The 72,089-nt window shown below is 32.6% G+C and overlaps 5 protein-coding genes across 16 annotated transcripts in view; 3 read left to right on the top strand and 2 right to left on the bottom strand.

The window, feature by feature from the left end:
* Positions 1-27,109: 27,109 nt before the first annotated feature.
* LOC107948370 (regulation of nuclear pre-mRNA domain-containing protein 1B) lies at positions 27,110-31,331 on the bottom strand. Of its 2 annotated transcripts, none has more exons than XM_016882885.2 (8): positions 31,046-31,331; positions 30,303-30,455; positions 29,800-30,047; positions 28,954-29,073; positions 28,703-28,862; positions 28,347-28,486; positions 28,230-28,265; positions 27,110-28,129 (listed from the first exon to the last, which is right to left on the bottom strand). In XM_016882885.2, exons 2-8 carry the CDS (start codon positions 30,376-30,378, stop codon positions 27,335-27,337), a joined length of 1,575 nt encoding a protein of 524 aa, XP_016738374.1. In that variant the 5' UTR covers positions 30,379-30,455; positions 31,046-31,331; the 3' UTR covers positions 27,110-27,334. The 2 variants fall into 2 exon arrangements, with proteins under 2 accessions (XP_016738374.1, XP_016738384.1); XM_016882895.2 differs by having other exon boundaries at positions 28,703-28,859.
* Positions 31,332-39,859: 8,528 nt separating this feature from the next.
* On the bottom strand, positions 39,860-42,365 carry LOC107948386 (exocyst complex component EXO70B1). Its single transcript, XM_016882919.2, has one exon. The coding sequence runs from the start codon at positions 42,009-42,011 to the stop codon at positions 40,089-40,091; it is 1,923 nt and encodes a 640-aa protein (XP_016738408.2). The 5' UTR covers positions 42,012-42,365; the 3' UTR covers positions 39,860-40,088.
* Positions 42,366-51,691: 9,326 nt separating this feature from the next.
* On the top strand, positions 51,692-52,036 carry LOC107961516 (uncharacterized mitochondrial protein AtMg00310-like). Its single transcript, XM_016897660.1, has one exon. It carries the CDS (start codon positions 51,692-51,694, stop codon positions 52,034-52,036), a length of 345 nt encoding a protein of 114 aa, XP_016753149.1.
* Positions 52,037-56,917: 4,881 nt separating this feature from the next.
* Positions 56,918-59,336, top strand: LOC107948392 (NAC domain-containing protein 83-like). 2 transcript variants are annotated; one of them, XM_016882928.2, is made up of 3 exons: positions 56,918-57,496; positions 57,594-57,823; positions 58,953-59,336. In XM_016882928.2, exons 1-3 carry the CDS (start codon positions 57,349-57,351, stop codon positions 59,193-59,195), a joined length of 621 nt encoding a protein of 206 aa, XP_016738417.1. In that variant the 5' UTR covers positions 56,918-57,348; the 3' UTR covers positions 59,196-59,336.
* A 12,098-nt stretch (positions 59,337-71,434) lies between these two features.
* LOC107948420 (golgin-84) overlaps positions 71,435-72,089 on the top strand; it is a 3,820-nt gene continuing 3,165 nt past the window's right edge. For 2 of the 10 annotated variants that reach the window (XM_041092044.1, XM_041092040.1), the window contains exons 1-2: positions 71,508-71,695; positions 71,765-72,077. The gene's annotated coding sequence lies outside the window, so the exon portion shown is untranslated. Of the gene's footprint in view, positions 72,078-72,089 lie in introns of all 10 variants that reach the window. The other 8 variants (XM_016883020.2, XM_016882990.2, XM_041092042.1 and 5 more) reach the window with 7 other exon arrangements.

Here is a 72,089-nt window from a genome sequence, read left to right as displayed (position 1 = left end):
CACTAAGTTCATTCGAACTTATAAGTGGTTGGCTTATGGTCGAAGGATTTACAAGGTTGATCGAGGACTTTAAGGAGGAACCAAGGCAGATGGAGTGGTGAACAGGGATCGTTGATGGAACAGAGTCATGCACATATGAAGTGGGTACCATCTAAGGCTTTACCTCAGGATAAATTACGGAGTAACTAGACGACGTCCTTAGAGTCTGGATTACAAATTAGTTAACCCTAAGTTAAAAAAATTAAGGGTATCATTGTAAACAAGCAGTTTGATTAGAGATAAAAATAATTTGAAGGATTAAAAATTTAGTGGCTTAATGCCTTAGCTTTAATAATTATTAATTTTAATATCATTATTAAGTAGTTTTATTTTCAGACTGTTTATTGACAATTAAGTTCGCAAAATTAAATATAGGTCCATTTTTTATGCTCCATACCCGAATCCGGTGGATGGGTCAGCCGTGGGGTGTTACAATATGAGTCATATAACATTTCAATCTATATAATACAAATTCAATTCAGTGTTATCCATCAAAATCATCAAATATATATACATCATTTACCTCATTCTATCCACATATAGTCATTTAAGGACAACCTTACAACATTTAGCCATCATTTCCATATCAAAGCTTTAATATGGTAGCCCGATAAACTATAATAAATAGATTTAGATACATGAGTAACTACATCACAGTAAAGGGCACCGAAGTGCTAACAAAGGCAAACAGAGGCAACAAAGTGCAAACCCGTACATGAATAAAACTAACCCTATTGGCATGCCAATTGTATCTGATCCTTTAATACGTTCATTTGGGCACAATTAACACATTTAATCATTTATTTACAATTCAATCCAAATCTCACCTTTTTTGTACCAATTTGTAAATAACTCAAATTTCATATACACATACACAAAAATTATAATTTGAGTACTTATAACAATTAAGTATAATTATAACATATGAACTTGCCTAATAAAACTTAATAAACAAGTTGAATCGTAGGGACTAATCAGTAATTTTCCCTTTTCTCGGATTATCCTCGACTTGATTCAAATCTTGATCTATACAATAATTTAATTTCAAAAGATCAATTCCAATTATCCTATAACACTTAAATATGTTCATATGAAATTTTAATTTCAATTTTTTGTATTTCCCTAAAATTTTTCATTTTATTCAATTAAGTCCTTAAAACTGAAAATGCCATAACTTTCAAATTTGAGCTTCAATTTCGAAATAGATTTCAATTTCATCCCTCAATAGACCACAAAAAACCTATAATTATAGAAAATTCATGCCAAATTTAAAATTATTGCACTTTAGTCGCTATGTCCAAAACTAACAACTTTTATTTTACAAGTTAGTCCTTTTGAATTTCTGAGCTCAAAATCTAACAATTTAATACCAAAATCTTTAACATTCAGCAATGGTAAGTTTTAGAAACTTTAACAGTTTCACAAATTAATCATTGGGCTAGCTAAATCAAGCTTTTAGGATCTCGAAAACATAAAAATTACAAGAAGAATACAATAATTACCTTAGAATTTTAGGTACTTGAAGCTAGACGATGGAACTTTATTTTTTTTCTTAAGATTTTGGTGGAGAAAAAGGCTAGATGAACATGAAAGTTTTGTTTTCTTTTGTTTTAACGATTATACTTATCAATTTTTATAATTATAAATTTAACATATAAATATATATCTATATTTTAATAAAACATCATTAACCATCCACCATCAATAGAAAATGGTTATTTTCCATTTTAGACCGTATTTTAATTATTTGTTTAGTCCTTTAGTAAACAAATGTAACACCCTAAACCAGATCGACTTGGTTCGACCCGAATTTGGCGTGCTACATTAGCCACCGGAGTGACTCTCCATTAACTCCCAACCTAACCTCCAACAAACCACATAAAAACAACATATAATGTTCTAAGTTATAACATAGAAACAAAATAAAATCATGCATAGAATGTAAAACATGTGAGCTTAAAAATAAACAGAAGTAAGGTTCGCGTGTCATCAAACTTGTAACTTAAGGGCTCACATGAAAGAAATAACAAGGTATTTTATGGTACGCATACTCAAACAGAAATACAAGTACATAGAAGTTATTATTAAGGTTCGGACAGCAGCATAGGTTCGCATACATCTTATGGCATTGGTTCACATAACAAGGTACCAACATAAAGCATGAGTTCACACAAAAAGCATGGGTTGCAAAATATCAGACGTCCGCATACTTTCTAAGTTCGCACATAAAAAAAATCATGAGTTCGCATTCAAAATAGGCATCGCAACAAAAGGAGGCATTCATGCAAGGGTTCTCATACTTTTTATAGGGTTCGTTAAATAGTAAGATTATAACTTCTAAAGTTTCACATGCATATTGGGGGTTGCAACATACAAGGGTCAAATGAAACAATATTTTGTAGCATAACTGACTCGTATGTGGGGCTAAGACATACTTGAAAAAATTAAAAGAATGCAATATGGAATGCATGCAAGGAAAATTAAGGAAACATTAAACTTTATTTATACTGAAGAAGAATTTAGCATCAAGATTTTATTATTAATGATTTGCAGAATAAATAAAATTAAAGTTAAGGAAATTGTTTCAATAACAGTAGCGACTATAATAAAACTAAGCCCACACAACTAACCCCATCGCCTTATTCCCGAGTTTGCAGATATTTGTTCAAGGATTAGCTTCACCCAAGTCATCCAACTCGCCACTACCATCCGCGACCTACTTTCTTACGAAGTAAGAGAGGAATGGGTAAATTCATTGAGAACTCAGTGAATATACAGGAATCACCAAAGCATGCCTTAAAAAATACAATGTTTAAAATAAAGGGTAACTTAGTCTAAAAATTGTTTCGCGTGTTGGGTTTGCCATGAAGGTGCAAGACCCAGTTCGCAGACCCTGCTTGTTAGAAAACATATAAGTTTGTAAAATAGATTCAAATTTGATTATTGAAAATCATACTTAAAAACTTAGCTCGTTCTTGAACTTAAAACATAACATGTACTGTTAATAACAATTTCATAACAACTTGTTCATAATCGTTTGCATTTGTCTTTTTTGGAAAAGAGGATCTCCTTATAACGTCTCACTTGTGACTCAGAGAGTCCTTAACATGTCCCATAAGTGTAGCGATAAGCTAAAACTCTCTTGTACGCCAACATGTCCCTGTGAATGGAGCATACCTCAACATTTCTTTATCCCTTCACATATCCGAGAGCCTCAATGGCCAAATCACAAAGCTTATGGGCGAGTACTCATAATCTTATTCCATTCCATTATATCTAACATATAAGCTCGCATAAAGAGCTTGCATATAAGCACTTGTCCATATAGAGCTTAGAAAAAAGCTTGTAAACACATAGTTTATAAAACCATACTTTAAAAACATATCTTAAAACATAGATTCACATAGGTGCACGCATAAAACCTAACTTGAATTAGAACTTGAAAAAAAAGTTTTATAAAAAATCTTACTCTTGGGAATTAGTTTAAAAACCCAAATTTCTTGGAAAATATAGTAGTTTGTACATAATAACAAACCCTGAACACTCATTTACAATCATAATTTTCTGAAAGCATAGTGGTTTACACATACATGTGGTGATTCCAGAACACTCATTGAAAAGTTGAGAATTCTAAACGAATTTTGCTTCGCCTTTATCCCTGCTTGTAGATGGTCCGACTGGTTAGAAATATACATGAATATGCACAAATTACTAAACAAACAAAACATGAAGAAACATACGAGCAAACCTAGATTCCTGGACAATCAACCCTAATAGAACAGAGACTTACCTTGGTTTCTACGAACTTGGTTCTGAACAGAGACTTGACAATAGAATAATCAATGAGAGAATTCTCATGGAATAAGGATTGTATTTATAGGCACTAAGTGACTTGGTAATCTTAACATAGCTTAAATGGCTTAGGAAAAGAGTTACGTCCACGAAAAGTATCCTATATACACAATATATTAAATTCCTAATTTAAGTCTAACTCGACTTAAACTGGTGAACCCCAGCTCGCCAAACCAACTTGCAAACCTAACTTGCAATTAATTTGGCAAACCCCTTTACCGCTTCTTTTCGCATACACTGATTCATCGAATCTCTAAAAAAACCCATTCCTAATATTCTTTTGGTGAACCCCCAATTTGTCGAAACATTGGCAAACCCTCACTGGCAAGGCCAAAACTTTCAGGCCCTATCTTGGGATGTTATAGTAAAAATCTATAATGATTACTTTTACCACTTTTACAATTTGGTCATTATACCTTAATTAGTCACTAATTTGGAAAAATTACCTATCCAAAATTCAATTCACCTATACAATAACTCTATAAATATTTAATAAACATATTTACATGCTTAGTTTATGGAAACAAGGTCTTGATACCTCATTTTCCAACACCACTAACTTTAGGGTCGAAACACTTATACCTTAATTAACTATCTAAATTACAAAATTAAAAAGCCAAAATTTAATCGAACCTTATACTAACCTTATAAATATTAAATAATAATATTTACAGACTCACTCGTCAAAAATGGGGTTCCCAAACCACGGTTTCTAACACCACTAAAAAACGGGCTGTTATAAGCTCGCATCGTTGGAACGAGGAATAAAAACTTCCGATAGGTTAGTTTAATTGAATTAGATTTATTGTCATATAAAATTTGAACCAACACTACTAATTCATAACTCAATTAGATTAATAATTATTTTTACTTAATTAATTTTGTGAGAATTTTCTCTAATATAGCAATCCCTTGGGTACGATCCTCAGAATATTTTCTAAGTGTTTCGTTGTAAACTAACTATATTACAATTTGACCTGTATACTTGCAGATACCTCACTTCATATTTCTACCTTTAATTGCAGACTTACAAGCCCCAACGCATGCACTTCGAGGCGCAGTAAGCTGGCCAAACGTTAAGCGATTATTAGCATGTATGGATACCTAAGGGATTCAGTTTATGTATTATTTGGATGGAAATCATGTTCTTACTAGTTGATTAAGATTGCCCCACGGTGACTTAATTCAATGGGTGTAGGAATTATAGTTTTAATGTCTTACCAATGTTTTCAAGGTTTAATGTAAGACACATGCGTCATTCTAATGCATATTGAATGTTGAAAAAGTTTTCAAATATTTTCCTAATCTACAGATATTAATGAATGAATGTTTTATTTTTAATTCGAAAATGGCACATATACCCTTACTAAATAATCTTTTTGAGAACAAACTAAATAGAACTAAGAATAAAGAATGGAAAAGGAACCTTATGATTGTCCTAAGTTGTGAGAAACTCAAAATGATTCTCGATACTAAAAACCCTTTGACCACTCAAGCTAAGGCTAGAAAACGCTGGGAAGAGTCTAACGAGACAACTCATTAATATATGTTGGTAAGCGTAACCAGCACCCTATATAAGTTAAGCATCCTTGGCTCGACAATAGATTGTAACTAGTTTGATGAATGCTCAATAAAAACTCAGTACTTTGGTCAAAGATCATATGATTACTCTTATGGGGTACTTTTCCAAGGCCATGGATAATGAGGCCAATCTAGACCAGAACACGTAAATAGAAATTATCTTCAAAAGCTTGTCCAAGGACTTTACAGGCTTTAGGGCCGCATATAACCTTAGAAACAAGAATCTAACGCTTACACGACTCATGAAGAAGTTACAATCTTATATGTTGAATGGTTGTAAATTAGTTCGAAAAATAGAAGCAAACTTAGCAATGGATTTTTCCTCTAAATAGAAGGTAAATCAAGCTAAAAGAAGAAAGGCTAAGTCCTATGGGCCACCTAAAATGGAAAGGAAGAGAACCAATAAGCCTAAGGACTTATCTAACTCTAAATGTTTCTTTTGCAACAAGAAAGGGCACTTAAAGAACAACTGCAAGGAATGGAGGGATTACCTAGCCACTAAGGGCAAAGGTATAAAACTCTTTATGATAGAGATTTGCTTACTAAGTGATTCAATAGAACACTTGATGATTGATTTTGGAGCCACTAGCCAAGTGTATTTTTCTCTATAAGGGTTCAAGGAAACGAAAGATCTTAGAGATAAGAGTATATCGCTGCAAACCGAAAATAGGACAAGTGTGGTAGCTGAAGTAGTAGGAGATACACATCTTTATTTTGATCATTTGAGGAAGATTATTTCGAAAGACGTTTTAGTTTTACCTGTAAAGACACTTCACTCTGATCGTGGATGATAATATTTAACGAATGATTTCTTAGGGCATCTAATAGAGAATGGGATATCATCCAAATTAATCACACGAGGAACTCCACAACAAAATGGTGTGGCAGATAGAATGAATCGAACTTTGTTAGACTTGGTTTGATCGATGTTAAGTTATTTGAAGTTGTCGGTCTCCTTTTGAGGATATCCCTTACAAACAACTTGCTTTATTTTGAATGATGTACCAACTAAGGCCGCATCTAAAACTCCATACGAATTGTGGCACGGTAGAAAGTCAAGTCTAAACCATTTAAGAATTTGGGGATGCCTTGCCCATGTTTTAGATAGAGGTACGAGGAAGTTGGATTCATGGACAGAGTTGTGCATGTTTGTGGGATATCCTAAAGGAGTAAATAGTGATTTGTTTTATAACCCAAAATAGAAAAAATTTATAGTGTTGGCCCATGCTAGCTTCCTTGAGGAAATTTTCATGAACGACTTTAAAATTCAAAGTAAAGAAGTACTCGAGGAAGTTTTAGGAAACACACAAAGCTCAATAGTAACGATCTCAGAACCAACTCCAAACAATAGAGTTCCAAACAATCAGCAACATAGGGTGTTTTATTACAATGGAAGGGTCTCTCATATGCCTGATTTCTCTGAATATAGCGGAAGTGTTTTAAACACTGAGTTTATCGAATAGGAAGATGATGATCCACCCACATTTGATAAAGTCATGTTGAGTGTTGATTTCAAGCTCTGGGAAATAGTTATGAAAATTGAGATAGATTTTATGTAATCCAACTCAATGCGGGAACTTATAGAATACCGAAAGGGATAAAACCCATAAGATGTAAGTATAACACCCTTAAACCGACCCGATCATAGGGCCCAAGCTATAAGATGATACATTCATTGTCAGAGCAACTTCATACAATTTTACAACATCCAACCAATCACATATGCAAAAAAGCATCATACATTCTAAATATACATTATAATCGTTTACAAGTCCCACACGAGCTTATGAAAGCTCTTTCGTTAAATAAAACATGATTTAGGACCAAATTGTAAAGTTTTGAAAATTCAGCACCGACATCATGACGTCACTCACTACCAACATCACGTTGTGATGTTAGAAGTTATGGGTGGTGACTAGGCCCTTGTTTTTGGAAAAAATACCATTTAGTTCCCATTCAACAATCTGTAATGCCATCTAAATGATTCATACATCCTTTATACCATAAAAAAACAACTCAATTACAAACCATTTCATGTTAATAAAGTCACATAACCATCCAATATCAACAATCCAACTATCCAAAATTTTGGCGTATGCAATTTCATATCAATTAAACATTTTCAAAGCATACCATTTACCTAATCAATCATGTTTCACCTAAAATTTTAGACGTAAAGCAATGCAATGGTCTTGGCTTGATTTAGTCATACATACACCGAACTACCCCCCATATTCAATATTCAACTTACCCCTTCAATTCATCAACCAAATCAGTACTTTAACTAGTCCAATTTCAAACCTTAACATGTCAAACCATTCAAGAGTATGATTACTATTTTCATAGCATCAACATGGACATATATTCATCTGTAAGTTATGTACTGTAGCACCTCTAACCTGTATCCATTGTCGGATTAGGGTTACAAGGCATTACCGGACATAGCACAGATCAGTACAGACATTTACAATTTCTATCTCATTAAAAGAATGTCAAACATACCATTTAAAAACTTATGCACATACGCATATTTCAAAATTTAACATAACATATGAAACCCTACTAATATTACAATGTCCGAATAATGCACTAAATACTGCACCATTTCATATATCTAATTTATCATGTTCAAAATAAAACTCATGATCAACCACCAGTCAACTTTAAGCGCAAGTCATGTTCTTTATTATTCAATTATTAAATATTCAAAACATCTATTATCTAAACCATTATTCACATTTTTTTTATTTATACAATCACCATATTTAACCACAAATAATAGATTAATGATATGTATAATCTATTAGCATTTTATATGCACATACACAGTACATATTATTTAATTACCATTACAATGATATTCGAATAATAATAATAATTTACTAAATACCTTTTTACTTAATAGTATACTTACTCGTAGTAGATTAAACAAATTGTAACATAAAGCTTAATGACCAAGATCAAAAGTAACATAAACAAATATTGAACATTTCAAAGAACCAAAACATGCATATTTTCCATTTACCAACTTGCGCATATGTGTACACAATTAAGTCATTTCTGAATATCTATGTTTCATTATCACTACAAAGCTAATCATTACATATTCGATCATTGTATATAAATCGTCCAATCCCTAGTATATTTATATAATGCTATAAACCAAATATCTTGCTTATCATCTTAGCACATCTCCTTAGCTTAATATACCTTTACACTTAATTTTTCAGTTCTAAACCAAGTTGTTCATTTAAAACATGTCATTTCAACTCAATAATAAAACTACAAATCTTAATCCAATTATCATCACCTAACTTAGTACACATATGCCTAATATCATAAATGTGGCATATTTTCAACTCAAATATTAAACCTAACATTTTGATCTTTAATTACCGACCTTTAAGCAAGCATATCAACCAAAACAGTCATATAACATACTCATTTTTTTTTCACTAACCATATCAAGATAACCAATACACATTCAAACATATGATCATTCTTTTTACTACTTTAATAAGCCGAATTATAAATAGCTTCCAACCTTCATATACATATTACATTTTATAAGCCATAACCTACCTCACTTAATACCAAGACCAAACATACCACACATATCACATATATATACCTTACCATGTGATTACTAACCATATAAGATTAAACCATGACCAAAATAAACTTAAGCCATAATTAAATCAAAACCGAACACAAGCAAGGAAATTAAGCCTTTTTCGCATGGCTTTTATACATTCACTTTCGAATTAAACTAACTCCTAAACTAGCCTATACATGCCATAGTTTCAAATAAATTCAGCTTATAAAATACCGAAAATAGTCGATAGTGTGATAGACTTTGCTAAAGATTCCCAAGCTCGTAACTTAACTCTAAAATCTATAAAACAAAGGTAAACAAGAACACACACACAATAAGCTATTTATGCTTAGTAAGTTATAAGCAAAAACATTTATACATACATTTGCATATTAACATTAGGTTAATAAGACCGATTACACATATTTTTCCAATACAAGTATATTATTAACTACAAAGGTCACACTTTAATCACACATACATATACCATATGGCCGAATATAATCAATCATTTACACATATATATTTTCACTTTTATTATCACAAGTACATCAATAGGCTGAATCACTTATATGATCAAATATGCTAACCCATAATTCATATTCACAAAACTTTATACCATTTCAAATAATCAACTTACCTTGTTTTCATTTAAACAAATAACTAACACATACCTGAACCTGTAATTCAATTTCACATTTGGTCTTTACTTCATATTGCCCGTTGAACTGTTCGGAATTAAAAAGGATACGCGGATATTTGAAAGGCTCGTACAATGCCAATGTCCCAGACGTGGTCTTACATGTAATCACATATCGATACCAATGTCCCAGACATGGTCTTACACGTAAACACAAATCGATGCCAACGTCCCAGACGTGGCCTTACACAAAAACACATATCGAAAATCCTATGTCATGACATGTGTATCCTAACTATTCCTAGGGTTCGTACGGGGCTTTCGGACATTTAATCTCAATCGAATTGAACTCTAAACATAGTACCTATCTCAAAATCACATTCGGACAAGGCTTATATTTATTCAAAAAATTCAATTTATCATATAACATTTACATATTCTCAAATTTAATAACATTTAAAAACTTATAGACTAACCTCGGATATCAATGGATGAAATCGACTATTCGACTACTTTCGTTTCCCCCCAATCTAATTTCATTTTCCTCTGTTCTTGATCTAAATAAATTCAAATTTAACTAATTTAACCACACATTTTTTCAATTAAATCCAAAAACACATAAATGGACAAATTACTATTTTTCCTGACATTTTACACTTTGCAATTTAGCCCCTATTGCATAAAACACAAAATACACAAAATTTTCATATACCATGCTAGGGCCGAATATTCATAAGCTCCATGAAAGTCCATATATTTCATTTTTCACATTTTAGTCCCTCAAAATATTATTTTCACAATTTAGCCCCAATTGCTCAAATTCATCAAAAATCCAAAGACAAAACATGTTAATCTTTCACATATCTTTCATATTTCATCATCAAACAACAAAAATCACAAGCTATCATCAATGGAAAAACACAAAATCATCATCAATTTCAAAAATTCAAGCATGGGTCTTGTAGTACTTGAAGCAACGATCTCAAAAACGTAAAAATTATCAAAAAATGAACAAAAACTAACCTTGAATTAAGCTTCAAAATGGTCGAATGTTTCAAGCTTTGAAACCTTGTTTTTCTTTTCTAAATTTGGTGAAGAAAGATGAACATAAAATGATGGCTTTTAATGTTTTGTTTTATTATAACATATATTATTTATTCATTTACTAATTTAACCTTTATTACTAAATATATAAAAAAATATTATTTAAGGTCATTCTTGACCATTGTAGTCCACTCATTTTAATAGTGGGCTAATTAGCAATTAAGGACTTCACATTATAAAGAAATTAGCAAATTAGCACTTACACGCGATTAAGTCCTTTTATTAAATTAAGCACACAAACAATAAAATTAATTCACGAAACTTTCACACATGTAAATTCACACATAATAAACACTAAAAATAATATTAAAATATTTTTTGGACTTGGATTTGTGGTCCCGAAACTACTATTCCGATTAGGGTCAAAAAAATCAAGCTGTTACATGTACTATGCCAAACATTCAACTCAATCATCACCATATTTACTAAATAGCAAACAACTCCAAAATGTCAAAGTACACACTAAAGAGCCCTTATATATACATGCCACAACCTTAAACCAAAACAAACATATTACTACCAAAACGGTGATAGTATGAGCATCAAGATGGTCCAGCTTAACGAGTTCTGCAAGGTGACGATCTACCAGGAAAGGAAATAACTTGAGTAAGCATTAAGAAATGCTTAGTAAGCTCAAATAGAAAATACTAGGCTTACATTTATTTTTACAAAAGCATTGAAGCTACCTTAGTTTGGCATAACCTTGACTGGAACATGGCACTCAAAACATCAACAAGGTGAGCATATATCTATAACTATGGTCATTAGATGTTACAAGTAACTTAACATGCCAACTCATGATACTTTCATATAACTTATCAACATGGTATATTCAATCACAAATCCTGAGATAATAACAAGTATACATGATTCTATTCATTCACTTTTGCTATCAACAATCATACGGATATATCATTTACAATTGAATTCATTCAATAACTTTTCAATTTGGATATCAATTCTGTTTCATCACATTTCAAAATTTTCAATTTGTTCTAAACTGTTTCACCCAATGAACCCTAGTAAACAAAATCGGATACATAGGTAAACTACAGTACACCAATTACTCGTCAGAACTGAGTATATATATATCAGGTTACTCATCTAAGCTAAACCTATATCACGACACATCAGGTTATTCGTCCGAGCTAAACTCGTGTCACATAATACCCGAGAATCCATAAAGAATGTTCGATCTCAATAACACCTGCAATAAATCCTACACAAGCACACATAAGACCCTATTTGCAATGTCAATCGTATCCTAACCCTTTACTAAGTTTACATAGGCATCTTTTACACATATAAGCATCACATATCCCTATAATTATCCATATTTCATATCTTACCATGTGCATGATCACATATTTCATTTATATGCCTATAATAAATCAAAATTTCAAATTTGAATCCTGTACTAATACGTAATAAACAATTATCACATAACATTTCAATTCAATCCATTTCTAGCCTTTATACCAATTCAGAAATAATAAAATCATATTCAAACATATATATATGAAATCAAACACAAAATCACACATAAGAAACATAAAATAGTAAGTTCCATATGAACTTACCCATTCAAAATGTGAAAAGAGTGGATATTTCAGGGACTAATATATAATTTTAGTTTTTTTCCCTATTAGCTCCACTTGTATCCAAACCTTGATCTATAAAATTATTTTATACAACCATCCAATACCAAAAATTTTCATATTATTCCATGATATGAGTGAACTTATATGAATTCATTTTTTGATATCCCTAAAATTTCACATCTTATTCAGTTTAGTCCCTAAACTTGAGAAGTCATAACTTTCGATTTCAAGTGTCGGATTAAAATATGATTTCATGTATTTTCATTAGGGACCCTATAATTTCTATTTTAACATAATTCTATAACAAGTTTTACATTTATTCAATTTGGTCTCTAATGAAACAAAGTTAACTCACAAGCTAAATAATTTTACAATCTAGTCCTTTTCATAACCTAAGCTTAAAATCTATTCATTTCAAACCTAATTCTTCAAGAAATCAACAATGGAAACTTTCAAAAAATTTAACAGATTTAAAAATAGATACAAGGGTTAGCTAAATCAAGATCCAATGACATCAAATCTATAAAATTTACAAGAAAATGACTTGAATTTCATACCTAATTGAATAGTTGAATGGTTGAAACCCTTAAATGGTTTTTTCTCTTTTCTTTCCTATGGAGATCGGTCATGGAAGGATGAAGGAGATGACAAGTTCTCTTTCTTTCCACTTATTTGGTTATTTATAACTTAATTACTGTTTGATTAACGTATTCAATTACTTTTACTTTACTTAATACATTTACTAATCACACTTAGCAAATATCTCATTAGCATCCAGTATCCTTTAATAGAAAATGTTTTACTTGCCATTTTAAAACTTTAGCTAATTGTTATTTAAGTCCCTAAACTCTGGCCAATTAAAAAAATGTAGCGATTGAACCTTTACAATTTAGTCCCTGAGCCTTAATTAACTATTTAATTGAAAAAAATTGCTCGACCAAACGCCAATACTTTTTTATAAAATCCTTGTAAATATTAATATTTAAATTTTATAAACTAGGTTTACGAAAATAGGATTTTAAAACTGCATTTTCCGATACCACTGAAAATCGAGTTGTTACAGTAAGTGGATCTACAAAAAGAAAAGAAATGTATATCGAAAAGTGGAAACTTACAAGGCCAGACGTAGCAAAATATTATACTAAGAAAGAAGGTATCGATTAGGAACAAACCTTTTCTTCGATTACCATACTCAAGTTAACCTGCATATTATGTTATCCATTGCGATAGCTCTCGATTACGAGATTTGGCAAATGGATTTCAAGATAGTATTCTTGAATGACTATCTTGAAAAGAGTGTCTATATGATGCAACCCATCGGATATATAGCTAAAGGAAATAAGTATAAAGTTCATAAACTGCTTAGATCTATAGATGGACTTAAGCAAGCATCTCACTCATGGAATCAAAGATTTTGATAGAACAATTAAAACTTTTGGATTTGAGAAAAACGTACATGAATCTTGTGTTTATAAACGCATTAGAGATGGAAAGGTGGTCTTTCTCGTTCTATATGTTGACAACATTTTACTCATTGGAAATGATGTGGGGATATTGTCATCGATTAAACTGTGGTTAACTCAACAGTTTAGCATAAAAGACTTGGGAGAAGCTAACTTTATTCTAACTATTCGAATCCTGAGCGATCGAAAAAACAAAGTGATAGCATTACTACAAGTTTCATACATAGAGAACATACTGGAATGTTATGCAATGACCGATTCAAAGATAATAACTTAACCTTCTATATCAAGATTTCATCTTTCTTTGGAGGATTATCCTAGGACAATAGAAGAAAGAGAAAAAACGAGAAAGGTTCATTATGCTTCTGTAGTAGGAAATTTCATGTAGCTATGTTATGCACACATCTAGATATTTGTTTCACAGTAGGGCTGGTGAGTCAATATCAGGTAAATCCTAGTCCAAGGCACTTGCAAGTAGTTAAGCATATACTCAAGTATTTACGGAGAATGAGGGATTATATGCTTGTATATTCTAGAGGATATCTTACTCCTTTCGACTATACGGATCCAGACTTCCAAATATGTCCGGATTCAAAGGAATCGATATCAGACTATGTCTTTTTCTTAGGCAGGGGGTCCATAGTGTGGAGAAATGTCAAGTAAAGCTTTACTGCTAACTCCACTTTGGAGGCCAAATATATGGTTGATTCTAAAGATACAAAATTACCAATATGGCCTCAAAAGACACGGTACTGGAAAATCTATCACATTGTATTATGATAATAGTGTGGGAATAGCTAACACTAAGGAAACTAGAAACCACTAGACGACGAAACACATTGATCGAAAGTATCATACCATAAGGGAGGTAGTAGCCGACCAAATAGTGGATGTATTCAAAGTCGCATTAGTGGACAACCTTGCGGACCCGTTTACCAAGACTCTAATAGCTAAGATTTTTGAGAAACATGTAGAAAGCATGGGAATGCAAAATATAACTCATTTACTTCACTAGGGAAATGGAGGTCGTAAGTTTTGTTTAGGGACTTTCTTCCACTCAATATTTTTAAAAACATGCAAGGTTTTTATAATTTCTGGTTTCAATCAAGTATGATCAATATATGCATTACAAATAAATGCGGCATTCTTTCCTAAACTATATGGCATGCTTATCTCATATCTGCATGACATGCTATGGCAATTTTATAATATTCACGTTCAATTATTCACAAGATTCAATCAAACAATTTTGATTCTTCATAGTTTTTCTTTTAAGGGAAAAATCGAAGAATTGAATGTGAATTGTGCACCATGTAGGTTTCGAGAAAAGGGAGGTGAGTCGTATTTGACCACTTACAAACCAAGCCTTTCCTTACTAGATCCGATCCTAAACATGCACCTTCTCAATACAAAACTTCTCACAGTAATCGAATGAACTAAAAAAGTGAATGGAACAATACAACACATTTATTTTCTCATTACCATAATTCTTATCTTTAATAGATCCACTGTGGATCATCTCATACATATATATCACAATTATATCATAATTAATTATTAAACAGTTATGTAAAGGGATGTATAATAAAAAAATTGTCAGCCAAGGTTTACATGGTTCTATTTCTAAAAAATAAATGAAAAACCAAAAAATTACATCATTTTTCGCCACAAGGCATTCATTGTGTCTTCGACCACCATCATTCCATCTTCTCCTCATCATAGACTCATTTTTGGAAAAATTACATGGAGATGATTCTACGTAGAGATGATAGTCCATGGTCTATTTCCTAATTACCACAACCTTGGCAAAAATAATAATATAACATATATATTATTGCATTCATTCGCATACATTCCCCTAAACATGAGAATAATTACAAGAATGCCACATCTTATCAAATATTAATCAAACAAGATGAAGAAAGAGATTTGATCTCGATTTACACCATAAACATAGCATAATCTAGCGCTCTAATACCAATTATTGGAAAAGCTCAATTTGAAAATGGTTTTCTTTCACAGTAAAAAATTAAAATTTTGAAAAACGACCTAATTTGTGATATTTATAGCAATAACCCTTAATCGAATTCGTACCTGTGCTTTTAACTTAGCAGACATTCATTGCTCCCAACTTTCAACCAAATGATTTTCTCTACTATTCTCGCATCACGAACTGCTTTGAGTGTGGGCTTAAACCGATTGAATCGGAACACAGAACTAGAAAAAGTTCTCTCCTTTTGGGGCGAACAGAAATTCTCTATTCTTAATAGAAACTGGTAGAATTATTATTCCAAAAAATATATGTAATAGTTAAGAATAAATTCTCTCTATTTTTCTGCAGAATAACAATCTCTCAAAGTTGTGTTAATAACTCTACCGGTGTCATCTAGTTATAAGAAGAGAAGTTAGAACCATTGTTGAGTTTTAGTGGTTTATTCCAAATAAAAAAACATCCTACTTAGAATAGGACTAGGGTGGATGGCATACCCTAGTATTCCCACTAGGGTTGCCACCCTCTTCACGTCCTTGAGGGGTTTGTAAGCCTCTCTCACATCGGGTCCAATTACGAGTACTTCTTGGACCTTTTTGACTCAATACTCTATAATATGATCCAACCCAATTCAATTTTTCTATTTCCCAAAATAAACTTTAATATTTATATATAAAATAATTTTCTCATCCCTATTTTACCCCTAGTAAAATTCTAACGATTTTATCCTTGGTAAAATTTTGATGATTTTGCCCCTAGTAAAATTTCGAGAAAATATGTTCAATGTTTCACAACTTAACATGTTCACTATGACCGAATTTTTTTTTCATTTTCGAGCTTCAAAATAGTCCAAAAACACAAACTCATTCTTCTGACCATTTTTTAAGTAATTCATATAGAATTGCAAATGAGTTATTTACATTTTCATTTTCATTTCCATTTCCATTTCCATTTCCATTTCCATTTCCATTTCCATTTCTATTTTTGGAAACCTACATTCATTTCCAAATGATCCATTTCTCTATTTCGAAGAAAATCATAATCATTTCTAAATGTTTCCCCTTTCTCTTTTCCTATTCATTCCATTCATTTGTATTCAAACAGGATATTCATTTATGGTTTCAACGAGCTAACAGAGGGACCGATTAGACATATGTAGTTGAGGCTCAAATGATTTATAATTATTCTGAATTTTTTTCCTATTAATTATAAACTCATTTAGTCACGAAGTCATTCTACTATAGTATAGTGATTGAACTCTCCCCAACGACATACCATTACAAAAGCAACTACTCAATGCTCGTCCAATGACCTTGTCATAAGTGTGTTACCCTCATAGGATGTCATTGATCTATTTAGGATAATATATGTTCTCTCAATATGATCATATTTTACCTCATGGTAACCATTACATCTTCCTTCATGAAAAGTCAGTCACTATCAAACAGTGAACAAGTCATCCATCACAAAGAATGACAACCCATGGCCACGTTTACTGTTCATCAACCATGTAATACCAAAGAGAGGATATCATTTACCCATGTTTTGGCCTATGAATTTAACTTAGGGTTTAGGTATGCCACACTATGAATGTCATAAGTGAATAAATCCATGAATGGATTCAGGATCTATTCTACTTGGGTCTTATCCGATGTACCATCAGTCTAGTAAGTCACATCTATGTCTTTATCTTTTGGAAGTCATCCGCTCCGATACCTAAGACAAGACACCTCCCCAATTGGACTTGATAGACGACATATTAATCTTTTAATTAGTTTGCTCATTTTCGATTAGACTAAGGACATGTTTAGGTTTGTTTACTAATACAAGTTGTATTTCCATAGTACGATCCGACCACGTAATACTGCTTAGTATTAGTTAAACATTTAGACAACTAGTGAGCAACATTTGCTTCCATTTTTCTTTGCATGCAAAAACCATGTAAGGAAAATTATACAGAGGATATTAATATAATCAATGAATTTATTTTATTAACCAATTTGTTCAAAAAACTAACAAGTTTATAAACGAATATACTACACTCAAGGCACCAGATCTAACATTAGGTGTGGGGAAGTTTGATATGTCACAATTCATTGTAATATATTACACCTCTTTCTGTACTTAATGAGCTTGTAGGAAAGAAATTTTGTTATGTTTTTAGTTAGTTTTTACTCTTAGCGCTTAAGTAATAAAATAAGCAGTCTAGGCAGTTTATATGACCTAATGGGCCAAAGTAGACTTAAAGGTAGACTAATATATTCGGTGAGTGTGCAGGACATCATTCGAAGGCAAAAAGACAGTAGACTACTTGCGATGTTGCAACACGGAGGTGGGATGTCACAACATAAAAAGTAGAATACCCAAGAAGCAACCTGCCAAGGATGTCGTGGCACTGACTAGAGGGTGTCGCGACACAACCCTGAAGACACGCCCAAGGATGCATATTGCCGTTAGTGTCACGACACCAATGCGATGCGGTCATTTAATGGATCGGGTGCGTTTTTCATTCGCACAATAAACTTTCACGAAGATTAGTCAGCCATTTTAGGTCAAAGACGAGCTACTAACCCTAGGCCTATAAATAGGATTGCTCAATATAGTTGAGGGACAGTTTTTCTCCTTTTTAATTTACTTCCATTTGTAGTTTAGATTTTTACTTGTAATTTTTATTTCAGTTTTCATTCTGTTCTTAGAGAGATCCAGATTGTGGATTCATCGGGTTCATTATGGATTTTTGTTCGCACGTCGATATTTATATGCATCTCAGGATCTTTCTCATCTTTACTCTTGATTTTTTTTACAAATGTTTATCTTTCAATTTAATTCTATTGTATGTGTTAGATACATAAGGAACTAATCCAGTAGGGAGATTAACAAGTGGATGTGGGATTAGTTAACGTCTATGTAAGGTTTCTTAGCAGATCAGCTGGTTGGGAAAAAAAGAACTTAAACCCTAGGATTAATGACCCTAGGAAGTCCTAAAGGTAGGAATGAACCTGAAATTGGTATTTCCTACCGTGAAAACCTTACCCTGACCCGGTTTGACTAGTGACATCAAGAGATAAATAGTTCTTGTCGACTCATTAGGTTAGTAGAAGGCTGAGACACTATAACACCCCTCACTCGTCTCTGTAACTGGATTTGGGTTATGAGATGCTACAACAATCTACAGGACAAAAATGTACAATTCCATTCAAAATTTTAATTTATATCAATTATCAGCAGTTATTCATTCAATAATTATGTACTAAAACAAGACTTAAATCAAGCCTATGAAACTTTAAAAACAATTGAAATACAAGCACGGACTAATTTGGAACATAACATAAAAGTAGGGTAAAATTTTAAAATATGGGTCACACGGCAGTGTGACAGGGCTGAGCCCGTGTGGTACAATAAACATGGTTGTGTCACTCAACGGTGTGCAAGGGAAAAGGCCGTGTAGTAGGAAACACACGGTCGTGGCTCTAGACCATGTGAACCTAAAATCACCAAAATTAAACAAAGCACACAGTCGTGTCTCATACCCCATGTGAGAGACATGACTATGTGTCAAACCGTGTGGTAGACCATGTGTGCTTTATGGTACTTTGAAATACAACATTTTCAACAATGGTTTACTTAAGTCCCAAGCATATCAAAATAATTCATTCAAACCACTTAAAACACATCAAAAACATGCCAAAACATGTCAAACTCCTAGTTCAAACTAATATGTCATAAGGCCCCTTCACATCCAACTTAATTAAATAATTCAAACCATTCATCTAAACACTCATATAATCATCATTGTGTGATGTACCATAATTGTCACCTTAACTATGAATTAATCAAACCAAAACTTATCTAACTATTACCAAAATAAACTCACATCAAACTCAATCATACCAATGTCTTATTACTTAACAAAATTCACCATGTCTTATCACATTTATATACCACAATTTCACATTTCACCAATCAACTACAGCATAAAATAAACATTACATTCCAAGTTCAACCATTTCATAATTTAAATCAACATGACATTTCCAAAATAACTTCATCACATCCATCATATAAGCTTACCATGAAAACATTAAATTTAACACTTTACATATAAACTTTAAAAACATTACAACTCCAACTAGAATTTCAAATTCATCAACTCAAAATACCCTATACACATGCGGAAAAACCGAAATAACAAGTCAAAATCTATCGAAACAGAAGCTTGATAGTGTGAACCTTGAAGTTGATCCGTCCAACAAGTTCAGCAAAACGTTAACTATAAAAAACAAAGAATAAACAAAGTAAGCTTATATAGCTTAGTAAGTCCATAGCTAAATCTAAACCACATTACCTCAATTTAACAATTGAAAAGAAAACAACTTAGATTAAATAAACCTGACAACCATTTTCAAAAACAAATGGGATTAGCACTGAAATTATTCATCAAGTACTTCATGCCTTCAATAGTTTAATCAAGATCATTTGTATATACATTTAATCAAATCAATACCAAAAAGAAACATTATTGTATGATTATTCAATAGCTTAATTCTTTTCATGGATAAACACATGTATTAGCTCATTTAAAGATCAATTACAATTTTAATAGCCCGATGAACTATAGTAACATAACTCGGATACTCGGGTAACTACACCACACTAGAGAGCATTGAAATGCTGAACAGAAGCACGAATGTGCAATCGAAGGCACCGAAGAGAAAACAGAGGCACCAAAATGAAAACAGAGATGTCGAAGTGTATACAAAGGCACCGAAGTGCAATCCCGTACAAGCGTGCGTTCTAACCCTATTGGTATACTAACCATATCCTAATCGTTTACTCTGTTCAAACAGGCATTTTAACAAAATTCATAACATTTATAATTCAGAGGCACTCCTAGAAATACACTCGTTTACATGCTGTAACTTGATTATGTTCTTTCCGAAAACATATAACTCATGTATGTTTATCACATTACAAATAGATCCTCTTACCTTACATTTAATCGTAAACAGTTAATAACCTCAATCCAACATTAACAATTCAACTACAATTTAATTAACTAATTCATAACAACATAAAACATAAATATATACATATATTTATACTATGAACTTACCTAGTATATTCGGCTAACAAGCAGATTTGTAGGGACTAATCTGCGAGTTTTCCTTTTTCCCGATTATCCTTCGTATAGTTCAATTCTTGATTTATATAATAGTTAAACTCAATTTATCAATTTAAAATACATTATTAAAATCATTTTTATGCATATTACTTATAATTTTCATTTTATAATTTTTCCCTAAACTTTTACACTTAGTTTAATTTAGTCCTTAAATTCGAAACTATTAAAAGCTTCACAGTTAACCCCAATATATCAAAACCAAATTTACTATCATCTCAAATTAGCCTTAAAGCACTTGAAAATTTTCCAAATTACATGCTAAATTTTAGTTATTTTCATATTAGTCCCTAAACTCAAAACTAACAAAAATTTCTTTACAAAACAGTCCAAATCAACAACCAAGTTTAAAATTCATCATTTAACACCAAGAACATGTAAAAACCATCAATGGAAAGTTTAAAAATCTTTAACAATTTTACAAAATAACCCCTAGGTTAGCTAGATTAAGCTACAGTGATCTCAAAAACATAAAAATTACTAAAAATGAATAAAAATACATACCATGCAAGAGTAATTAGTTTCGGTCGAAGCTCAGCTCTTTAAATGGAGAATTTTAGTTGGTTTTTTGGTGGAAGTTAAATTAAGGAAGATGATAACATATTTTTTATGTTTTTTTACTTTATTAATATTATTTTAACTTTAAAAATAAAGTATAAAATATGCCTACTAACCGTCCACTTATAATAACAACTGTAATATTGACTAATAAATCCTTCCACTTATGTTAATTAATCCATTTAATCAATAAAATTCAATAGTGATTAAGTTTTTACATCTTTTACGATTTAGTCATTTTTCTTTAATTAATTGTTAAATTGCTAAAATTACCGAATCAAGACTCAACTGAACTCTATAATAAAATAAAAAAATATTATAAATATTTACTAACTCGACCATCAAAAATTGGGGTTCTAAAACCACCATTTCTTGTACCACTAAAGAAATAGGATGCTATAAAAACCCTACTAGGTTAATGTATAGGTGATTGAATAGAACCCAGAGTAGGAGTTAACTATTAACACTGAAGTGAGTTAGTCTTCTGTCTTTAAATCTGATAAGTTTACAATACGTTCTGTCGTTATTGTATTCTTTTTATAAAATATTTTTTTATTATCAATTTATGAACCATCATAATATAATTTAATTAAAGTACTAATTAGACCTGTTAGCGCACAAGTTAATTTTAGTTTAGTCTAACCTCCTTTACGTATGATCCTCGGAGTATATCCAGTACTTCATTGTACAAACTATATTACAACCTGACCCGTATACTTGCAAACACTGCCTAAATACCAATATTTTGTAGAAGTATTCTCACTTCCGACGTTGGTACGTTGCGAGGCAATCATAGTCCCACAATTGGGACCTCTCTAGAATTAAAAATCTTGATCTTCTTAGTTTATTTGCTAACTAAGAGACTAAGTTTACCCACGGCTCTTTTCGACATAAACAATTCAGATGCCCTCATATCAACAAGAGCACTTCTTATTCAGTCTGTCATGTTGGTGTCCACTAACATCAACATTTTCTACTTGCGATCTATCGTCGTTTTTGTAAAATTGAGTATCATTAACCTAAGCTTCAATACCCTTTTCGCCTTAGGCTCCGTTTTCTCTTCTTTACTGATCACGAAAAACTTGGATTGTTGTGGACGGTCCCGCACCTATGCGGACCACAACATAAGTAGCAGTTCAGTAGCTCATTCGGTTTGTTTTTGGCTTCCACTTCCCATTATGTTGTTTCCCATTACCACCATTCTTACCATTGTCACCATTGACATTTTTATCATGTTCTTCCTCATGGTCTCCCTACCATTGTCCATCTATTTAGGCTTGGAAGACTCAAATTTGTCTTTCCTTGGACTAAGCTCGATAAGGAGTCCACCTCAGTATGGCTTTGGTAAGCTCTTTGACCTCTAATCGGTGCAACTCTTTCTTCACCCAAGGCTTCAACCAATCTTTGAACTAGTAGAATGCCTCTTTCTCACTCAAATTAGGGATTTGGAGTAACAAATCAGTAAACTCTCAAACTGTGCCTCGTTGCATAAGCCGACGCAACTTAGCCTGAGCTTCTTCCTTAGTATACTCCAAGTAAAATTGCTTCCTAAATTCATTCTTGATCTCCACACAAGTTCCAATAGTATTACCACCTAATCTTTCATCTATAGACTTACAATGCCATCATAAAATAATGACATCAGTAAAATAAATTGAAGTAGTGTTTACCTTAGTGGCATCATCTTCAATACCCATCGCACAGAAGTATTATTCCATCCTCAGAAAAAAATTGTCTGCATCCCTTGTGAACCTTGTCCCCTTAAAATCTTTTGGTTTAGGAACATTCAATTTAAGTTGCTTCGGTCCTGAAGCTAACATCCTATTACCCAAAGCAGCCTTATAGATAGTGAACTACCCCTTAAGCTCCATAATCTACTCCTTCAAATTTGTTACCATGGTTTCGAAAGCATCATGCTTCTCAATCTGATCATCCTTAATGGCATTGAGGGCCCCTTTTATCGCATCCAAATTGGAACTAAGAGCCTCCGTCACATATTCCCTAAGCTACTCTTTCATCGATTCCAATCATCGATACGTCCCTTAACTACTTCAAGTGTTTGCTACACATAACCCATGGATTCCTCCAAATTGACCACTCGGCTTTCCAAAGCCAACAACATATCCCTCACTCTGCTAGCTTTCCTACCCCCACCACAGGTCTCCCTAGGCTTAATCTTCTCATCTACCCATGTCTTCATCTCAATCAGTGCCTTTGAACCTTATCTCTAATACCGATTGTCACGGGGCTAAAACTTAAGTCTAGAAAATCATGCAGCCTTAAATAATTTCCTTGCTTCAAATCCTCCTAAGTTAGCCTTACTCTCGAAAATGAGAATTCACAAAGAAAATTCTCTAAGACACCGAAATAAAGTCAAAGCAAACTCAAAAGACAAAGGAACTCGAATCGAATAGATTAGCCATAAGAAAATAATGTGCACAAGGTGTTTGAGTAAATACTCTCAAATATATTCAATAACAATGAATGAGATGATTACAAATGAGGGGGAAGACCTCTATTTATAGTTGAGCTCCCCCAGATCCAATGGTACAATTTAAATTACATTGATGGTCAAGATTAAAGCCTATTTACAAGATGAGTCCTAAGGGATTTAAACTGTATACAATCTTATCCCTTAGGGTTTACAATATAAAGTGCCTTTATATAGGCTATAAATAAAATGAAAAACAAACTCTTGATTTAATTAAACTTCTAATTTGGCTAAACAAGAAGTAATTCTAGTTTAACTAAACCTTCTTGCCAACTAAGAAATATAAAACTTCTAAACAACTTAAAATACTTAAAAATATTCTAAATTTTGGAATAAATAAATACCAAGATTATAAAACGTAATAAATACAATATTGACTCATCTATAATCAAAATTAAACCTTAAAATTGAACTCAATATGATCTAACCTCGGATTAAAGCCCAAAACTTGCAATTCCCATAATAACCTCGTTCGAAAATTTATGTTCACGCAATTTTCACTAAAGCAGTCATAACCTGAGCTTTCGAACTCTACATTTTTACTTTTCAAAGATAAGAGACAAGTGGCTGGCAAGAGCCCTTGTCCCCTATAATGGAAATTTTATTTTTTTTAAATTAGTATTGGTAAAATTGCACTTTGACTCCCAAAAATGATAAAATTTTGATTTAGTCCTTCAAAAGTTATAAAGATATAGGCTATTAAAACGATGAAATTACTTTTTTTGTGCTATTATAAAAATATACGACTTAATTATGACCCCCTCAAAAAATTTTCTTACTTCACCCCTGATAAAAAATAACCCTGATAAAAAATAACCCTTTCATCAATAAAAAAACATCTTAACCAAAATTACTTAAATCTTATCTAAAATGTGTTGCAAATCAATTAATTGCTAAAATCTAAATATTGATAAATTTAATTAACTCAATTTAATAAATTTCACTCTTCCTCACTTACAATTATAATAGAAGTTGAAAGCTTGAATGAGAAATAATGGAGTACGGTGATTAAGGTGAAAAAAGCAACCAAAAAAACATGCCGTAGGGAACAGCCGGTGAAACCCTCGTGGTGTGCACACCACAATCGTTATATATATAAAAGAAAGGGGGGAAAAAAAAGGACGATTCTTCGAAACATTGGATGTCGGTCGATCCATTACATTTGACATTTATCTAATTTAGTCGGTAATCAAATTGGCTTTGAATTTGCTAAACGTGCCATAAGCAGATTTGTGTTACACTAAAAAGAAAGTCACGAGTTTATTGCCATTGCCGATGTTTATAATATATATATATATATATAAACTGTAAGCTGATTAATTTAGTTTATATTTTAAAAAAGTTGATTCATTAGTTATTGTTGCTGGTAATCGATGGCAGACAAATTGTTGTTGGGGAAAAGACCAAAGTTTTCGACATTTACTTTGGTTTCCACACATTAGATTTTTTTTTTCCTTAGATAATTAGTTGAATAACGTCGGTGTTTTATGATGTAAATTAATCTATAGACAAGTTGATAGTCTTTTCAGTTTTTTTTTTTAAAAGGAAAATCCATCATGGATATGGCATAGTTAATTAGTAAATATGCAAAATCTGACACTAATTAATCACTTTGATTATGTATGAATATATAACAAGATGAGTTATATAATATTTTAGTTTGTATCTGGTCGGTTCAATTAAAATACTACAGAAACAAGTACTTAAGCAAGTATGGAGTACTGGGGTTGGTGTCGTACGGTCTCCCACTTAGACCCTTAACTTGAATGTCTCTCCCCCTGTCCCTGTTGGGTTTAGTTTGTGTAAAAGCAAAAACTAGGAGGCAAACACAGCTTTTCAAAAATGAGACCAATCTTACTTTATCAGCATCATTTGTGTTTGACCCCTATGGTTAAAGCCAACACGACATGACGGCTTTTCTCAGCTTTTGTTCCTCACTTGGCTCTCTGTCTCGTATATGTTGAAGCAGCTGACGTTGAATGCAAGTTTTTCGATGGTAAGTTCTTTTTTGGTATTTCAAGAAGTACGACCGTTGAGAGTTTAAGGTTGGTTTTTATAGATATCTATGTGGATGTTGGGATCTGACTAGTGTTTCCACAATTTTGTCATTAGGGAATGTCTGTTTTCAAGTTGGAGTTGTTTTATATTATTACTACTGTTATAATGTCTAAAAGAGACTCATTCGGTTACGAATGAATGCTTGACTTGGCTGCACTCTTCTTCTATGAACTTCGTCGATAACATGGGATTTGAGACAATATATAGTATTAACTTTAAATAGTAACAAAAAAAAACCCATAATTTATATCAAGTTATAGAAATAGTGGGGGTACACATGGGATGTAAAAACAACAATGGTTCTCAGGGACAAACTAATAATATGGATTGGATTGGAAGGCAGCTTTTGTTTCCTCTCCACAATTAACAACAGGTCAAAGGTTGAACTACAAATGTACCCGACTGCATAAATTATCACACAATCCCAGATCCATCTATGATGTGAGACTGCAACTCCCAACTCATTTCTAACAGGTAAAAGCTTTGGTCGTCTCCTCTGTTGGATTCTTTTCTTCCAAAAACTCAATCGCAGCTGCTTGTTGTTTAAGTTGTAAGTTAAAGACATCAAATTTTAGATGCAACTAATCCCAAGAAACTTAGAAACCTTAAAATCACTCCTTAAAATTAACGTGTATTTATTCTACGTAGGGTCAAAGTGTGTCATGATGATACGAATGTTATTACTGCCCGGGTTTGAGTCTTAGGCGCCAAACATCAAACAATGCTACGTTTCATATCTATTTTCCACTTCATGTCTTCTCTATCCCTCAACTGCCTGTCCGAAAGCCAGATATGATGTTTACTTGGTTTTTATAATATATATTTAAAAAAACCACTTGACACGTCATACTCACGCCATTGTTTCACCACCACCACACTCCTCTGTGCCCCTCTTTAACTATCAGGGGAAAAAATCCGATAGCATGTTAGGGCATGTTAAAAACACAACGTATTCACATAAGGTTTAATCCTCACTAAAATTTTCTTATACAATCCAAGAATGCCATAAATAGTTTTAAATACCAAATACTCGAACACAATTGATATATGTAAGTTACAAGAAATTTACATTGTGCACATGCAGAACAAAGATTGGTCTGGTGCTGACTGCTGAGAGGATTAGTTTCTGAAGAACCAAGTCTTATCTAACAAGAACAATTCATTTTAAAGCATCCTATCTGAACTACTGTCGAGAAATAGGTGCCGTTGGCAAGGATGACGGCTGGTTATGAAAACCTTCAGAGCTTTGGAAACTCTGGTAAGAATTAGTTGATGATGTGGCAAATAAGGAGATGCCACTCATTGCAGCTCCAGCTATGGAATAACCAGGCAAGGAAGGCTGCTGTGATGTCATGCTATAGCTATATGTCACCCCATTTATTGATCCAGCAGTTGGCATGTACTGGGGCACAGCATACGGTGGCATAGGCGGCAGTGGTGGCAGAGGTGGAGGAGACGATGATGGAGGAGGTGGCACCTCATTTAGAGCCAACTGCTGGGTGGTGGTCACAACATTATGTTGGTGTGATTCAGGATGCGAGAATGGTGGAACTGAGGCTTGTTGAGGATTCTGAGATGGTATGTAAGACTGGTCATTCTCACGCTTAGATCTCTTCTCAGAAGGGTAATCACCAGACGAGTCTTTCATAGGATTACCGATGACACCGTCAGAAGCAAGGGAAGACAAGACATAGGAAAGCATCTCCGCAGAGGATGTTGATGCAGTTAGCTTCGCTGCTACTGCAGCAGCTGCAGATTTCCGAGGATCTTCCTCATTGCGGCCAGAATTATCAGGAAAAGATGCTTGCCGGGCATACATCACAGGAGCTGATTGCTCTGTAGCTGATGGAATAAAACTTTGAGGTGCAATAGATGTTTGAGGTTCCTTTGAACTTTGCTCAGCTACCAACTCGGGATTGTCAATATTTAAAAATTGTCCGCAGATGTTACCGGCATGTTCCGATCGGGACTGTGCCACCTGTAAAAAATGATGAGCAATATCAGAATGCATGTATTTACATTAGTAGCTATTTTTTAAATATATTCAAATTGAGATATAGAAGTGTGTGCTGTCAGACCTGAAGCTCAGCACGAACTTGCTCCAACTTGAATTCCTGGCAACAAAAGTAAATCAGCTTTATTTTTTTTAAAACAACCACAAATAATATTTCTGTAATTAGATTAGTCAAAGTAACCTGCTCCTGAAGAGCCTCTCTCAAATGTGAGACTAGACTAGCTCTTGATGATGCAACAGCTGTTAGCTGCTGAATACAATCCCTCAATACAGCATGCTGACCCTGGACCTCCTCCACAAGTGCAGATCCACGGAACTGCCCTGTTCAAAGGAATTGGGATTGAAAAACGATAAGTGTCTTGAGATATGAACAAAATCTCCATGGTAATTAACCATTTTTCAAATGAGAAATATTTGGTCTCACAATGTAGTAATAGCCAACAAGGATGATGAATAGTAGTTAAAGGTACTAACTTCTTAATAAGCAACATAAGTGCAACTCAAATATGCTGGCAAAATGAACAATGCAGATCATACCTGTATTGACATCAGTACCAATTTCTTTATCTACTTTATCGATACAACTAATAGCATTCCTACATTTGCTGAATATAACATCTTCATCCATCTGACTACCATAAACAACTTGATAGGCTGACACTATTTTGTCCACTGTATTTCTAACAGGTTGCTTCTGCTAGGACAAATATAAAGGAGAAATGACATTAGTCCATGACAAAAACATAACTGCAAAACAGAAAATGCAATCCACATGGAAGTTATCTTACCAGCTTTACACCTACATGCCTGCCATTTCTATTATTGTTTTCTGATTGTCTGCCAACAAGCTCTTCCTTGAGAATTTGTCCCTGAGAACCAAATACTTTTCTCTCTTCCCATATACGGATCTAAATTTCAAAAGTAAAAAGAAAAAAAGATATATATCATCTAATTTGGAATTTGATCATTTGAAACAGTATCACAGCATGAATTTAAAGTACATATGTATTGAAAGAAAATACTAACCAACCATACACAATATAACAATAAAGTGGAAAAAAAAACATCGTGCATTGTCCAATGATTGTTCCATTAACAGCATTTCATTTGTCAGAAATTAGACAAACACCACAATAAATACCAAGACAGTGAACTCCACCTAGAAACATAGTTGTACTGAAACAAAAGTTCAACTGCTGGACCTTGACAATTAAATAAGTACCACCAGGAAAAGTGCAAGTACTTTCAACCAATCAGAACCCAATGGATACTAATATAAGTGATGTTTGAAACTCAGCCTATGCCTAGTTATAGACAAATTTATTAGAATAAGAAGTGAACAAAAAGTGAGGATCGACATGACAAAAATATAACTGGCAACAGAAGCATAATGTCATCATATTATGAGCATAAACTTAGCATCGTCAATTTAACTTTATTTAGTAGCAATATCACATTCTTAAGGAACCTAAGTGCAACCACTCAGGTCTTCCATTTTACAAGACAAGTTAAGCACTTTGTTTTTGTCACTTTAGGTCATGAATCAGGGCCATGAGTCATATTTAACCCTTCACTTAGATTTCAATTAAAAGCCCAAGAAAACAAGATCTATACGGAAATTTAGGTGGCTATACCAAACGCAATGCAGCATTCCTTCCAAACTCGTCTCCATTTTCAATCACATCACGAAGAGCATTAGGAAGAACCTTCCAAAATTCACCAACAAATTCCGAACCCTTACGCCTGCTATTCTGCAAAATATCATTGGCAAGATACAGAAAGGCCAATCTCTGCTCGCGTGGGGAGCAATGAAATTGTCTGTCCCAAGTTTCAACAACTTGTTTTGCCTTATTCATATGGAAAATACACCAATGTGATAAAGCTTAACAAGTTAAGGATGCAAAAATAAGCTTTAAAAGTTCGTTTTCTGTAACTTAGATGGCAACTAGATAGCCACAACAAAGCAACATAAGCAGTAAGTTATGTATGAGAAGTAATAAATGAGTATCTGATCAATTATTATGCCTGCCAGTTGGTGAAAAACATGACCCCACAGCGAAAGCAAGACCGGCCAAAAACTAACCGTCCTAAATAGCCAAAGAAGCACAGAATCTGCAATTATTTTCTGAAAGGATACTCTCTATGCTCGCTTGTGAGTTATTAAGCTTGGCTAGCTTTTCCACCAAGATTTGAGCATTAAATGAACTGCCCATTGTTGCTACTGAAGGCTGAGCAACAATGACAAACAGTAGAGACCTTCAAAATCCAACCTTTCAACAGAAGCCACAACCTGAATTACAAAACATGCATGCTAACTAAGCAAAACCATATTGAATTGCAAAGTTCATATAAACAACAAACATTTTAGTGAAAGGATGATATGCTTTGAAAGTATACTCCAATAAAAGTGCAGCTTATATAGCAATAACCTTAACTAATATTCCACAACTAAACAATTCCTGATTCATAAAAGTATTCAAAATTTAATATTTTTCCCTCTTTCATAGGATATATAATTCAAATTTATCTTTTTACTGCTAAAATAAAATTATTCTTATTTCTCTATTTTATTTTGTTTTGGTCATATGACACCCCACTAGTCAGAGAATATCATGGAATAATGATACTTAAATCACCATCAGTTGGTTTCAAGTTAGAAAAAGAAAAATGAGAGTGAGTCTCCTATTTAAGAAACAAAATTGTGAATTTGAAGCAGCACGCTTTAAGCTACAAAATAAAATTGAAGCATAAGGACTTGAAAGCAAGAACTAATCAAGGAATGATTTTTACAAAAACTTAGCGGTGCCAGAATAATAAATAAACAAAGAAAACCTTAAGAAATAGAGAATGAAGGAGAAGGAGAAAGAAAAGAGAGGGAACCTGCAAAAGGCGACTGCCGGAGACGCAGGCAAAAATCAACGGCGGGTGAGTATAAAAGGTGGGCCGATAGTGGTGGTCATGGAGAGTGAATTAGGGAAAACATCATTCTATTTGGGGATTAGGGTTTTGTTACGAAGTGCGTTTCTTTGTTTTGCAGAAGGTTTCGTGCGGTTAACTGTATGAACTGGAGCTTTTGGTTCCTTTTTGAGTTTGGAATCTATTAAATCCTTTTTCTTTTTTTTTTTATAAAAAAATATTTTTGTTGGAGGTAAATTCCATTAACCTTAGCATATGAAAAAGATAATTTTGAAGGAATATAAGGAAAATATATTGTAAAAGTTAAATTTTAAAATTAAATTATTTTTAGAAAATAATATTAAGATTTAGTTTGTGAGACCATAAAATATAACATTGAATTATATTTATAATTAAAATGACAAAATTTATCTCTCTACTCTAATCAAAATTTGTTCTACTTTCTCAAATTCTGCACTTTCTCTTCTATGAAACTTTCATTTTTTTTCTACCAACCCAAAACCAGACAACATTCCCAAACTTTAAAGAGATTTGGTAACCTTTGTTGGGCGGAAGAAAACCATTAATGGCGGTGGAGTCAAGCTGGGATTTTCTTTTTATTTTATCAAGTCACCGAGTTTGGGTTCATAAATACATAGTCACTAGATTTGTCTAATCTTCCATATTCAGCTTACTTGTTAATGGCATGGGATTAACAATCTCTATACTCATAATGCCACTCCTTGTAGTTTTCGGAAACAAAAGTTTCTCGCCATCCAAATAATATTGGGTACATTTAATTTTTAATTAATGTAAACAATCATGAAATCAATCTCCCTTCTTCCAATATTATCTAAATAAATCTTAGAACTCATATTATTATAATTAATTAGTTTTTTTATCCTGAATTACTATTCCATAATAAATTCATCTTATATGAGTTTAATAAAGTTTAAAGATTGTTCTTATAAATATGTATTGTATTGTATTGTATTGTATTGTATTAAATAGGAATACAAAATATATTATATAAATTCCACGTTACAATTCCAAAATCAAAAAAAAAGTAAGTTTTATTATACAACTAATCATACGAGACTGTTTAAATCAACATTGACCAAAATTAGAATGTACTGTAATTACGTTAAAATAATTCCAATTTACAGCATACACAAAATTAAATCAAAATACAAAATCGTATCAACAATGCACAACATTACATATTAAATTTTGTAATATGTTTTTTCAAACTCACACACGCATTCATTTAAATTAATACTATCTAAGCACGGCCTACAAATCAATCCCACGACACTAGAGATATGATGAATACCATTGATCAATAGGTCAAATGCTAGCGTTTCATAATATGTTTTTTATTCATAATTTATTTTTGCAATGTCATTTTATATATGAGTTTTTAAAATGTTAAAATTTTTAAAATATGTTTTCTTTTTCAAATTTAAATACTAATTATTAATTATTTTTATAATATTTTATAAATTACATGTTTTAAATTTTTTTAATACTAATTAAACTATGTATTTTTTAAGATTAATATTAAAATTTGTATTGAATAAATTTGTTGTAGACTTAAAATCTATACCTAAATAGTTAACTATACTAATCAACTTTAAAAAATTGTAAAAAAATAAATATTAAAAAAAACATAATACATATAAATAATATAAATGTTTTCTATGAACTAAGTTACAAACAAAATGGTGTACTTATACCATAAATAAATTAACAAATAAAATATTTAAATATTAATTTAGATAGTCGTTTATATGTATTAGTACATATCATATTTAATTGAATGTTATTTTAACAAAACAAATTGAGGTGTCTTATAACCTCTCCAACTCGGTCTAGACGTTAAGCCGGAATTTGAAAAATTACATTAGTCACTGAAATGGTCCAGTAAGTTATCAGAATTTATAAAACAGTTATTTTAAAACATTTATTTATCTTAGAAAACTTAGCCTATTTTTAGAAAATGGATAAATATAAAATTGATACCCAAATTTGTTCACTTCTTCCATATTGATACTTATGGGTTTTTTTGTCCTAGATTGGTACCCAAACTTTTTTTCCGTCCACTATATTAGTACCTGAGCCTAACACCGTTAAGTTTAAGACATATAGCGGCAAAAAATTGTGACACATGACATAAATGACGTTATGTTGATGTCATAATCTAAAAAAAATTAAAAAAACTTATTTTTTTTCTTTTGACTTTTTTCCCCCAAATTTTTTTATCGTGTAATTAATTTCCTTTTCTTTTTCTTTTTCCTTTGTTGATGACATTGGAAACTTTGATTTTGTTTGAAATCACATTGTTAAGTCCATGTACAGTAATTTGTAGTAATACAGATTATAATTGTAAAGCAAAAAAAAAAAAAACCCAAATTCAAAGAAATACTCTTCCTTTTAAGGAAATGCAAATCTTCATCCATTCTTCATCATTAAATTAAGTTGAGCATTTAAAAATTTAAACAAACCCCGATAAAAAACTTCAAATCTTAATCACCAAAGTCACCACTAGAGTTGTTCATGGGCTGGGCCGGGCTGAACTCAACTAAAAATTTAGGCTCATTTGCAAGGCTCGGGCCCAAGCCTGACCTGGATAAAAATGCTAAAACTCGGGTCTTGCCCGCCCGTATTAATTTTTTATATAATTTTTAAATATATATAATACATAAAAAATACTAAAAACATCAAAATAAATATTTCCCAACAAATTGAAAATAAATTTTAAAAAATATTTATACTTAAATAACACTAAGATAGATGCAACTTAACAAGCAAATGCCTCTAAAATAATAACAAAATTAATAAATGTATTTAAAATAATAACAAAATTAACAATAAAATAAGTTTTATACAATATCCAAATAATAATAACAAAATAGTAGCAACATAATAGTAAAATTGTAGCAAAATAGGGAGATTAAAAAAAGTAAATTTTTTGTCCTTTAGTGAATTCGGGCCGGGTCTGGGCAAAAAATACCTTTCTCGAGGCCCAACCCGTTTTTCAAACGGGCCTACATTTTTACCCAAACCCTCCCACATTTAGGGCAGGCCTTCAGGCCAGGTGTCCTGACCCATGAACAGGTCTAGTCACTACAATCTTTTGTCTTTACTTCTTTTTTCTCTTTGATTTTATTTGAGTGGAGAAAACCAAAACATCCCCTTTCTTTCTTTTTAATCAACTCTAGTTTTGGTAGGGGCGTTGAAGGGCGTAGAAGAGAAAAAGTCTAGGATTGAAATTTGAGTAGGAGTTTTTCCTAGACTACGTTTTAGAGTGGTAATTAGTTGCTTGGTCGAGCAGCTGCCCTTGAAAGTTGATGGTTTAGAAGCTTGAAAGTGGGGTGAATGAGTGGTTGAAGGAGGAAGGAGTAGTGTCGGGCATCTGAGATGGGGGTGGAAGGAAGAAGATAGAAGACATGAGGACTGATAAAGGAGTATTGAAGAAGATTTCGGGAAAAAAAACCAAACCCAGATCTCATAAATTATTTTCGGGAAGAAAGATGAAGAAGCGTAGAAGCAGGGCGAAAAAATGAAAAAGAAAAATAAGAAAAGAAGAGAAAAGGGAAGAAAATGTGGGAAAAAGAAAAAGAGGTACAAGAGGACACCATGTGGCGGCGCGCAATAGGCCAACGCTGCTACATCAGCAAAAAATTAACGGTGTTAGACTCAGGTACCAATTTAGTTGACAGAAAAAAAAAAGTTTGGGTATCAATCTAGGACAAAAAAACCATAAATACCAATCTAAGAGAAGTTGACAAATTCAGATACCAATTTTATATTTAACCCTTTAGAAAAACTCTAGAGTTAACAGAAAAAAAAAACGATTAGTTTAACATTTTTCTTATAACGGTGACTACCATTGAAAACTTAGTTAATTTCTAGTTCATTTATTACTCAAAATTTAATTATAACCTATCAACAAAAAAGTGATCTTTAATTCAGTTTTAATTAAGTTAAATCAAAATTATTTTATGCATAACCAAATCTAATTCCATGTTCAATATCCTAAATTCAAATTAAAAATCATGCATGCTAAACAAACCCTAAACATAAATCACATGTCATATAAAAAAACAACACAGTTCCGAAATAACAGGAATTATAGAAATAAGCCTAATAATATTTTTATAAAAAAAACTATTCTGAGCCATATACCATGTTCGCGTCCTAACCTATGGGTTATTTGTAAATATAGAAAATAAGGGGGAGTGAGCTTTAAGAAGCTCAGTGTGAGTTTGATCACAATAAAATCAGTGCAAATGATAGACAAAACATATAGAATCACGATTCATAGCATAACTCTCAACAACAATTTTAGGATATCAGTATTTCAGATTAACTCATCAAATATCATCTTAGAATTCACAGATTTGTATGTGCATGCTTATGAATGCAATGCAGTTTGAGTTTAACAGAAAAGATCCTACCTTACCGCTACACACCATAATAAGAGTTCCTAGAACTCTTCCATCCCTACACACCATGTTGTGGATGAACCACCAAAGTTACAGGTTATTACATTGCCAGAAGGTTGTGAATGCACAATGTATTTGCAGATAAAAGTTACTAGAATATTTGTGGCTAAACCACCAGAGTTGCAGATTATTAAACTGTTAGAAGTTCCTCCTTTCAAAGTGTCCCACCCCATGCAATGTAATATGTCATACTTGGAACAGAACAGTACAGAAATGGTAGACATGCATAAACATGTATTTGGTTCAACAATAGCAGTAGACTTGCTTAATATGTAAACGATTTAATAGTAGCAAAAGGCATGTTTAACATGTAATTGGTAATACAGTGACAAAACTTAACAGTAACAATTTATCAAAAATATAGAGACAATAGGCATGTATCATTACATATCATGGGCTCAATTGGATGAAATAAAACACTAAAAACAATTCAAGAAATATCCAAGCACTAAACTGCATATAACATAAATTTTTGGGCAAAATTGTAAAACAGGGGTCGTGTGGTCAGACCATGTGAGAAGCTATAGGTCGTGTGGAAGAGTTACATGGCTGTGTGGCCATACCGTGAAACAAGTTGTGGTCGTGTGGTAAAAGATATAATTCCCTACAGTAGGCACATGGCTGTGTGGAAGGGTCGTGCCCGTGTGAGAAGCGAACTAGCCTAGGATTTATAGGGCACATGGCCGTGTGGTCCAACCATGTCGTCCATACGCCCATATGGGAGACCGTGTGTCCGTAAACCTACACATGGTTTGCCTAGATTCTCTTGTAAAATAACACATTCACCTGGAGCCCAATCGGTGTTCCTTATGATCAAATCTGATCCGATGCAACCAGAACAGGTCCTTCAAGAGACATTTAAACACAAGCTAATGATTGATTTCGAGATTCGTCAAGATTATCGAAAGATTCGACAAGAACCAAAAATATTGAGTAATTGAATTGAAAGATTAATGTGGATCGATGTTATTGCGGAATTTACAAATTCTACTAATTGAAACGTATGTACTTACCGAACCTTGTTGAAAAAAAAAATAGATGCTATCAAGGACACTAACTACTTCACCACCAAACCTAATTCTTGATTAATTATTTCAATTAACCTCTAAATTTTAATGCTTGACATGTCTAATGACCATGATCTGTTATACGTATTAGTAACTACGGAGTTTAATTGAATTTTGATTAATCTATTTAGAGAACTTCCATAGAAATCATTCCTTTTGATTATATTTTAATTATTTTGTAAAAGAAGTTCATTCTCTAAAATCTTCATTAAATAGCATTATTTGATTTCCATAATTAAGGAATTAATTAAAATCCGTATTTTGTAATAAAATAGCCTGAATCACGTTTGATGCTAATTATTGTGACGTGCAAACCTTAATTAAAGTTGTTCAATTTGACCTTAAATTAATTGTAAGATTACGTATTCTAGTTAGCATTACCTTAATTAACATTACTGTATAATTACATATTTTAGAAAGATTACTTAATTAGACCTTCGATTAATTAAATGTTGATGCGCCTTACACTTTCAAAAGAATAATTCATTTAGAACTTAAACTTGCTTAAATTATTCAAAAACCTTACTGTAAAATATATATATACTAATTTTTTTATCCGTGCGATGCATAATATTATTGTATTTAATAATTAAAATTAAATAAATTGGTTCATAATTTTTTAATTTTTAATATTTTAAAGATAATACGATTACAAAGGTTTAAAATATCATAATATTAGAATCACTTTTTAAAAAAATTATAATTGATATTAGAATCAATTATAATTGGTTAGTAAAATGTTTTTTTTAAAATAATTTGGTAATAAATTATTTACCAATTTAAATAAAAAAATCGTTTGGGATATATTTTATTTAAAAAATTGTTTGTGTGCAATGATAAGGCATATTACACTCCTAATGGGAGGACGTAGGTTCAAATCTTGAAGACAACATTTTTGGGAGAGGTAGTCATGAATACCGAACATGTACTATAAAACGGACATACATAATATAAAAATAAAATAGTTTTTTGTCAAATCACCCTAAAATAGATAGAAAAGTTAACGTTTTTTTAACTTTGTTTATGTAGCATGTTAACATTAAATTTTTTTTAGAATTTAAAAAAATTATAAATTTTATTTTTAAAAATTAAAAATTAAAAATCATTAAAATTATTTAAAATTATAAAATATATCAAATATATATTTAAATTTTTAAAAATGAATTAAATGTTGATGTGTCATCCACGTGGCAATCCATGTGTATGCCACATCAACAAAGTTAACAAACGTTAACTTTTCTATCTATATTGAAGTGATTGACAAAAAAATACAAGTTCAAGTACAAAAAAAGGAAGACCGAACAATTAAATGAAGGGCTAAAATGACTTATTTTGTAATGTTGGAGGGCCAAAAAAAATATTATGACTTAAGAATTATAAAACTCTCCTAACAACTCAATCAATAGGTTGATAATAGAAGGATTTATGTTGGAAATTGACCCATAACACTATTTTACCACCCTTTACCTCTTTGCATGTGCCATTCACTCCTCTATCGCCATTTTTCATTTCATTTCTTACTCTCAAAAATCGTACACCCGTCGTCTAAAAACTAACATGCAAGTCCAAATCTCTAATATATTCACTCCTTTTAAGTTTTAACGTAGGATAACTTGTATTCCCCCACAAATTAATCAAGAACTTCCACACTTTACTCATCAAAAAAACATGAAATCAACACCCAGATGAACCTCTTAAATTTTATGATTAATCCCTTCTAATTTATATAGTAGTTAATCGATAATAATAAAGATATATATTTGGTGAATTAGTGAATTACAATAACAGGGAAAAGCCTAAATAACAAAGGCGATTAGCGTGACTCGAACTCAAACCACACTAAGGCAGTGAGAACCTTGACCATCAAGCCATTACATGAGGTTCTAAATTATATATTTTTACAATGTATTAGGGTTGAAAAAGTAAATATCAAAACTAAATTGAGGACTGAAAAATAACATTTAACAAATTAGAAAGTTTAATTAATGCATGGCAAAGAGAAGTCTATACAAAATTGTGATCTAATAGTGAATTTCTTCTTTTCTATTCTTATTGTTTTGCAATCGACTTACACGTTTATTATAACAAATATATTAACTAAATTCAGTCAACAATAATGATTAACCTGAAATCAATTTTTAGTATAATTATTTGATCACCAAGTGTTAAGAAATTATAAAAATAGATGACATTACTCTAACTATGCTATTTAAGCAAGGTTTTCTTATTTGTGGAGAAATTTACTTTACTAGTTTCTTATCCCATGCACGAGTTAGTTGTATATATTAATTATAATATATTAAGTTAGTTTCTTATCCTATTTTTTGTTATTCTCTACTTCTTGCTGCTCAAGTGTCAAATTCAACATGGTACCAGAACCAGATTATTCTCTGTAAATTGGCGATCGTGTATTGATTTGTTCATCATGACACCAAAAGTTGTTTCAAGAAATGAAGACAGTCAGCATCATCCTCGAATGGTGGTGAACAAATGAACTTACCTTGTTCAGAGCCTGGATCAGCGGTTTCTGTTGTTGGTAAGAAATCCATCAATTTCTCAAGCATGATACTGTTAAATTTGGTGAGAGTAATTTTCTTTTATGGAAACATCAAATCATATTGATTCTTAAAGGGTATGATGTGCAAGGTTTTGTATTAGGAACAATTAGTATTCCATGTCAGTTCTTGGCTAATAAAGATGGGCAGTTAATTGAGAATCTTGAGTATGTGCTGCATAGACAGCAGTATAAGCTGCTAGCATCGTGGCTGCTATCAACAGTAAATCATGAAGTCTTGATCTATCTTACAAATACTCACATTAGTTTTGAGGTTTGGGCAACTATAGAAGGGAGATCTGAAAAAAGTTGTTTTAGGAGGAGTAATTCGCAGTCCCTTGGAGAATCGGATTGTTGGTTTCCATCGAAACTCAAACTTTGGACCATTTTCGATGGACTGTTAGTTTGCATGATAGAGGGGATCTTTAGATTTATGAACTTACTCCTGTAGGTGTAGAGAATGTTCTTTTAGGAGCATTGATTATGATAGAGATTATGTTGGTAGGGTTTGAGCTCCTCTTTTATTAAAAAAGTAATTGAAGCTACACAAATCAAAATCACGAAGGAAAAAGGTTACAATCAAAATCATGTTTCTCATACGAATACTGAAAAAGGTTTTGAAAAATGCAAGAAGAAATTACATGGACCAAAATCATAAAGTTGGAGTAGGTTCAATGAATTTGGAAGAAAAGAGCAAAATTATTGTATATCTGCTAATCACCACATTGCGTGTTTCGTTACTATGGTGGCACATGCACATCTAATTCAAGCATCTTAGCCCCCTAAAAGCAACAACAAAAAAGAAGAGAAAAGAGCTCCCAAATCCTCACCACCTTGATTTGGTTTTCTTGATAGAAAACAAAAAGGGCTGAATTTTCTTTTCTTTAATGATTTCTCAATTATGTTTTCCTCCTTGGCATGGAACTAGTGCTTCCATCAAACAGTCCTTCAATATAAGCCTCTATATCTTCAGGCTGGAACTTAATGTACTTCTCTGTTTGTCTTCCAGGGGTCAAGTATCCCGAGAACCTTCCCAAGAAGGATCTGTATGCTGGTATAATCACACCTGCTATGGAAACCCTCAGCTCTGATTGCATTTGCTTATCGGACACCACCCACGAGCTTTGTGTCCTGTGAATTTCTTCGAACATGGCGTTGAAGCTCTTGAATCTCTCTTTCAGCGCTGGTTTCACCACCTTGCCGTTCACGTTCAGCCCCTCCATGTTTAAACAATCTAAGAGCTTCATCCAAGTCTCTCTCTTGTAACTCTGATGGTAGTTCCTAAGTTCATATGATCTCTTCTTATACCGGTCATCCCCCATTGCTTGGTGGATCTCCGGAGACCCTTTGATCTTCTGCAATATGTAGCGTCCATTGTTCATCATGAAAATATTGCTCAAGGCCACGTCCTTGTAAAGCTTAGACTTTGCCTCTAGAATGGAGTCCAACAAGTCCATTATTTTTATCAAATGCCTTGAAAATGGGGATTGATTTTCATCATTGTTGCTCTGAGAATTGCCTTGGTAATCCCGAGGCTTGCTCGTTGAATGTTCCTTGAAAACTTGCTCCAAGGTGTCCGTATACTCATCACATGCATATTTGAGATAATTCATTGTATAGCGAGTTAAAGGATGAACTGCCCCTCCAGGAACTGGGGTTCTCCCTGTATCAGACTTGATTGAATTCTCAAGATCACAAAAAATGCAAATCGCGGTTTCGCCAATCTTGCTCCGAGTCGCCGTTAACTCTGCCTTGAGCTCTTTGGCGCATTCTTCAGGAAACAGACTATCAATGGCGGAAGAATGATCTTGCAAGGTCTCATAGATGTCAAGAAATTTGAAGAGTTTCTCGGTGGAACGCTTGCTAAGGGCAATAGCTTCAGCGAAATTGAGGAGTTGAAGAAATAGGACACGGATGAGGTTGGCAAAGAGGCTTTTAGCTACAGAAGGGTTGTCGGAGAAGATGGTTTGGGCGAGCTTGTGCTCCGCGGAGAAGTAGATATTAGCACATTCTTTGAAGGCCCTGACCCATGGAGGGATCTCCCTTTCCATTGCTTCCCATTGCATCCTTTGTATGTCATCCAAACTAATCTTCTCGAATCCTAGCTTGTTCAAGGTCTCCTCAATTGTATTCCTCCTGGTGACCATGTACACCTCGTAGCATTCAAACTCATATCCCCCCGAAATCATCAGCTTGGAAATTTTATTCAAGGTGGCCAAAACTTGCTTAGAATACCCTGGAAAGTTGGGCTCCTCTTTTGCTTGATCCTGACCAGCGTCAGGGCTTTGATCTGCAGCAGCCTCTACGGTTCTCGACTCTTCCAGGAGAACCCTGAACTCATCCTCCAAATAACTCATAACTCGTTGGTGAATCCTCCCAATGCGGTTGATTAAAGGACCCCGACTGGAATCCGATTTGAAGACTGTGGAAACATGTCTATGCAGCTTAGACATCTGCTCCACAACTTTATGAAACCACCCATCATCCTCAGGATCGGGAACAGGACACCCCTTGGACTTTTCAGGCACTTCAAGCCTAGATACTTTGTGTTCAACGAGATCCAAATACTTGTCAATGATGTCTGGAATCTCTAGAGCCTCCTCCCCCGACAAGAAATGTTGAATGTCCTCCCAAGCTTTTTCTAAGGTGTATTTTATCTCAGCTTCCTTTGCTTCGCCTCCTTGTTCATTAGTTTCATTCTTGTCAGCTGCAGCAGGGTCCTTTTCCTTGGAACTCTTGAGGGACTCTGCCCGTGGCACCGAGTTCTTATGGTCATGGTCTCTGCTCTTAAAACTCGAAGACTTGTCAGGGTTGTGATTCATTTCCAGGGGTAAGGCTAAGCTAAAGAAGAGGGTTGTAGGGAAAAGGAAAACAAAGATGAAAGGTAGAGGAAAAAGTAGATAGAGAAAGATGCAAAAGAGGTAGCAGAAATATCGGTGTTGTAATTCGCAACTATTTTCGACTAGTGAAATTGGTTTGGTTGGAAATGGTCCAATGTGAAGACAGGAAATGGTTGTGGGGTGTGTGTGTTTTAATCTGTTTTTAGGGATGTGAGGGGTTGACCAGTGGCCTCTTTCGCCACCTTTTGGTGCTTCCCACGTCGCTTCTTTGCTTATGCTCTTCCAGTACTTCAATTATATCAGGTACCTCTGTTAGAATATTAATTATGAACCAAACCATATTATATTATGTACCACACACCACGTTTTATGACTTTATCGATTTGAAGAAACTGCAGGGTTGTTTCTTATTTTGTAACAAAAATTTGAATGAATTAATCAAGATTATATATGCACATGGATCCAGATTGCATAGTAGTATCAATTTTTAAATATTGGATACAAAGCTTAAATCTGGTTCAGTAACTAGTTTTGATCTTTTTAAGGAATTTGTATAAATTTATTAAGTATTAATATATGCTTTCCATTCGAATAACTATTTATTTATCTCAAATTATAAAATAAAAATTTAAAGGTTAAAATATGTATTTCATACCTGTTAAATTTAATTTTCTTATTTCAAATATCAATTAGAATTACATCAATATTCATATTATATAGTTCAAATGGCATAAAACATTACTAAAATACCTATTAACACAAACATACAAAAACTCTATTTACATGCCACTTATAATCGAGCCAAAGTAAACAAATATAAGCTTACGTAAAGCTTAGTAAGTCCATAAAATAAAACATTTCATACATGTCAATTTTAAGTTTACAATTCATACATAACATAGAAATTACATTCCCATTGCCTTGTTTCCTTGTTTCTACCATGTCAAATTGTTAAGCCTGGATAAATCAAATCATCGAAACATAACATGCCAAGATTCATATACCAAATTATAATCAAAGTAACATAATTCATCATGTCATCTTGTTTCATTTCCATTTCAATAATTAACTGTTTTGCTCGGAGAACAATAGTAAATTGACTTCAAATACGAGGGAGGGTAATGCTCACACAAGCTGACAAATGGGACATTAATCAATACACGATACTGTTCACATAAACTTTAGAGAACCTGCAACACATTCAGAATCTTAAGCCATTGGTACGATATCCTCCACCAGTACATAGTACTAGATAAATGTAACACCAGCACAGAGTGCCTGATACTGTAACACCAACATTTTTTACATAGTACATGATGCTGTTCACATTTTTTACTATTTATTAACATTTTACACTTTTATCTTAAACTTTTACCTTTAATTCAATTTAGTCCCTAAACTCGATACTTTCAAATCTATCACAATCAAAGCTAGCTCTATAGTCCCTATACAACTCATATTTATCATTTTTTACAATAATTTCATGCAACTTTCCTATTTTAACAATTTAATCCTTAAACTTTAAAATCAATCAAACCCACTTTACAAAATAGTCCTATTTAACTATCAATCTTATAAATATATCATCAAACTTTAGAAACATCATAATTTCATCCTGACATAACTTAAAACATATAACTTTTTTATGAATTAGTCCCTAGATTAGTTAGATTAAGCTACAACGATCTCAAAAACATAAAAATTATTAAAAACAGATGAAAAATACATACCATGCATTTGATTTAAAGCTTGACCGAACTAAGCTTTAGCTATGGTGTTTATTTCTTTTTAGTTTCGGTGGAAAAAGAAGAATGAATAGGAATAAAAATGTTTTTACTTTTGTTGTATTATAACTTAGCTAACATTTGAATATAAAAATAACATATAAACTATTTATTTATCTATTTACAACCGTCCACTATAGATACTAAGGTTTATTTACCATTTAAAGTCACCAACTTATGATTTTATAATCAATTAGCCCTTTTTAAACTAAAAGTGATTGAATTTTATGATTTTTACGATTTAATCCTTGTCATTTAATTAACTATCAAATCACTAAAATTTCCGAATTAAATTTTAATACACCTATATAAAAACTCCGTAACTGTTTAATAATAATATTTACGAGCTCGGTTTACGAAAATGTGGTCCCAATACCTTCGTTTTTCAAAATCACTTGATTTTAGGGACAAACCACTTTACTTAACTATTCGTTCAATTAGCAAAAACCATCAAATCAAAATTTAATATAATATTATATTTGACTTGTAAATATCAAATAATATTATGGACTCACTCATCAGATTTTTTACCTCGAAACTACTGTTTCTGAGACCACTAAAAATGGACTGTTACATTCACCGTGCATCCCTAAAATAACCTCCTTTTTAAACCAGTCCCTAAATTTTAAAACATTTTGATTACATCCCCAAACTATTAGGTTATATCAATAAGACATTTTCATTACTAAAATCATTAATTTATCACTAAATGAGACGTCAGATCTTAATTGTCATAGTTTAAAATGAAAAAAAAATAAAGAAAAATGAATATTGTAAAAATCTTGATTTTAAGATTTTCGAAACTTTACAATCTTTTTTTTTTGTTTTACTTTATTTTAGTTTTAATTTTTAAAATTTTTGTAGTAATGTTTTACTTTTCTTTAAAACTTTTATTTCAAATTATGCCACAAGAATTGGCACGACTTTTAATGGTTAAATTAATTATTTTAATGATAAAATAGTTTAATTGATATAGCATCCGTAGTTTAAGGATATAATTAGAATGTATAGAAATTTTGGGACTAATTTAAAATGAAAATCATTAACTCTAATTTATAATATGGGTATGTTTTTTATAACATTCATGCATGTTAAGTATTACCCCTTAACTAAATAATAATTATCGAAATAAAAATACTGGTAGGAGGAGAGAGCGAGTGAAAATTTGCTCCAAGATTGGTGCGATTGCTTTTCTTGTTTTCTGTTTTCGAGTGTCGGCCTTTATTCTTTGATTGAATAATTGGGCAGTGAAGGTGTGTTTTTGTGTGTCCCTATGTAGTAGAGTTTCCAAAATGGGGTTGGTGTTCTAACCGAGGATAGTACGGTGGAAATTAACGTGGATGTAGACATTGTGTCAAATCTGCGGGGGGAGTGTTTCGGAGAACAGTGGTCTTCGTGAATCGGTGAATCTTGTCGTTTCGCCCTGTGTACTATTTTTCTTTATTTTATGTGTTTTCTTGCATTTTACGTGTTTTTTTGCATGAACTCTCGTTTTCTTGCATGGAAATCGTCCCTTTCTTATGCTTTAATAGCCAGAAAGTTTGACTTTTCTATGTAATGTGCATGAAAAATTAGTTTCTTGGGGTTTTAAATATATGCAGTTATTACGAGACGATTCTTTGTTGCATGCTTTTTCTATCTTTGCTTGTGTCGACTCGTTCTCCTCCATCGAATTTCGAGAGTTTTACTCCTGGTTCAATTGGTGTTGATACCGGGTTACAATGTGCCATATTGTACTTCTTCAAAATTCCCTTTGCATATGCCTTTTGTGACACAAAAATACCTGTCTTTTCTTGTCTAACCTCCAAACCAAGGAAAAACTTCATTAAACCCAAATTTGTCATCTCGAATTCTTGTGTCATTTTGTTCTTAAAATCTAGTATCATCTCACCATTGTTCCCCATAAAAATGAGGTCATCGACATAAAGAGCAACAAATAACATATTACCTCCATTCTTCTTCACGTAGAGGGCATGTTCATAAGGACATTGTTTGAACCCGTTCTCCTTGAAGTATGTATTGATACGAGTATTCCATGACCGCGGTGCTTGCTTCAACCCGTAAAGTGCCTTCTTCAATTTCAGCACTTTCTTCTCTTCTCTATTTTTTATGTACCCGGGTGGTTGATCGATGTAGACTTCTTCTTTGAGCACACCATTCAAGAATGCCAACTTGACATCCATTTGAAATATCGGCCATTTAAATTGTGCCGCTTGTGCAATGAGCAACCGGATTGTCTCCATTCTTACAACGGGAGCAAATACCTCATCATAATCGATTCCCTCCTTTTTCTTATATCCCTTTGCAACAAGTCGCGCCTTGTACCGTTCTAACTCGCCTTGAGCATTCATCTTTCTTTTGAACACCCACTTCACACCAATGGGTTGACTTCTTTTCGGTAATTTCGTTAACTCCCATGTGTTGTTGCGGTCAATTGCTTTAATCTACTCATCCATAGCAGTTTGCCACTTCTTGTCTCGCACTGTCTCTTCAAAACTTAAATTCTCGGAATCTGCCAAAAGACGTACAATATGTACCTCATTTTTTGAATCATACAAATCTTGCAAACTTCGCATTTTTGGTTGTTTCGGTTCATCTTCATCATCGGTAATTTCAAGATTTGTCGATATGATTGTTGGTGTAGCGATTGATGATCCTCCATCTTTGATGATAACCTCCGTTAAGTTATTCCAATCTCACTCGCTTGCTTCATTAAATCGTACATCACGACTTACCACAACCTTCTTTCTTATCAGGTCGAGTAGCTTGTATCCTTTTGTTTTCTCATCATACCCAATAAAAATAAACCTTTTACTTTTGTCTTCGAGCTTCGTTCTTCGTTGATCCGGTACATGTGCATAGGCCTCACTACCGAATACTTTGAGATGAGAAACTGATGGTTTTTGTCCGCTCCAAGCCTCTTGTGGTTTTTGATCATCCAACTTCACATGTGGACATCGATTTTGCACATAGATGGCACACTGCACTGCTTCCGCCCAAAATTCTTTCGGCATCTTCTTGCTCTTGAACATTGATCGAACCATGTCGAGAACAGCCCGGTTCTTCCTCTCGGCCACACCATTTTTTTTGGGAGAGTATGGTGCAGTTAGGAATTGTCTTATGCCTTGCTCCTCACAATACTCCATGAAAGCCGTCGAAGTATACTCGCCACCTCTATCAGATCGTACAAATTTGATGTGTCTACCAGTTGCTTTTCCACCATCACTTTGAACTTCTTGAACACCTCGAATGCCTCGGAGTTTTCTTTAAGGAAATAAACCCATGTTTTTCGTGAGAAATCATCGATAAAATAAATGAAATACCTTTTACCGCTAAAAGATTCAGGGGTGATTGGTCCACATATGTCGGTATGAATCAATTCGAGAAGTTGCTTAGCCCGATATTCTGCATTATTTTGAAATGAAATTCTCGCATGCTTGCCAAGTACACATTATTCACAAAATTTTCCCTCATAGTCCATATCTGGTAGCCCATGCGCCATGTTCTTCTTCACCAACTCATTTAGACCACCATAATGTAAGTGGCCAAAACGAAGATGCCACAGCGACGCATTGTCTTCAACATCGACTCGCAAACATTTTCCTCGAACACTTTTCAAATTCAATTTGTACATGTGATTTCTCTTCATTTCAACTAGAGCAACCAAACGCCATTCCTTATCTTTCAAGTGTAACACCCGATCTTTCATAAATACCGTATAACATTTTTCCATGAGTTGCCCCATACTCAAAATGTTGCTCTTGAGGTCTGGTACGTAATACACATCTTGGATTGACCCAACTAATCCATCCTGTTGTAAATAACAAACGCTACATTGGCCTTTTACCTCAACCTTCGACGCATCTCCAAACGACACATGTCCCGTTTCAACCTTTCGCATCTCTTTGAATAGATGCTTGTGCCCGCACATATGGTTGCTTGCACCCGTGTCAAGGTACCACACCATGTTGTTGTTGGTGTTGACTTCGTTGTGTGCCATCAAGAGAAAACTTTCTTTTGCCTCCTCATTTTCCGTGGTTAGGTTGGTTGTCTCTTCCACCTTTTTTGAGACGCGACATTCTTTCGCGAAATGTCCCGCTTTACCACAATTGTAACACTTATCAGAGTTACAAACCTTCGCATAGTGACCATATTTTCCACACTTGTAGCACTCGACATTGGAATAATTCGACCATCCGCCTCTTCCACGACCATGTCTTTTTCCACGCCAATTTTGTTGGTTTGAATGCTCCTTCTCCTCATAATTCCCTTCTTGACCTAGGCCTCTTCCACCACGACCATTTTCTCGATCTCCATGACCACGACCTCTACCTCGAAAGCTCTGAGAATAGAGAAATTTTTCGTCTTTGATTGATGCCTTGGTTTGAAGTGGTTGCTCGAGTGTCTCCTCTTTCTTCTTTTTCTTACGTTGTTCATGTGCCTCGAGAGAACCGGTGAGTTCATCGACTGTGAGCGTTGCTAGATTCTTTGACTCTTCTATGGCACATACAACATTTTCAAAACTGTCAGTTAATGATCTCAAAATCTTCTCCACAACTTGTGCATCGGTTAACGTTTCTCCGTTTCAGTTGAGTTGGTTCACCACGGTTTGAACACGCGTGATGTAGTCGGAGACACCTTCCGATTCCTTCATCTTCATGCCTTTCAACTCACCACGAAGAGTTTGAAGGCGGACTTGTTTAACTCGGCCAACTCCTTTGTACACCTTTGCTAAAATGTCCCACGCTTCTTTTGAAGTTGTCGCACTTGCAATCTTCTCAAAGCCTGACTCGTCAACAGCTCGGAATAACATGTACAATGCTGCCTTATCTTTCGATCGCATTTCTTTTAACGCCTTATTTTGAGCCGCCGTATATCTCGCAGTAGTTGTCAGTTCTACGAAACCTTCTTGGACCACCTCCCAACCATCTTGAGACCCGAACAGAGCTTTCATTTGGATGCTCCAATTCTCATAGTTCACCTTTGTTAGTCGAGGCAATGACACATTACTAGTCACACTCTCCATAGCTTTGATACCAATTTGATAAAATTGTTCTCAATGTAAAATTGCTCACATCCATATAAAATGCTTGCAAACTATTTATAGATTATAGATAACCCTTTAAAACAAAAAAAAACTGAAAATATTAAATCTAATAATAACCAATGACTCTTGACCTTTTATTCTCCTAAACAAAAACTACTAATTTAAACCCATTAAAAAACAACATAACTCTTGACCTTTCAACTCTTGACCTTTCACTTACATAACTCTTAACTTTTCATTTAAGTTTATTTAACAAAAGAGAGCCGATCTAGAATGGTTCGAATGATGCTTATAGAAAGTCTATCACCATGTAAGGCGATGGCTGGAGACCAGCCCCGCCAAGAGCCATGAAGCTTTTGTGTTAGAACTGTTGTGGGTTGGGGAACCCTACGATAGTTTGGGAACTTCAACAACTTATCGTTGCTAACAACCCCGATATGGTCTTTTTCTGTGAAACAAAAATCCTTTCTAACAATTTTGCTCGTATTAGAAATATTTGCAAGATGGATGGTTGTCTGGCGGTTAGCTCAAAGAGGCATAGTGGAAGCCTGGCGATGCTATGGAAAAATGATATCGACGTGGTGATCCAAAACTACTCAAACAACCATATTGACTCGATTGTGTGCATGGAAAACCAAAAATATATTAGGTTTACTAGCTTTTATGGCAATGTTGATCCAAACACTAGAAATAGATCATGGGATATTCATAGAAGGGTGGGAAGATTGGTGAAGGAAGATTGGATTGTTGAGGGTGACTTTAATGGTATTATAAATGAAGCCGAAAAAGAAGGTGGCTGAAGGACGCCAAGGGTAACTACGGAAGACTTTAGAGATGTCTTGGAGGATCTAGATCTTGTGGACTTAAAAGCGAATAGAGGGTGGTTCACTTGGGTTAATAACCGTGAAGGTAATAAGTTGGTCAAAGAAAGGCTTGATAGATTTCTTATGTTTGCTAATGCTATTAATAAATTTTCTTTCATTGTGACTAACATTATTAGACAAGCCAACTCGGACCATGATGCGGTCATGTTGGACACCTTGGGTCAGAAGCCTAAAGCGAATATCAAAGACCTGAGACTCTCCTTCAAGTTTGATGTTTGTTAGGTGAGAGATACGGAGGCTAAGAACATTATAAAAAGAGTTTGGAGTAGGGAGGATACTAATATCATTGATAAAATGGAGAATGGTCGGAAGGTGTTAAGTTTTTGGTAAAATGATAAGTACAGGAAAATGGTTAACAACATTAGAAGGCTAATGGCGAGAATTGATAAGCTTATCAATGGCCCTTATGTAGATTCAAACGCTGATAGTTTAAGAGTCGTTCGTCTCAAGTTGGGACACCTTTATGACAAGAAAGAAAGCTACTAGGCGTAAAGATCACGAATTAGATGGCTTAAAGAATGCGATAGAAATATTCGATTCTTTCACGTCAGGGCTATTCGTAGATTAAAAAAAAATTAGAATTGATAGAATCAATAATGATAATGGTAATTGGGTGACAGATATCCATGATGTTAGCAAAGTTGCTAGAGACTATTTTAGTAAATTGTTTAAGTCTACTGCTTCTCCAAATGTTGAGAATTATATTAATGACATTCAAGTAAAGGTTACTCATGATATGAATGCTAAGTTGGCTAAGCATTTCACAGATGAGGAAATCCTTGATGCCTTCAACCATATGGATCCGCATAAAGCCCCAAGGATTGATGGCCTCTTGGGTATTTTCTTTAAAGAGAACTAGGAGGTTGTGGGTAAAGATGTCCTTAAACTTTGTCATGAAATTTTAGATGGCAACAAGGATATCTCTTTTATTAATGAAACGATTATCATGCTTATTCCTAAGATTAAAAATCCTGTGGACATGACTAACTTTAGACTTATAAGTTTATGTAGGGTGATCTACAAGATTATCACTAAGGTTTTAGCGAGTTGTTTGAAGACCACCCTCTCTTTTTATATTAGTTAGAACCAAAGCGCTTTTGTTTCGGGCCAGATGATCCATGATAACATCCTTATTTCCTATGAGATGGTGCACTATCTGTAGAGCTCAAAGAATGGTTTAACAAAGGGCTTGTCATAAAGCTCGATATGAGCAAGGCGTATGATCAGGTGGAGTGGAATTTCCTCGAAAAAGTTATGAAGAAGTTGGGTTTTGAAGATGCTTGGATCGATAAAGTCATGCGATGTGTTAGAACGGTGAAATATGTGGTGAAATGTAACACGACTCTTTCGGAGACTATTACTCGAAAGGGGTCTTGGACAAGGGGACCCCCTCTCTCCTTACCTATTCTTATTTTGAATGGAAGCATTCTCGAGAATGCTATTAAATGTGCAAGAAGCCAACCTCATTAGAGGCATTAGGGCTAGAAGAAATAGCCCTCGTGTGAATCACTTATTTTTCGCTGATGATGCTCTTCTTTTTATAAGGAACAACAAGAAGGAAGTTGAGGCTTTCATGAGAATCCTTAGAAATTTTATGCTTGCTTCGGGTCAACAAATAAACTTGGAAAAATCTATGGTTTTATTTAGTCTGAAGACTCCCATGGACTAAAGACGAATGTTGGGCAACATGCTCTGCATGAAAGAAGTTGAAAGTTCAGATAATTATCTCAGTTTTCCCTCCATGTTGGAAAGAAAATGTCTAAGGCTTTCGTTAGTATTATTAATCGTTTCTCATGCAGGATTAATAGTTGGTCAAAAAGACTCATCTCTTATAGGGGCAAAGAAATCTTTATTAAATATATATTACAATCATTGCCAACTTACGCTTTGTATGTTTTTCTCGCACCTAGAGGTTCTATCGAGGAGATGCAAGCAAAGATGTGAAGAATGTGGTGGGCATGTAAAGATAAAGGGCATGGGTGGGCTATGCTAGCTTGGGACAAAGTATGCATGTTGAAAGGAATGAGAGAGCTGGAATTTGGAGACATTCGACTATTCAACATAGCTCTTCTTGGCAGACAAGTGTGGAGGTTACTCACGATCAAGGACACGTTGTGTTATGATGTCCTTAGCTCTAAATACTTCCCTGAAGGTGACATATTTCAATCCAAAAAAGTCGATAAACCGTCGTTCACATGGAACAGTATTGCAACTGTTGCGAGAGTCCTCAAAGATAGGTTTGGGTGGCAAATAGGGAATGGTGGAAAAATTGATATCCACAAGGACAACTAGAGTTTCGAAGGGATTGAAAACGATTTGATTCATGATTTTGGTCAGACTGTTTATGAAAGGAAAGTGCACGAGCTTTGGGATAATGAGAGTACGTGCTGGAATATTAATAGAGTTTATGAGATTTATGGCAGTTATATGGGGGAGCGAATATGCAACCTTCCTTTCTTCCCTAACGGTCCGAATGATAGCATAATCTAATTCCAAAACCATCATGGTTCTTATACTTCTAAAACTGCTTACTCGTGGCTCCTTCTTAAACAAGTGGGCATGGGGCCTCATAGATTTTTTTGGAAAACGATATGGAAACTTAAAACTCTCCCAAAAATTAGGGTGTTCGCTTGGTAGTTGGGTCATGAGCTCCTCTCTATGAAAGATAAGATTGCATCAATTCGTCAGACTGCTGACAGTGAGCGCTTTAGGTGCAGTGAAAAGAGAGAAACCGTTTTACACTCTCTAGGACTGCCCAAATGCTCGGGCTATTCTTACTATTGGGGGCCTTGATGGGAGAATTATTAATAACGATTTCTCTAGCTGCATTGACTGGCTGGAAGAGGCGATGAGGGTCTTGTATAAGAAAGCCATGACCGATTTCATCACCATTTTATGGAATAGCTGGAATAATCGAAATAACATACTTTTTCAGAGTAAGGAGGAAGCTACTTGGGTTATCTGGGAGAGAGTTAAAAGTCTTAGTAAGGAGTTTCGTATTCATAATGTGATCAACAGGCCAATCTTACCGCCCCACTTGGTGGATAAGAAGTAGGAGAAACCACCTACTGATAAAGTAAATATTAATTTTGATGCAGCTATTATAAACGACAAAATAGGGTTTGGTGTTCTAGCACGTGACTCTGAAGGTTTTGTAATGGGTGGGAGTTGTGGTCTTAAATAGCATAGGATGCAGGCTGAGTGGGCTGAATTATATGCGTTTGAAGAAAGTATTAAGGTGGCAAGATCCCTGAACATTGCTAAAGCTATCTTCGAAACAAACTGCGCAAGCCTGGCCAACAGAATTAGGAATCGGAGAGTGGATATCACAATTATGAGGCATCGTATTAATGATTTGTTTAAATCCAAGGATATGCTTAACAATGTGGAGTTTAAATGGGTCAATCGTAATTGTAATAAGTCTACAAATTTTATGAGCAAGTATGCTATTACAAACAATTGTAACTTGAATTTTGGGATGGATTACCCTACGGCAATCCTTGAATTTGTAATGGTTGATGCTATTAATTGAAATTAACTTTTTTAGGGCTTTTTTTCAAAAAAAATTTATTGAAATAAATAAATCATTGCTTGCAAGTAAAATAAAATTATTATTTAATTTTAATTATGTATTATATTTATTTTTATATAAAAATTAACAAAACATTTAAAACATTTAAAACATTATACAAAAATAAAATTTGAACCTACTGAATCTTAGCTCATTTGACATTAGCATTGTTACCAGTGCAGAAGGACACAAGTTCGAATGCAATAAAGCACATAATCCTCTTATTTGAGAAGGGGTTATGGTAGTTCTAGGTATTGTATCTGTTGAGTAATTTTATCTCGTATCATATTAATGGGAATATTCGGATATTTATACATACTATTATTGTTCACGACATGACCCCATTGTTCATGACTTGACCCCACTATTCCTAAGACTGACATTCTGAAAAGACTTCAGGCATGCTGGATACTAGGGGTGTGCATTCGGTTAACTGACCCTAAATAGCTATAACCGAATTAACTGACCTTCCAAAATTTTTGACTGTTAACTGAACCGAATTTTTTTAAAAAAAATTAACCGAACTGAAATTTTTTCGGTTAATTAGGTCAGTTAACCGAATTAACCGAAAATTGTATGGTTTTTATTTTTGGTTAAAAATTAACCAAATTAATCAAATTAACTGAATTACCCGAATTACCCGAATTGAATCACAACATAATTAAAAATATTACATAAGTCTTTGAAACACTACATAATTAAAAACATTATATAATTCTTGAAATTAACACATAGTTGAAATGTAAGTCTTTAATATTCTCCATTTATATTCATTTCTTCTCTCCAAAAAATCTTCATTTGCATTAAACCTAAAAAAACAAAAACATGTGTAATTGGGTAGATACTTAAGAGTTAGACTTTAGTTTTATTTTTATTGGGTTGGTAATTGGGTAGACTTTAGTTTTAGTTTTATTCAGTAGGGTAATTGGTTGGGTAATTGGGTAGACTTTAGTTTTAGTTTTATTGAGTTGGGTAATTGGGTTGGGTTGGTAATTGAGTTGGGTAATTGGCTGGGTTTGATAATTTTATTTATTAATTTTTTTGGTTAACCGACCGGCTTCGAACCGAATTAACCGTTAACCGAAAAATTATAAAAAAATTAACCGACCCCCGACCGAAAAAATTTGGTTAACCGACCGATTAACCGAATTCAGTCGGTTAACCGATTTTTTTTGTTTTACCCGAATTATGCACACCCCTACTGGATACGTGTTTCACTTTGGGTTGCCTGCCAGACCACGCGGTCTCCCTTCTGCGAGCTCCTTGAGTATATGCAAACTAAGACTGCGGTCTTCCCTTGGTTTGTGAGAGCTCTCCTTGCGAGTTGGGTCCGCGAGTTCCCCTCGCAATCCCCAATTTTCGGCTGGTGAGACCTATCCGGATTGCGAGTAGGCGACCCGGATCCTACCTTAGATTTGGGCTGATGATCACTGATGTATAATAGTATCAAAAAAAATAAATTTTGAAATCCCATAAATAAAAAAAAAGCAAAATTTTAGTTATTTGGTATATTTTTATTCCTATTTTAAAGAATTTTAATTTCAATTAAAAACATTTATCAAAGCTTTTCAAAATTTGTAATTAACAAATCATATGCATTCAATTTTTTCTCTAATATATACAAATTCTAAATTAAAATAAAACTATTAAATCCTGAATTCTCCTTACAAATAATTTGCCACATACAGACGCTAGTGATAAAAAATTATTTATTCATTTATCAAAATACTAATTGATAAAAATTCAGTTAAATTTTATTTATTCATTTACTAAACATACAGTAAAACTATAAAAAGAAACTTATGTCTTCTTTATTTTAGAATGAAAAAAAAAACCCTTATCTTCTCAATTATGTTAGTATGGTTTCCAACTCACCCCAGATTAATTAGTTTTAAATTAAATAGTTAAAATTTAAAGAAATACAACATGTCTCTTATTTTTGAAATCTAGTCTCCATATTTTTTATTTTAAAGAATTTAGTCATTCTATTTTTCGAATTTAAAAATTTAAATTCAATTGCTAATATAATTAAAATTCTTCTACTAAACTTGTTGGTGTGACATTCTAATTTTTTTTTTAAAAAGTACTCATTCGAAAAAAATATTACTGCAATGGACTTGAATTTAACAAAAAAAGTTAATGATGTTAACAATTCTTTAAATTTACATCAACATTTAAATTTAAAATAAAATATTTAGACTAATTAATGACACTATAAACGTCGAGGTACCAGATTATGTATAAAACTAAAGTATAAAGATCAAATATTAAATTTAAGCATAGTATAAGGATTAAAATTGAAATTTAGTATAATTACAAAGTAAAGGGATCACAAAAGAAATTTAACCACTATTGTTAGATATGAAAAAAAAGAGAAAAGACGTAAGGACAGGTGTCAAAGAAGGAAGACCTTAGGGCCTTCCTTTATATAGTAGTATAAATAACTAATAATTTTAGATTAAAATATACTTTTATAGAATTTTATATTCAGACTCTATAGTTTAAAAGTTTTTAAGTTAAAAGATTCTAGGCCAATTATTATTATTGTTGGTAATTTCCAATAAAATTGGTCAGCGCTCCATGTTTATTTTTTGTTAATCATATTTCTTATCATATGAGAGTAGATTAATGAACATATTAAATTGACAAATTTTAATAAAAAATACTAATAATATTAATGATTAGACTAAGAATTTTAAATAAAAAAAAGTATGACTTAATATTTTTTTTATGTATTTCAAGTATAAGGATTAAAGCTAATATGGGAAGAATCAAATCAAGAATTGAATGATTTTAAGTTGAAATGGTTGAACAGTGATGTATGAAGAACAGAAGGATGGGCTTTTTCAGTTTTCCTATTATTGGGCTTACCCGCAAAGACAGACAAAGGATATTTTGAGAGAGAGAGAGCAAGGACTTAGAAATCAAGGCTCCCTTTAAAGAGACTCATAAATTGCTTTGCTTATTGGGTTATGTTTGATTCTTTTACATGGGATGGAAAATTCAAAACATAGGATCATCAGTATGAAACAAATCTTGTAGTCGGGGAATAAACAAAGAAAGCTTAATTTTCATGTCGGCATTGATTTTAAGGCAAAAAAACACTTGCAATTAGCATGTGGTAAGTAATCATGGTACAAACAAAATCTTTGATCTCGTCGACTCCAAGAATTGGGGCTTCACTTTGGGTGAATTGCAAGGTTGTTCTTCATCATCTTTGCACATACATATACTAGAAATGACCAAAGAACTATTAGTGGGACAACATTCATTCATACTCATTTCATCTTCATTTTTAATTTTAAGAATAATAATAAGACACATAAATTTCATTATAATCATAATGTTGTTATTTTAAGATTTGAGTTTTGTTAACTAAGTTATTCTTCTTGTCACATCATAAAATTTAATTTATTACAAATTTTGTTTTTACTAAAGCATGTCTTATGTATTGTTAAATGGAGACAATATTATTATATATTTATATAAAATTCTGTAGGCATTTAACTCAATAAAAAAATTAAAATTATTTTTAAAATAATAAATATTATTATAAAAGTATGTTTCTCTTTTAATATTTTAATTTAAAATAAACCAGACTTGCTCTTCCCTTTAAAAAAAACACACTTTATTATCTCAGAATGTGAAAGCGGCTGCTTATCTTCATGTGAAAGAGCATGAAATAAGTGGGTGGCGGAAAATGAAGAGCAACGTGGCATACGTGGGGCTCACTGTAGGGGAAACAGGGATGGTTGACCAAAAACAGTGGAAGTTAGAAGTTTTCTTACACGCTTGTAAGTGTAAGAGAAACGACCCGTCAACATAAAGCAATTGGAACGGAATGGATGTTTTAGTCAAGGAAGGAGTTCCCCCACTCAGTCACACACTTTGTTTCAATTTTGCCTATTGCCATTCTTTTACATTTATATATAAAACAGACCTCCGTGTCCTTGCTTGATTTGTATCACCTAAGTTTGGTTGGTTCAGATTAATTTGAGACATATACCAGATAAGGTAGGGTGGAAGAGGAGGGATGAAGATGCCGATAGGGTTCAGGTTCCATCCGACAGATGAAGAGCTGGTGGTTCATTACTTGAAGAGAAAGGCCTTAAGCCTTCCCTTACCTGCTTCAGTCATTTCCGAGTTTGATGTTTTGGGGACTCATCCTTGGAGCTTACCAGGTCAGTAATTTGTATGTATGTATGTATGTATGTATTTATGTTGCATCAGGTAGAGAAGAGAGTGTTAATAATTGGGTGTGGGTGTTTTGAGTTTCAGGTGAGGTGAATGAAAAGAGGTATTTCTTTAGCAGCAGAGGCAGAGACGGAGGGGGCAGTGGTGGGTACTGGAAGCCCATTGGGAAAGAGAAACCAATAATAGAAACAGGAAGCAATGAGGTGGTAGGGATGAGAAGAGCTTTGATTTTCTGTGGAAGGAAGCCTTCTAATCACACCAACACTCGATGGTTCTTGCATCAGTATCGCCTTCTTCATTTTAATTCAACTCAGGTAATATAATTAAGGCTTAAGGGTACAACCTGATTTCTTTTTTTCTTAATGCAAATTTTCAATTATCAATTCTTTTTAACTGTTAATGGTTTATCCTTAAAATGTAATTCTTAATGTTTTTCTCTATTTTAAATTATTTTCATGTTACCTGACAAAAAAATGATTTTTCTTTAAAATTATTAAATATAGAAAAGTGTAAAAATTATTGTAAATGACAAAAAATTTTAAAATATAGATTTAAAAAAAAAGGAAATTACTGAAAATATATAAAATTACAAAAACTTTACAAAAATTATTAAACAAATTTTAAAAAATAAAATCCAAAGTTTTTCCACTTCCCCAATAACCTTCGTTAACAGTACAATACATATTAATTATTTGATCCTTGAAACCAATTATTTCTTTACTTCCACCATCAGAGAATAATACTCTAACTGCTGTGCCCGTCCACTATTATTATGTTGGTCATTGTTGTGCTCGTCTATTGTGAGTCTTTTATCTATCTTCACGTTGTTCACTAGTATTCTCCCTCAAACTGTTGTCCGCACCCATTAACAACCAAGGAAATCATCCATGACAGTGCCAACATTTTCAGCTTCACTTTGCCATTTTCTGTTGTAATTTGTATTTATGTTTTGAATGATAATGATAATTGTGAATGGATTATATAGATAAAAGCGGTTAAAAAAATGATGACCAATAAAAGGGAAGTGTTTAGAGATGTAAACTAATGTGGTGAATTAGGCTGAGAGGGCAAACAATAATCCATGCTATATATAAAATTGTAGATGCTTTTATAATTTTATTTTTATATGATTTTTTATATTCTTTATATTTTTTAACAATTTTAAAGTAAAAATCACTTTTCGTCATGTGACACAATCTCGATATTACACATGACAAAAATAACTTTAAAAAAATGCAACTGTTACATTTTAATGATTAACCTTTAAAATTAGTGGTTAAATGGTTTAATTTATGAAAAATTTAATATCCGAGACTTCAATTAAATGTATTTTTATTAAAGGTACTTAATTGGTTTTTTAAAAAAACAGTTGAAAGCGTATAATTAATTACAAGGAGAATTATCAAAGATATTGATTTAGCTAAGGAATTGTCATATTTGTAGATGGTAAAGAGGGAAATGGATGGAGATTGGCTAGTTTTCCAAGTGTTTCAGAGGAAAAGAAAAGCTAGAAAACATGCAGCGAAGATGGCTACTTGTATCGATTTCACAGCTGAAGACTGCCCCGTTTTCTATCCACCTCCTCCACCCACTTCACCAAGTTCAAGTGAAATTACAGAGGTGTCCCCCAATGGCTTAGATGAGGAAGAAAGCAGTTCTTTCATTACTTCTTGTATCAGAAACTAGTGACAATCACTTATATCACATCTTTTACTATTTTCACTCTTCCATAAGAAAATGAGGAAATAGGTAAAAAAAAGGAAAAGAGAAAAAGGCAAGTTCATCGTGTTGTGCAAGCAAAATCCAAAACCTTTTCAGTTACCATCATATTTGCTTTGCTCCCCTTTTCAGCTTTATAAGTTTTCTTCAAATATTGAAACAATATAGGGGTGGGAAAGTGGTGGCACAAATTATTTTTATCATCAAAGGGAAATGATTTGTGAGACAGAAAAATGTCCAAATATAAATGCATACAGAACTTTTTTTTTTAAAAATATCCAAGGAAAAAGTTAGAAAAAGGACTGTGGTCCATTTAATCAACATTTCTTACCATGGTGATTGATGGAACTAAAGGGCATCGGCTCATAGAAGCTGACTTTATTATATATATACCCCAAAATTATAACAAGCAACAAACTAAATAATAAAGGAGGAAGGTGGAAGAATATCATATTGTTGGATTCGAAAAAAAATTCAGATTTGATTTGAAAAGAAAAAATTAAATAGATTTAGGAAAACAAGAAATTTAAGAATAAAGAATAAATATTAAAGATAATAACTAAATAAATAAAAGGTAGAATAAAAAAAAAAGTGGAAGATGGATTGAAAAACCAACGGATATGATGGATAGATGAATAAATGTCAAATTGAACCCTTTTGATGTATAAACCCCAACAAATTCAATTAATATATAGCTCTAATCAACTCTCCAAGAAATAATCATTGGTAAATTGAAGGATGAAGAATAAATTTCCACGACTCATTAAAGAAAATTGCTTCTAAAAATCACAAGAAAGCAATCTTGCACAAAGAAACTAACTCCTAGAGTTGAAAATTTTATTAATGGAAAACAATTGTCTCTCTAATGAACAATAAAGACACCTTTATATTGGCTAGCTAAGTTAATTCAAATAAAACTCTCAACTATACTAAAACTCCAATTAATCTAAATAAGAAGTTTTAAACTAAACTTCTTGTTAACAAATAAACATAAAATTTCTAAATAACTTAAGATACTTGAAATATATCCAAAATTCGAAATAAATAAATAATAAAATAATAATACCTAACAAATACAATATTGGGCTCATATGTAATAAAATTAATCCTAAAAAGTGAAACCAATATGATTTAAACTCGAATTAAAAGCCCTAAATTTGTAATTTTCGTAATAATTCCGTCTAAAAATTCTACTTGCTCAATCTTTACTAAAATAGTCATAAATTGAACTCCCGAACTCAAAATCGAGTGATTCAAAGTGCGTTTCGAAACTAAGAGATAGATGTTTAAATGCTATGAAGACATCTTAACCAAGAAATACCTGGATACCATCCAAAAAGTCGTCGCAAGTTTACTGATTTTCCAAACTTAAAAATTGACAGCTTCGATGAATGGAAATTAATAAATTTCATCCAATCCGTGCATGTATCACTAAATATTCTTATAAAATATATGCATTGCTTCCAAGCTTTTCATCTAGTCACTTACAAATTCCATTACCTGCTGTTATGGTCAATTTTTTTCACACCCTAATTTAGGGGTTAATGGTGGTAGGAGATGTTGTTATTGTGAAATAGCTATTGAGATACCACTATCTGACTGCTATTTGAATCCCTAGTCACTGTAAGAACGAAATTTGTAGGTTCTAAGTTTTTGAAAGTGTTGAAGTTGGAGTGCTTTTATCCCACATTGAATGGGACAAAAGGTTGTTGCCTCAACCTTGCTATAAAAGAAGGCTTTATGCATTGACTTGAATTGCATCCCAACATTTGTTTTTTGTCCCACTCTTTGGTATACTTTAGTATATATTTGAGAAATCCTTTTGATTAAGGTTTCCATTAGTTTGTAATCTTTTTGGTATTAGTGAAGTTATCATTCAGTGTTGTTGTCCGAGAATGTAGGCAATCTGTTAAACCTCGTAAATTTAGTGTGTTCTCTCCTTTATTATTTAATTTGCATTTATTGATTTTTCTATCATATTTGATATTCAATAGTAATTTGTCGAGTTAATCCACTGTGCCTAGGTAGTTTCAATTTGCTTTCATTGTTCCCAACTAATTTTTTGGTGTTCAGTATTGAAGCTACATTCGTGTGAGGGATATTACCTAGTGCCCCCAACAATTGGTATTAGAGTCTCGGTGAGAAGTGCTAATTTTCTTAGTATGCTCTGTCGTTACAACATTGTCTGAGCTTTCATATCAGAAAAGAAATTTTCACTATTAGATATTTTTGTGGTTCATCAGTTACCGAATATAAATGTAGTTGTGTGAAAGTGCTAGGAAAGAATTGGTATTAAAGAGTGTCTTTATGACCCACCACTCTTTCCTAGGAACTTAGTTGATGTACTATTCCTGAACTACACTTATAATCCTAGTAGCTAGTGCTTACTATTGAATATTGTTAGTGTTGGAATGGTGTTGAGGCCATCGTCAAGCTCATCACTCGTGAGGACAATAATGTCAAATGCAAAGCTTTTAGTGGAGTTATTTGATAGACCTAATCATAGGCCGTGCCGAGGTTGGATAGAATTTTAGGCTTGGGCCTGGCTTGGATTAAAAATGCTAAACTTGAGCCCGACTCGACCTGACCTTTATTAAATTTTTTAGATTACTTTTTATATAAAAACAAATTTAAAAAATATAATACAACAAATATACTAAATATATTAAAATAAATGTTTCCCAACAAATTGAAAATACATTTAAAAAGTCTTTATACTTAAATAACACTAAGATAGTTGCAACTTAGCAAACAAATGCCTCTAAAGTAGTAGAAAAATTAACAATACAACAAGAGTTATACATTATCCAAACAAAAACTAGTAGAAAAATTAACAATACAACAAGGGCTATACAATATCCAAACAATAAACAAAAATAATAATAGCAATATAATAGTGAAGTGATAATGAAATGACAACAAAATAATAGTGAAATGATAGTTAAACAACAACAAAATGGTAGTGAGACAACAAAAAAACATGGTAACAAAACAACATTAAAACAACAGCCAAATAGCACAAAAAACAAAACAATTAAATAGCACAAAAAATAACCTGCAAAATATAATCAACCAACCAAAATGTCTATATGACCGTGCCTCGGTGTGCATGCCCCAGGGTTGAGAATCAACAAAAAAAATATAATATGGGTAGTATATTGCAAGTGTGACAAGTTGAGTTTTAACATTTTTAGTGTCACAATGGAACACTCGAGTATTCCAAGGACCAAACCTAAGATAGTTCGGGGACAAAGTGATTCCTAAGCGATGAACATGCAAATAGGAAGTCTAGCTAATTGCTCACTAAGTACCATATTACGACAATTCAAAGTCAAGGGTAAATTACACTAATCGGCTACTTAACACTAAGAATGACCAAATTGTAAAACTGTAGGAAAAAACGAGTTTGGAAAACGTAGCGGAAAATAAGTTTAAGGAAAAAATCAAAGTTTTAATTTTTTTTCCAAAAAAAAAAAGAACTTGGTTGTGATATCTAAAATAATCAACACTTAATCAAAATTGTACCTTTTTGATTCGTTTAGGATGAACGCTTCGACCTAATAGTTTTCTCCACTATCCTCAAGCTCACGTCTGCCGAGTGTGGGTTCACTTCGAATAAGAAAACTTTCTACAAAATTACCAGTGAGGTAATTTTGTAATTTCTCTAAACTTTAGGGTCAAATTGTAAATAAAAAATATATCTCTAGAAATCTTCTGGAATAATTTATTCTGAGAAATTTCTCTCTACAACTTTCTCTTGAATTCAAGTGTGTGAAAAATAATGAACCGTGGCTCTCTTTATATAGGGAGAGTTTAGAGAGTTCAACTATGATTAAACTTAATCACTTTAATATTAAATTGATATAGTACTTATCAAGATAAATATTAGATTAAGTTTAATATTAATTCTATTAAATTAATAGAATATTTATCCACAAGATAAATATTAAATTAAATATAATATTAAGATAATCAACCCAATTTTTTTTGGATCAAATAAAGTCTTTAATAGGTCAAAGGAAGCTGATTTGGGGCATCCATGACTGTTAAATAATCAGTCATCCTCATGTGACAAATGCTTCGAGAGATGCTTCAACAATCCTGTTCTTTCTCAAGGTGCCTTTAAGACTCAGTTTTCTTCCATCGCATAAAACTACGGAAAATGGGAAAAACTTTGTAAGTTTAGCATAAAAATACTTTAGAAATATAAATATTTTTCTAATTTTTCCAATTTATATTTTTTGTAATAAAATTACAAAAAAATATGTCAAAAGAGATCGAAATTGGCAAAAATTGTTAGTTAGAAAGTGCTGAAAAAGTCTATAAATTTTTGCGCTTTCACACCCCCAAACTTAATTCATTGCTCGTCCTGAGTAATGCTAACTTACGAGAAAAGCTTCAAGAAATCATTTTGAAAAATTCCTTTCGGAAAATCAATTTACCTCATAGTTGTGGATTTAGTGAAATTATGTTCAAAAATAGAAATTTTGTACTATGCAACTTAAGTATATATAGATATGCCATTCGATTATTTTCAATTATCAATATGCTAACAAAAAGATGAACTAAAATGCCTTCTCTTAATTAATGTATATTTAATCTTTCCCAGTAGCAATCCTTAGCTCTAAATGATGCCTTCATATGTTGACTTAAACTATTTCTCCCCACTAATGTAGCAGATATATCAATTCAAATCAATAAGTCTTTTGAAAGGTTATAATGGGGCTAGGTTTCAAGGTAGGAAAAAGAGATAGACATTTTAGGCTAAGATACCTTAAAACTCATCTTACCTTAGGCCTTCGAAACTACACAATCATCCCTAAAACTATCCGCTTCCTTGTTTTTCAATTTGGAATCATATGCTCATTTTGTCCATTTTCACAATAACTGGGTTTTTTTCATCACTAATGTAAGGGCATATATTTTTCTAAGCATAAAATCTCTTTTTGCATTTTAGGTCCCAAATACTCCTTTTTCAACTCCCCCAAACTTAAAGACAAAAAAAATCCTAAAATAAGCTGAATCTAAAGTTCAATTAGAAAAGTCAAGATGAGTAATTTTTCAATTAAGGGATGGTTCGTTTTAATATAAGGACTAAACAAAGAATAAGTCATTAGGCTCAAATTTGGGTTTCAAGAGATAAATTTTAATAGGGTAGGCTCAAAAGGCTCAAACGATCCAAAAAAATTACCTAAATAATTTTTAAACTACTATTCCCCTAGGATTTTGCCTAAAAAAAATTATTGACTCAATTCTAAAGGCTTAAACCTTCATGCATACCTAGTTCTACTAGAAGAAAATTTCATGGTTTAGTTTATACACATTTATTAAGATAAGCATTTTTGTTTAAATTAAGCTAACATAAAATAATTGAAATAATGTATTTTTATATATACAAAAGCTAACATAATTAGACAAAAATTTAAATATTCGAGCAAAATTTACTTAATCATAACTTGATGGAAAAAATACATCTTCTTTAAAACTCTTAGAAAATTTGCAATTTTAATGATCTCAGAAAAATAAGAAATTTCAATTTCTGGTCCCCCCCACTTAGGTGAAACAATGTCCCCATTGTAAAAAAAATCGAAAGATAAAATGAACAAAAATAAAGAAGTGAATGGATATTGTACACTAGGTAGGATTCTAGGAAAGGGAGGTGAGTCAAATTAGACTGCTTAAATACCAAGCCTTTCCTAGACAAATCCAATCCTAAACATGTACATATTCATTGCCATACTTCTTATTTTTCAAGAATTTTAAGAAATAAAGCGCAGTTTATTCAATTTTATTAATGATTCCAACTTAGTGTTTTTTATGTGAGAAATAAAAATAAAAATAACCTATAAGGAAATGAAAACTTAAAGTATCCTAAAAGAGAAGAAAAGAAAAGTAAAGACCCCTTAGTATCCGACCCATATTTTGCTTCATCATTCTTGTTCTTGATTGAGTCACCTTGTTCATTCCTTTCCATCAGAGTCCATGGTTCGAATATAAAGTTTGGAAATTCAGGCACAAAAACTAACAAGTTACAAAATATTTTCTTAAATGCATCTTTGAATGAGTTATCCCGTATTTTTGTGTATCTCCAAAAAGCTTGTTGTTGCCATTGCATTTGTTGCAATATGTCCATTACATTCGACTGGTCACTCCATGGAATGGTGCTAGAAAAGGGTCTTTAAATGTCGGAGTTACCAACTTTGGTTCATGAGTTGCTTCAGTATGTCCTGCCAAGTCAGGAATTTCAATTGGATGCACTGGTTCTAAAAGATTTCCCTCTTTTTCAATGTCATTGATCAGTTTTGTAACACCCCTAACTCATGTCCGCCGTCGGATTAGGGTTACGAGACATTACCGAACACAAAGCTTATTTTAAATTTTAGTTAACTTATGAATTTTTTTATACACAACCGAATAATGCACTATATATAAAATATGTTTTTATATAGCATAAACAAAAATGAAACAAATCAAGTATAACAAATTTGCATGCTTAATAATTAATTCAAGTACATATACTAATCATTCAAGCAAATTAAAAGTGCACATTTTACCATTTCAACCTAACTCAAATAACCTAGACATATTCAGCCATCCATATTTCACAGTCCTCATATAGTCAACATAAGCATATTAGGTCATTGCATATAAATTATTTAATCCTTAGCACATTATATAAAAAATATAACCAAACTTATTTTAATCAAATACTATAACCGAATATGCTACATAACCAAGTTATAAATTTAACGAGTTAATAGCTCACTTAACCAAAAATACAAGCACATAATAGCCGAATTTCGCAAATACCTATGAGGCCAAATATATATATAAATATATTCAAACTTAAACTTAACCTAATGAAGCTTGGCTATTATATACATATACATATAATATACCATCGATTACAAATCAAATAATTCAGCTAATGGCTTAACACTTTCATATTTCCATGTAAGATTTATACTTACTATACTCGTAACTTAATTCATCACCCATTATCAAAACATAATAACAAGTTAAACATAAACTTACTTAACCAAAATTATACACACAAACATAAACACGGCAATTATATTACATGTATAAGAAGCTAAGGCTAAATTCTTAAACCGAATTCAATATGCACATATATAAAAACTCATACCATAGTCGAATATACATAATTAATAATATCATTTCAAACTAATTATCAAAGGTTTATGGATTAAACATAGCTCTATACTTATAAATCATAACCGAATCTATATACTGCCAAAAGACAAATTACACCATACAAGTATAATATACTTGCTAGTATCTATCCACACATATATTTCATTTAGCAACAATATATATACATTCGATAATTTAGTTCAACTCATAACCAATCAATCTATCGTCCAATGCATAACAATTATACATGTACTAATCACTTAACCAAATTTAATATGTCCAAACTATATATATATCACATTTATTTTTATATCACAAGCTTATACCATAATCAAATATGCATAATTATAAACTCCATTTCAATGACCATAAATACATATACATAAACACCAAATTCGATCAAAAGAAGATGAGCCATTTTCGCATGGCCATTTATATACATGTTCCAAAACTAACAAAAAAAACATAAGCAAGCCTATACATGCCATAATATCGAGTTCAAAAATTTATCAAAATACCCAAAAGACGTCAATAGTGTGATAGACTTTGCTGACGATTCCCGAGCTCGTATCGTGACTTCTAAATCTATAAAACAAAGGTAAACAAGAACACATGCACAGTAAGCTTTTGCAGCTTAGTAAGTCGTAAGCAAACATTATTCATTTTAAAATTAATATCAAACCACTTTACCAAGCCAACCAAATCAAATAAAAGTAAACATTTAACTTTATAAAGCTTATTGCACAAATACTCAAATACTTGTATACTTAACAATTTATAATTCAAAAACTATAATAATAGGCCAAATCTCCTTATACTACCGAATCACTTATAAGCACAAACATGCTCACATATTGTTCATATATCAAATAACTTTGTATCATCAATTCAATATACAATTTACCTTAATTCCATAGCATGATATAAATACATACCTGAACACTATTATTATTTCGATTTCACATTTGGTCTTCACTTAACATTGCCCGTTGAACCGTTCGGAATTATAAAGGATACACGGATAATCAGAAAGCTCGTACAATGCCAACGTCCCGGACGTGGTCTTACATGTAATCACATACCGATGTCACTGTCCCAGATAGGGTCTTACACGTAAACACAGGTCGATGCCGATGTCTCAAACATGGTCTTACACGAAAACACATATCGGAGTCCTATGTCATGACATAAGTATCCTATCTATTCCTAGGGTTCGTATGGGGCTTTTAGGCGTTGATTATCGATTGAATCAAACTCGAAACAAAATTCCTATCTCAATAATCCTATTCGGCCAAAACATATAACAAATAAAATAATAATTTATCACTTATCATTTATATATTCTTGAATTTAACAACATTTAAATGCTTATCGACTTACCTCGGATATCGACGGACGAAATCAACTACTCGACTACTTTCGACTTCCCTCGATCTAATTCTGTTATCTTCAGTTCTTGATCTAAATAAGTTCAAAATTAACTAATTTAACACACACTTCACTCAATTTAATCCAAAAACACATAAATGGGCAAATTACCATTTTGCCCTTGACATTTTACACTTTTTACAATTTAGTCCTTATTGCATAAAAGACAAAATACACAAAATTTCACAACAGCATAGTTAGGCTGAATCTTCCTTGTATACATACAAGTTCATGCATTTAATTTATTTCGCATTTTAGTCCCTCAAAAATTTATTTTCTCAATTTAGCCCTAATTACTCAAATTCACCAAAAATTCAAAGACAAAACATGTTAATCTAACCCTTATATTTCATATTTTATCAACTAACATCATAAAACTCAAACATTCATCAATGACACATTTCAAAATCATCCACAATTCACAAAATTAAGACATGGGTTTTGAAGTATTCAAAGCAACGATCTCAAAAACATAAAAATTATTAAAAACCGAGCTAGAACTCACCTTGAATCAAGCTTAACAATGACCGAACCTTAGCTTTGTTTCTTTATTTTCTTTCTTTTTTTTTTATTTCGTGTAGAAGATGAAGTAAAAAGCCAAAATAATGATAATGGCTTTCTTTTAATGTTTATTATAACATATTAATATAATATACTTATTATAACATTTATATATATTATAATAATAATATAAGAAAACTATATATTATACCTAATGCCTTCCACTAACTTGGAAAATAGTTTAATTGCCATATAAAACCTCCAATTTATATAAACAATAACAATTGAGCACTTTCATATTTAACCCTCAAATTTTTATTTTTCGCGACTAAGCCATTTTCTCAAATTAAGCACACAAACAATGAAATTAATTCATGAAATTTTCACACATGTAAATTCACACATCATAAACACAAAAAATAATATTAAAATATTTTTCAGACTCGAATTTGTGGTCCTGAAACCACTATTCCGATTAGGGTAAAAAATCGGGATATTACAAGTTTAGACTACTTCTGAAAGATAGCATCTCCTGCTACTCTGGCAAGGTCCTAATCAGTAATTATTCCTTGATTATACCTTACCATCTCTACAGCTGGATAGATACGAGTTTTCATACATAGTATTGTGATCATCGAAGGGAAATATGCTGAGCCTGAACGTTTTGCAGCACAGTCTCAAATTTCTTTTAGGACAATCTTTCCTGTATTAATTGTCTTTGCTGCCATAATGGAATATAACAAAGAATTAGAATTAGACTAAAATGGACGAAATGAAATCATACCTTTGCTAAAGGTGTCAATTGATCTCTACAACAAGTATGACTCCCAAGTCTTGACATGGTCCATTTAGAATTGGGAATTGTGAGTTGCCGTCACTATACCAAAACATGCTTTTAGCGGCGTTTGGACAAAAACGCCACTAAAAATCAAGCATTAGCGGCGCTTTTATATAAACGCCACTAAAGGTCGAGCATTAGTGGCGCTTTCTGGAAAACGCCGCTAAAAATAAGCATTAGCGGCATTTTTTGAAAAGAGCCGCAAAAAGCCTAAGCCCAACGACACCGTTTTCTAAGTTTTTGGGGCCTTTAGCGGCGTTTTTGAGGAAGCGCCGCTAATGCTCGGACCTTTAGCGGCGTTTTTAACGAAGCGCCGCTAATGCTCGGGCCTTTAGCGGCGTTTGTGAAGAAGCGCCGCTAATGTTGGGGCCTTTAGCGGCGTTTTTGAAAAAGCGCCGCTAATGCTCGGGCCTGTTAATGGAGTTTCTGAAGAAGCGCCGCTAATTCTCGGGCCTTTAGCGGCGTTTTTGACGAAGCGCCGCTAATGCGCATTTAGCGGCGTTTTTGAAAAGCGCCGCTAATAATAATAAAATCTAAAACCATTTCAATTATCTCATTCTTTGATATATTCTCAAGGAATGTTTCAATTATATTTTTTTATTATAAGTTGAAAAAATTGATATTTCGTTGTATTTATTATATATGATAACAAATTTACATTTAAATGATAAAAAATTATATTGTTTAATACAAAATGTTTTTATTAAAGAGAAGTCCTAACTCCTAACTATTTATTATTATTTTTCAATCACAGTTTATTTAAACTACTTTACTAGAAAAATATATTAAATTATGAGTAAAATAAAATATCATAAAACTTAAATTGTTGTGTTGTAAAGAATAAAAAATAGAATAATTTTTTTAAGAATAATAAATTTTGATAGTTCGATTAAATAATTCAAATAAGGTAATATTAAACACCAAATATCATGATAAATAATATTATATATTGATAATTTTGTTACCAAAAATAATTTTATATTTAGTTAATCTAACATGAACACAACAATGACCTAATAGTACCTACTCAAGAGTAAGAACTGAAAATGAATGAAAAGGGACAAATGAGGTTGTTACTTGGTCTAATACCCACTAGAAATAATGAATAGGGTTTAGGGTCTAGATTAATTAGTGTGTTTTAATTTATATATTAAATAAGTTTTAGGGGTTAGGGGTTATGGGTTTAGGGTTTTAAAGTTTAAGGTTAAGGGTTCAGGGTTTAGGATTTAAGGGTTAATGGTCGGGTTAGAGTATAGTATTTGATTTAATTTATGTTTTTTAAATTATATATATTAAATAATAAGGATTAGTAGTTAGTGGTTAGTGGTTAATTGGGGTAATTAGGGTTATGAGTTTGGGATTAGAGGTTTAGAGCTAGAGATTTAGGGTTTAGAGATTTGGGGTCGAGTTAGGGTTTAAGGTTTAGGGTAATTAGTATTTTTTAATTTATATATTAAATAAGTTTTTATATAAGTGTAAAAGATATAAAAAAATTGTAAACATTATTAATTTTTATATAAGTTTTTATACTAATTGAATATAAAAAATTGAGATTTGGCGGCGTTTATAGCAAAAAAGACCGCTAATATACATTCGAATTTTTAAAAACGGTGCCGTTTCATTAGAATAATTGAATTTTATAGTGGCGTTTAAGCCAAAAATCGCCGCAAATTTATGTTCTAAAATTTCTATACGGCGTCGTTTAATTTGAGGAATACAAATTTTATACCGGCGTTTTTCCATATGATTTTAAATATGTCAAAACGATTCCATTTTCGTAAAGAATGAAATATTTTTGTGGCGTTTTACTGAAAGTGCCGCAAGTATACAGAGCATTTTATCAATGCGGCGCCTTTTATGTCCTGGATTGAAATATTTTAGTGGCGTTTTGTAAGAAAACGCCGCAAATACTTATTAAATTTTGCCAATGCCCAATTTAAGGTTTAGGAGTTAGGGGTTTAAGAGTTAAATGTTAGGGGTTAAGAGTTAGGAATTTAAGGTTTAGAGATTTAGGGGTCAGGTTAGGGTGGGGTTTAAATTAATTATTTTTTAATTTATATTTTAAATATGTTCTTATATAATTATAAAAGAGATAATAATAAATTAAATATATTAAAATTATGAGTATAGTTTAAATTATTTAAGAAATATATAATAGATAGACTTTATATGTATTGACATGTGGATTTAAAAATATATTGAAATTTTCAGCAAAGCAAAACGGCGTCGTTTTATACAAAATAAAATAATTTTTAATAAGCAATAGCGGCGCTTGAAAAACGCCGCCAAAAAAATTAAAATCCCGCCCACTCCAAAAAAATAATTTTTGACTACCCGCTCATTACTCCCTCTTTTTCTCATATCCAACGAGCGCCCTAAATGCCCCCAAATAAAAGTTTGTACTTAATTCTTTTTCTCTTTCAATCTCAAAATTTGCCCCCAAATTTCCCATTTTCCCTTTCAATCAGATCTTTCTGAAACAGGATTTCAAGGGAAAATGTCAAGACAAAAACTAAGAAGAGCCGCAATTCCTCCTGTTCAAGAGGTGTTCTTATTTATTTCTATTGCTTTCAGTATATATTTCTTTGATTATTTCTGTTGATAATAGTTGTAGGAGTTTGAGTGGTGATTCTTTACAAGGTGTGGAGTTGCTGGTGCTACGGCGGAGGAGGAGAATGGAGTGACAGTTGTTGAGATGAGTGCTGGAAAGCGGAGACGGGGAAGACCATCGAGGAATCAAGTGAGAACCACGTCGTCATCGGCGCTACCGCCACCGCCTCAAAGGAAGGATGAGGATGATGAAGAAGATGTTTGTTTTATATGCTTCGATGGCGGCAGTCTCGTGCTTTGTGATCGACGATGAGTTTGGAAATTTTTTAACATTCACAATGGAATGCTAAAACTTACAGAAGGTGGCACTTCTTGAGGTAAAACAAAAT

Source organism: Gossypium hirsutum, chromosome D04 (genome assembly GCF_007990345.1).
Source record: "Gossypium hirsutum isolate 1008001.06 chromosome D04, Gossypium_hirsutum_v2.1, whole genome shotgun sequence".
In the NCBI taxonomy this organism is placed as follows: domain Eukaryota; kingdom Viridiplantae; phylum Streptophyta; class Magnoliopsida; order Malvales; family Malvaceae; genus Gossypium; species Gossypium hirsutum.
The sequence above is the reverse complement of the archived record's forward strand: the minus strand, read 5'-3'. Positions and strand labels throughout refer to the sequence as shown.

Bases quoted from the DNA above. Each gene is read 5' to 3' on its own strand.
- LOC107948370 (XM_016882885.2), bottom strand. From the start codon at position 30,378: ATGGGCAGTTCATTTAATGCTCAAATCTTGGTGGAAAAGCTAGCCAAG. The intron at 29,074-29,799 runs GTATAGCCACCT...TTTGAAATTTAG, and splicing joins GGAATGCTGCATTGCGTTTG to ATCCGTATATGGGAAGAGAG. The intron at 28,130-28,229 runs GTCTGACAGCAC...CATTTTTTACAG, and splicing joins AAGTTCGTGCTGAGCTTCAG to GTGGCACAGTCCCGATCGGA.
- LOC107948386 (XM_016882919.2), bottom strand. From the start codon at position 42,011: ATGAATCACAACCCTGACAAGTCTTCGAGTTTTAAGAGCAGAGACCAT.
- LOC107961516 (XM_016897660.1), top strand. From the start codon at position 51,692: ATGTGGTGGGCATGTAAAGATAAAGGGCATGGGTGGGCTATGCTAGCT.
- LOC107948392 (XM_016882928.2), top strand. From the start codon at position 57,349: ATGAAGATGCCGATAGGGTTCAGGTTCCATCCGACAGATGAAGAGCTG. The intron at 57,497-57,593 runs GTCAGTAATTTG...TTTGAGTTTCAG, and splicing joins TCATCCTTGGAGCTTACCAG to GTGAGGTGAATGAAAAGAGG. The intron at 57,824-58,952 runs GTAATATAATTA...TCATATTTGTAG, and splicing joins TTCATTTTAATTCAACTCAG to ATGGTAAAGAGGGAAATGGA.